General features: G+C 42.2%; 2 protein-coding genes and 1 non-coding gene across 3 annotated transcripts; 1 reads left to right on the forward strand and 2 right to left on the reverse strand.

Annotated features, from left to right (window-relative positions):
- Positions 1-23,532: 23,532 nt before the first annotated feature.
- LOC147884018 (uncharacterized) lies at positions 23,533-24,884 on the forward strand. The gene is made up of 2 exons (XM_087398706.1): positions 23,533-24,065; positions 24,154-24,884. The coding sequence occupies exons 1-2, from the start codon at positions 23,639-23,641 to the stop codon at positions 24,498-24,500; spliced, it is 774 nt and encodes a 257-aa protein (XP_087254832.1). The 5' UTR covers positions 23,533-23,638; the 3' UTR covers positions 24,501-24,884.
- A 20,629-nt stretch (positions 24,885-45,513) lies between these two features.
- LOC147884019 (uncharacterized) lies at positions 45,514-47,987 on the reverse strand. Its single transcript, XM_087398131.1, has 3 exons — positions 47,903-47,987; positions 45,843-46,004; positions 45,514-45,683 (listed from the first exon to the last, which is right to left on the reverse strand). The coding sequence occupies exons 1-3, from the start codon at positions 47,949-47,951 to the stop codon at positions 45,514-45,516; spliced, it is 381 nt and encodes a 126-aa protein (XP_087254257.1). The 5' UTR covers positions 47,952-47,987.
- Positions 47,988-50,347: 2,360 nt separating this feature from the next.
- Positions 50,348-50,420, reverse strand: TRNAK-CUU (transfer RNA lysine (anticodon CUU)). Its single transcript has one exon. It is a non-coding gene; the product is annotated as a tRNA-Lys (tRNA).
- Positions 50,421-72,089: the final 21,669 nt, after the last annotated feature.

Genomic DNA, 72,089 nt, shown 5'->3' on the forward strand with positions numbered 1-72,089 from the left:
TGTTGCAACTTCCCACATAACTTCATTGCCACTTTATGCCACCAAGATCATGGGGTTTGAGATCTCGTCTTCATGGGGTTTGAGTGCTTTGGATTGGGGTCTATTATCTCATTGTCCATAGGCAAAAGCTTAAGCTACATAGCAACTCAGCCTCTCTAATGGTCACTTTGCCATGGGTAGAAGCTTAAGCTGCATAGCACCTCGGCCTCTCTAATGGTCACTTTTCTCGTCAACCATGAATGTTTTCATTGTGGCATTGTAAGATTGCACTACTTCCATTGCCAAACCTTACTCAAATAGTCAATGTGCCCAGGGAGGCACGTGGAATTCGCAAAGTCCCATGAAGTTGAAGAAGTTTAGAGAAATAGGGGGATATGTTTGGATGATCAATGACAAGAGATCAGGCCCTGAGGATTTTTTTGGATTCTTCTTCTTTGAAGAGGCTCCATTCTCCTTTGATGCAGCCCTGTTCTTTTTTTTTGGAATTTTTTTGGGTATTATGTCTTAAAATAAATCAAGTATATACTTGAAGTTTTCAACCAGTACATTTAAAAAACAAAAAAGATATTGGGGAAAGCAAATGGAGATCATACATCAGCCATAGACTGAGGGTCTATTGATGTAGCTTTGGAAAGTGGATAGGTAGTGCCGAGATATAGGTGGAATTATTGTGTTGATTGTGCTACATTTTCTTGTTTTTTCTTGGTTTTTGTTAGAGCTTCCTATGTGTGGCATCTTCTAGCTTGCATCTAGTCCTAGTTGCTTATTGTTGCTACTATCACTGCTTCTATTGCTTACTTGCCAACCTAACTTTGCTATTATCTCAATAGCATGTACTATGGTTGAATATGTGCTTGCTTGTATGTTGTGTTGGTATTATGTTGCAGTGTTTTTGTTGCTTATTAGTGTCTCTATGTGTGCTTTATGGTTTTTGTTTTCATTTCATGTATTTTTTACTGCTTGTGTAATTTTTCTTATGTTGTGCCTTGATACAAGTAAGGGCTTATCACTCTATCTACAAAGAATAGAGTGCCATTGAATCTTATACCATGTTGGAGGACTGAGAGAGAGAGAGAGAGAGAGAGAGAGAACAAGAGATGAATATTTGTACACTAAGTTGTATTCCAAAGAGAATGGTGTGTGTGTGTGCGCGCGCGCATGTGCGTATATGCATGCATGCATGTGTGTGTGCATGCATGAGTTTTCAACCTTTAGGGTTAGGAGAGGTCTTGTGGCTCATAGAAGTAAGGGCTTATCACTTTCTCTACAAAGGATAGAGCACCATTGGCTTCGATACGATGTTGGGTGTGCATGTGCACATGTGCATATGTGTGTGTGTGTTTCTATGTGTTACCTATTAGAAGAACAAAATCTATTTCCTCCCTATTACACATCCCTGGTTCCCATTTCTTAAAAAAAAGCCCTTTAAATTGCATGCAACTTCACTTCTATGCTGTCATTACACTTTATGCTGTACTACACACATTGGAGTATTGCATCCCACCTTTAGAGGTGCTACCCATACATATTTTTTACTGGACAGACATCATCAATACTCATTTTGCAAAGTCAAAATTATATATATATGTATATCTATCATCCATATATAGAAAGAGCAGAATTCAGACATTGTCTTTTCCATTGTTCCTCTATTCTATCCAAGATAAGGACTGATCGAAATCAACTATTAATTTAGCCTTGTTTTTATAATAACCCGGTCACAGTGGACCATCTGGTATTTGAATCTATGGGACCTCCCAATAGGCATCAAAATATGTCATACTACCATTAGGGGTATCCCCAAGGGTTCTTCAGTGTGGGTAGGTGCTCCTGAACCGAGGATCTTTGTATATTGGTCTGGTCTACCCGTGTATATCATCTCAATGTACATCCTTTTATAAAAAAGTCAAGGTAAGTGGCTGAACTCACCTGCATCCATCCATAAGCACAACATGTTAGAACATAAACACAATGCACTGTGGGACTGCAGGCTTCACTTCCCAGCCACAGTTGTTATCTTTATTAACCCAAACCTTTTGATTATGATGAAATATGGAAGAAAGCTTTTAAGAATTATTCCAAGGACTAGATGTTAGTAGCAAGGGCCTTCATATCCCTCTTTATAAAGAACTTCAAGTGTTATATGGTATGCAAAGATTCTGTTAAATTGGAAGAGTGTAGGCAGACAATGAAACCATTATGGGTCTTACTCGTAATCTGAAAGATGCAGCAAAATCATTGTTGAATCTAAGATTTCCAAAACTTGTAATATATCATGTGCTGCACATGTAAATGACACCCATAGCTAATGCAACCACGCTAATGGTCTGTTACAGTACACTTTTCAAAGATATTGCAGTAAGTGTGCTCTTTTCTTAATTCAACCAGCCAAAGATAAATATACCTAGGAGTTCTCTCCATAGGTTTGCATTAAGAAGTCATATCCCTAGTTCGTAGCTCAAAAAAGTGAGAGCAAGTCGAGTGAGATGACCATTCAACAATATTAGTTAGCAACCTCTTACAGAGCACTCCAGTATTTAGACATCTACTTTTCGAGTAAGTTTAATGGCTCTGTGATAGTATCCTGCCCACCTAATAGCATCTATCTGTACCTATACTGAAAGAACCATTGAAGAGCTTTGTATCTTTTTACAGGAAGTCAGCGTGAGAATCTAGGCCACATCTACAGACTACTAGTCTCGATCTTTAGATTATCTACTGTCCATCCTAATTCTAGACTTCAGAAACGCTACTTCAGAATATTCTATGTGAAATGAGGTCTTTTTCGAGGAAAAGTGACCAAGGAAGAGTCTTGAGACCGGTTCATGACCTCCAAATATGTAGGCTCTAGCACTATTCTCACCTAGGCTACCTGTGGAGTCGTGGACCCATTCCATATGCATATCCTCATGCTTCATGCAAACACAAAGAATAACTTCTGAGTGTGCACAGTATATTTGTCATTCCTGTAGTATTTAGTATAGTACTGATGAAGTAGGGCGCTCGTAACAGATTTCCAGGGTCAGCTAACGTATATATATCAAAGGGGTTTATGAGTCACGGTGCAAGTGCAGGCTAGAGATTAACCCGTGGCGACCTTGCCTCTCACGGTGGTCCTGAACTTTCGACTTTGTCTAGCAGTTCCGTCCTATGGAATGATCATAAATAAACATTGGGTATTTCCCACAACCTTAGCTCACACAGACCATGCGTATCAGTGTAAAGTTTCGCACAGGAACTAGCTCGCAAGCAGATGCAAATAACATGTAAAGGAACTTGTAATCTAACGAGGAGCTCCTGAGCCTTTGGATCTAGTCGCCTAAGTGTATCTCAGGTGACAAGTATTTTAGATAGATGGTCAGTGCAGACCCTCCAAACGTATGTTGATGGTTAAACACGCCATCTACAAACCCGCGCTCACTCTCGATTGTTGGCATTCTACAAAGTAAAGTTGTAGAGCCAAGTAAACCGCGAAGCGTTTTTGCATTATAAGCATGAAAGTTGTAACGGTGGCCATGCATTCTATGTGCAAGCAAGTTCGGAGTGGTATACTTCAGAAGGCCTTTAGGGGTAAGCCATCTAATTAACCAGCTGCGTGAGTCATCCTAAAGTTCCAAGGATCTTCTAAACTCATCGAAGCTTGTAAGCATGGCTCACAAAGTTACATGAAGGACTATCTAGCCACGTTAAAACGGAGGCAGAAGATTTTGAACGAAGCCATTGTTGGCATAACCCATCTGCTGGGCTTCCCGGTTCTCTCATTAGACTGAGGAGAACCTTGTGCGAGCTTACTGGTTGGCCATGCCAACGTTCCATGCTTCCCTAGCTCACGCGAGCTGTGGCCTTTGTATCAGTAGTCTCTGCAAGGGGGTAAGCAAGGTGAAGGGCGAAGGAGGGGAGGCAGGGGCTACCCATGAGGGGAGGGTAGCTTGCCGGTTGTCTCTTCCTAGTGCCTCACACCCTAGCTCTTGCGAGCATTCCTGGTGGAGCTCGAGGGTTCCAGGCTCGTCCCTGACTACCAGGCATTACTTCAAGGAAGAAGCGGGAGGGGATTGTAGGAAGAAGAAGTGGCATCGCCACTTTGCTACAAGGTGGGAGGCAAGAAGCTATCTATGCCTTCGCACCTTACCTGGGTGCTTCCCATCCTCTAAATTTGCACTTGGGGCATTTCAATCGAGGGTCCCTTGCTTGTCAAGTGCTCTGTGTGCAATGAGCCGTCACGCCAGTTGCCAGGCCTCTCTGCGACTCTGTTTCCTCTTCGAGCTGGTAATGCCTTGAAGTTTGTAATGTCAGAGCCAAGGCTTTTGTTTCTTCTTTGGAGCTTGGAGCTTCTCGGAATCCGGGTTGTCAAAGGTTTCAGGGGAGTGATAGTTGAGGACTCGTTTGCTTTTCTGGGTGTTGGCCTCGATGCGCCTCGGATTCTGTTTGGGGTAGTATCCTCGAGTGGCCATTGGAGACCTTATGAAGGGTTTGAAGGTGGGAAGGGAGATTCGCATGTGCCACCACACCCAAGTAGTATGCACCTTTGCAGGCACCATGAACTCTAATTTATGCCACCGATCTTCGGGGGGTTTTGGCTTAATTGCCCATGAGTTGCATGGGGGGAATGGGGGAGGGCTTGGTGTGAAGGGCTCCTCCCCACATTTGGTCCTAACCCCTTACCTTAATCAAGCATTTTTTCCATAACCATAGGGCACTAAATGTGCATTATTTATCTAGGCTTAAAGAGCTAGTTGGAGTCTGAGGTTTCATTGGTGCCGTTTCGACTCTTTAAGGGGGTCATCATGGGGGTCTGTAGATGCCCTCATTTTTTCGGTTGAATGTCCCCTTTAACTGTGGGTAGTAGTTGATCTTTCACATGGAAGCGAGTTGTTCCATTCATGGGATCTCGGTTGGGATCCATTCCCTTCCCTTGTAGGAGGCCAATGTGTGTGTGTGTGTGTGTGTGTGCGCTGATAAGCCTCAATCTCATAGCAGTCCTCACCACTTAGCCTATTCGTGAGCAGCTATCCACCCATCCTCATAGACTGGGTTGGACCACTACCTTGCATATGGTTCTAATTAGAGGATTTATTAAGAGGTACAGAGGGTGGAAGGTCCTTACCCATCCATCGATTTATTGTTCGTATGTTCAAGGAGCTGCTGAGGAAGTTGCCTTTGAGGAATTTAAGTATCAGCCCTCGGCTCCTACTTCTATCAAATCCATTCCTTTCAAACTTCCCCATTAGTTTCTCAATTTGTATAAAGGCACTAAAGTTCCCACTCTTCGTGTAAAGTATAGGCATAATCTGAGAAAGGATAACCCTCTCTAAAAAGGATTTTGGTATGTTCCCATCTCGCCTAATGTATTGGGACACTTTGTAATCAAGTTCCTCAAGTTTATTAAATGTGCTAGTGACCGCCACTCCATTGCCGGGATGCACTATTGTGATGGCCATATTTAATAAGGAAACCTTCATTCCTAGGGGTTCTGAGTGTGTATCGAGAGAGTATGTCTTGGTTGTTTCTTTGATCTCCAGGAAATCCAATATGGGATGTTGGAGTCCCTTTTCGTAGATGGATCCAAGAATTGTCTTGGGTTTGGTACATTGATCAAGAGAATATCATCCATGTACCTTGCCGAATGATTGAAGTTTTTAAAGGCTTGCTCTTCTTTGAGGTGCCAAAGTCTTTTGGTGAAGTTGTATTCGAACCAGAATAGGTAAAGGTTGCACCAAAGGGGGGAGCATCCAAATCCCAGGGGGATACCGGAGACCTGTCTGTAGGTCACTCCCCCTAAATAGAGGTGCATATTGCAAAGAAGCCATGCATTTATTTCAATCAATTCCCGTTCTAACGTAGAGGGTGTATGCCGTGGTCTCACTTGTTGCCATTCTGCTCCCCCTCATCTTTGGGGGACAATGAACCCTTTCTTCGAGCAAGAGAAGGCAAGAGAAATCACTTGCTCCATCACTCGAATTAGGCTCGTTTCCCCTTGAAGAGGGATGTTTTCAAAACACTTTCCTATGTTTGCTGTAAATGTACATGTTATTGAATCCGGTAAGTTAATCTTTGTGTCATAGAGACTGATTTGACTATCCAAAAGGCCTTCGATGGGACTCCAAGGTCATCCACGATCGATTCTTGTAGCCTCGCACTAGCTATCATAAGGGGTTCCAAGCATGCTTGTAGTGATGAGGAAATAAATCCTACTATCTCCGAGAAGACACATGCATTGGCATTTGTAATCCACCTAAAGGAGCTCTTGTGTGCTTTGTATGTGCACATTAAGTAAGGTATTCAAAGTCGCTCAATGAGTGGACATACTTGAAAGGCTAAAATGTCCTTGGCCAGTCGGCCAAGGGAGTCCCCATGCTCCACCTGAATGAAGTCCAGGTTGTGTAGTCTCTCATATGCTAGTGAGAAGGCAAGCTTAGTGCATACAAATGCTGGTGTGGATGCTGATTTGTCCGTGGAGGTGACCAGGACCATGCATGCAATCCGGTCCATTTCCTTTTGCACCCCATTAGAGTAAGAGAACGTTAAGGGTTCCCCTTTTGGGGGGTCTTAGACTCCATCAAGTGTCTCTTGGGATATGGTTCAAGCCTTTTTGCATCATTAGGGAGTTCTTTATTCTGAATTATGGTAGTGTCCAACGTTACCACATGGTTCCAAGTCTTGTTAATGAATCTTGTCATGTTATGTTTAAGGCAATGACAAGATACGTTCCACTCATCTCTAAAGAACAGCCATGGCTTCATTAATTTTGCTCCCAAATTATCCTTGAAGGACCAACTAATAGAGGCTTCCCTTATACACACACTAGCTATTGGTAAATCATGACCCAAACAAAAGTCAGAAAGCAGTTTCTTTATGGAGAAATAATCGAGAAGGGGGTTATTAAATTCCAAATATATAAATCCTTTTCTTTTCTTTTTTATGTGGTGAGTGGTTAAGGTAAGCTCCCCATGAGGGAGGTAAACAAGGCTTTTTGAGGGGGAGTTGCATACCTGCAAAATCTTAGTCTTTGTCGTCATACAAAAGGTGCTTAACTAGCATTTTTGCATTGACATCTCACGTAAAGGACATTGTCTTGCCACCTCTCATAATCTTTGAGGGCCTTACCTGAGATTCTCCCGTGTCCAAGTGGATTGAGCTCTCTGCACTATTCTGCCACTCAATCTGTTTTGGGGTGCATGATTGGGCTGGTTGTAGCATCTTGGATCTCCCATAGCCTGCACCACATCTGCCTCATTTTGAAGAGCTTACTGCTCTATGGCTGCTGCCATCTTGCCCTCTTATAATTCTCTCCCCATATGAGAAAATCCCGAGGGATGGTTGTGGGACTAGCGATAGGGAGGGGCTCTTTTCTAGGTGCTGTACTACTGTAAGCAGCATCAATTCTCTCATGTACATGAAGGTAACGGAGGCTTTTCCAAATAGTACCATATCTGGGGTCTTCATAAATAGTAGGAAGGAGTTGAAGGCTACTTTCGAAAGATTGCCCGGAAAGAAGGTAATCAGATTGTTGATGATGAACCATATGGCATGGTCAAACCAGAGTGGTTGGGCCTTACAGTCCATTCTTTCTTCATTGCATCTGCATTTAGTATACGGTCTCCCCACGTTGAAAATATCGTTGACATACTTTGGGGCCCTCTTTTCTTATTCATTGATCTTGCTCTTGCATTTGCTGAATACTCCCATTAAAGGGCATCTACCTGATGTAAACATAGCCATGGGGAAGAAACTGGCGAGCGCATGGCTATACACAATTGGGATGTCAAAATTCTAAGCTGCTTGCTTCGCTTCCAATTTAATGTTCTTAGTGGATTGTAAGAGATCAATGAGAAATAGCAATGTGTCAATGTGGAATGGGGCCAGAAGATTCATGTCATGCAGGTTCCAAACTTTGTTATCATGTGCCATAAGTTATGCTTCTAAAACTCTGGGTGGGAAGAAGGGATTCGTATACATGGGGCCTGAGTTCTTTCTGGAAGTTGTCACTAGGGTCACCATTAGATTTGAGAAGATCTTGTCTTGGTCATCTAGAGAAAGCCCCTCCATATTGCAGAAGTTGTGTTGGGGAGGGGAAGAGAGCAAATTTTGTGGGGGGATGAAACATTTCAATCCCATGTTTTCTGCATATGCTGGAGTGATAGGGGGGTTCAAACTGAAGCTCAGAAATAAGTTCCTCATCGTGCTCGGGGATGATTCCACAAAGTCCAAAAGAGCTTTGTTGTCCTCATGGATGATCTGGTCTAGGGAGTCATGGAGTTGCCCAATGAGGGTTATTGCCTCATCCACCTTGCCTTTGCTGAGAACTAAGACCTTACACCAATCATTAAAGGACAATTGCATTCTTATCAGACTACCCGAATCTGGGTGTTCCTTCAATTCCTACAAATCCAAGCCAATTATAGCTTCATGGACCCTTTGGGGGAACACGGTCATGACTGCCTAGCATGCTTGTGAAGGGGCTGGTAGTGGATCCTCATACCCAAGTTTGGCGAGGTCCATGAACCAAGTAGGTGCTTGAGGGGGACAGAAACAAACCCATTAAGTTAAGATCTTTGTCATCCCAATGAGCTTGTTACAGTGTGTGTTACCTATTAGAACAGTAAAACTACTTCCTCCCTATTACACATCCCTGGTTCCAATTTCTTTTAAAAAAGCCCTTTAAATTCCATGCAACTTCACTTCTATCCTGTCATTGCACTCTATGCTGTACTACACACATTAGAGTGTTGCGTCCCACCCTTAGAGGTGCTACCCATACATATTTTTCACTAGACAGACATCATCAATACTCATTTTGCTAAGTCAAAATTATATATATATGTATATCTATCATCCATATATAGAAAGAGTAGAATTTAAACATCGTCTTTTCCATCGTTCCTCTATTTTGTCCAAGATAAGGATTGATCAAAATCATCTATTAATTTAGCCTTGTTTTTATAATAACCCAATCACAGTGGACCGCCTCGTATCTCAATCTATGGGACCTCCCAATAGGCATCAAAATGTGTCATATTGCCATTGGGGATACCCCAAGGGTTCTTCAATGTGGTAGGTGCTCCTGAACCGAGGACATTTGTATATTGGTCTGGTCTACCCATGTATATCATCTTTAGCGTACATCCATTTTTTAAAAGTCAAGGTAAGTGGCCGGACTCACCTGCATCCATCCACAAGCACAGTATGCTAGAACATGAATAGAATGCACTGTGGGACTGCAAGCTTCACGGCCCAACCACAGTTGTTATCCTTGTCAACCCAAACATTTTGATTATGATGAAACATGGAAGATAGCTTTTAAGAACATTACGAGTCATTATTCCAAGGACCAGATGTTAGTAGCAAGGGCCTTCATATCCCTCTTTATAAAGAACTTCAAGTGCTATATGGTATGCACAATTCTGTTAAATTGCAAGAGTGTAGCTAGAGAAGAATGATGCCATCATGGGTCTTACTCTTAATTCGAAAAAAAACAGCAAACTCATTGTTGAATCTAAGATTTCCAAAACTTGTAATATATAATGTGCTGCACATGTAAATGACACCCTTAGCTAATGCAACAAGGCTAATGGTATGTTACAGTACACTTTTCAAAGATATTGCAGTAAGATACATATACCTAGGAGTTCTCTCCATAGGTTTGCATTAAGAAGTCATATCCCTAGTTCGTAGCTCGAAAAAGTGGGAGCAAGTCGAGTGAGATGACCACTCAACAATATTAGTTAGCAACCTCTTATAGAGCACTCCAGTATTTAGACATCTTCTTTTCCAGTAAGTGTAATGGCTCTGTAATAGTATCCTGCCCATCTAATAGCATCTATCTGTACCTATACTGAAAGAATCATTGAAGAGCTTCGGATCTTCATACAAGAAGTCAGCATGAGAATCCAGGCCACATCTGCAGACTACTATCTCGATCTTTACTGTCCATCTTAATTCCAGACTTCAAAAATTGTACTCAGAGTATGCTGTAAGGTACGTTTCGTCGCCTGTCATGAAATGAGGTCTTTCTCGAGAAAAAGTGACCAAGGAACAGTCCTGAGACCGGTTCATGACCTCCAAATATCTAGGCTCTAGCACTATTCTCACCATGCTGCCTGTGGAGTCATCGTGCTTCATGCAAACACAACGAATAACTTCCGAGTATGCACATTATATTTGTCGTTCCTGTAGTATTTAGTATAACACCGACGAAGCAGGGTGCTCGTAACAGATTTCCAGGGTTGGCTTACGTATATATATCAAAGGGGCTTGTGAGTCACGGTGCAAGTGTAGGCTAGAGATTAGCCCGTGGCGACCTTGCCTCTCACGGTGGTCCTAAACTTCCGACCTTCCCTAGCAGTTCCGTCCTATGGAACAATCATAAATAAACATTGGGTATTTCCTACAACCTTAGCTCACACAGACCATGCGTATCGGTGTAAAGTTTCGCACAGGCACTAGCTCGTAAGCAGACACAAATAACACGTAAAGGAGCTTGTAATCTAACGAGGAGCTCCTGAGCCTTTGGATCTAGCCGCCAAAGTGTATCTCAGGTGGCAAGTATTTTAGATAGATGATCAGTGCGGACCCTCCACACGTATGTCGACGATTAAATGCCTTATCTACAAACCCGCGCTCCGCTCTCGCTTGTTTTGGCATTCTGCAAAGTAAAGTTGTAGAGCCAAGTAAACCGCGAAGCGTTTCTGGGTTATAAGCATGAAAGTTGTAACGGTGGCCATGCATTCTACGTGCAAGCAAGTTCGGAGCGGTATACTTCAGAAGGTCTTTAGGGGTAAGCCATCTAATTAACCAGCTGCGTGAGTCATCCTAAAGTTCCCAGGATCTTCTAAACTCATCTAATCTTGTAAGCGTGGCTCGCAAAGTTGCATGAAGGACTGTCTAACTGCATTAAAACGGAGGCAGAAGATTTTAAACGAAGCCATTGTTGGCGTAACCCATTCTCTCATTAGACTGAGGAGAACCTTGTGCGAGCTTACTGGTTGGCCATGCCAACGTTCCACTTCTCGGGCTCATGCGAGTCTGTGGCCTCTGCGTCGGAAGTCTCTGCAAGGGGGTAAGCAGGGTGAAGGGCGAAGGAGGGGAGGCAGGGGCTGCCCATGAGGGGAGGGTAGCTTGCCGGTTGTCTCGTCCTGGCACCTCTCCACCTATCTCTTGCAAGCATTCTTGGTGGAGCTCGAGCGTTCCAGGCTCGTCCCTGACTACCAGGCATTGCCTCAGGGAAGAAGCGCGAGGGGATTGTAGGAAGAAGAAGAAGCGACATCGCCACTTTGCTACAGGGTGGGAGGCAGGAAGCTCGCAATGACTTCTCAACTTACCTGGGTGCTTCCCATCCTCTAAGTCCGTGCTGGGGGCGTGTCAATCGAGGGTCCCTTGCTTGTCAGGTGCTCTGTTTGCAAACAATGAGCCGTCACGCAAGGCGCCAGGCCTCTCTGTGAGTTGTGACTCTGTTTCTTCTTAGAGCTGGTAATGAGGCCTTTGTTTCTTCTTTGGAGCTTGGAGCTTCTCGGAATCCAGGTTGTCAGACGTTTTAGGGGAGTGATAGACCTGAGGACTCGTTGCTTTTTTTGGGTATTGGGCTCGATGCGCCTCGGATTTTGTTTGGGGTAGTATCCTCGAGTGGCCGTTGGAGACCTTACGAAGGGTTTGAAGGCGGGAAGGGAGACTCGCATGTGCCACCGCCCCCAAGTACTATGCACCTTTGCAAGCGCCATGAACTCTAATTTATGCCGCTGATCTTGGGGGGGTTTTGGCTTAATTGCCCACGAGTTGCATAAGACCTTTGGTCCTACCCCTTACCTTAATCAAGCATTTTTTCCATAACCATAGGGCACTAAATGCGCATTATTTTTCTAGGCTTAAAGAGCTAGTCGACTCCAGGGTTTTGTTGGTGCTGTTCCTGCTCTTTAAGGGGGTTCATCATGGGGGTCTGTAGATGTCCTCATTTTTTCAGTTGAATGTCCCCTTTAATTGTGGGTAGTAGTCGATCCTTCACATGGAAGCGAGTTATTCCATTCATGGGATCTCGGTTGGGAACGAGTCCCCTCCCTCTTGGGAGGCTAATGTGTGTGTGTGTTAGATTTCATCCCTTAGGGACGTTATCTTTAGGGTTTGTCCCATGAACCCTAACCTAGTGGTGCAATTTACACCATTCTCAACAAGGGGGGAATGTGGAGTAGGGATTTCTTCTTTATCTGATTAAGTGATTTTTTTGGCCCGTATCACTCTTGATCACGTGATCACATGACACATGATCACATAATTGTGAATCTATTTGATTAATGTTATTATCAAACATTATCAGATCAACAAGTGATCATGTGTGGGAAAACTTTACATTGAAAACCCTCAAGATTTAATTTTTTATATGTTTGAATTGGTTTTAAGTAGGAGAGGCATCTCAACAAAGGTGTGCAAAGAGACTTTACAAGGTGCATGGAGAGACTCAATAGATAGGTGGGGCCATAACTAGTGATTATCATGGGGATGAGAAGGAAGATGAGGACAAGAAAGAAGGGGAGGAGAAACAAGTGAATCAATAATGGTGTTAGGTTTTATTTCATGCAACCTATTGGAGCACACATGAAATGATGAGATGTTCACATAAAATGATAGAAGTAATAAGCCATTGGAACTAATGGAACTACAGTTATGCACCAAAAGCAAGGGCAATAAAATTATCATAGCTCTATCTAATAGGAGAGAAAGATTGCGACATATACAAGACCCAAAGTGACGCTATATTGAAATACAGTGAAAAGATCATGATCGACTACCCCACATGTTTTTGGCATTTACAAAGACTCTCTATTGCAACCTATGAGTAGCTGCCCTGTATCAATTACACAACCATGAAACTTCTACTGCAACCAAATATCATTGAACCTCTATGGGCTCACGGTAGGACAAAAGGACCAAGTGTGATGTAGCCTAACTATTTCGTAAAAGTCACAAGTCCAGAACTGTAGACATTTCCTCATCATGCAACACCACATGCAAGCTATGCACTCGAGGGCAAATTCTCGACCAATCAAGCATTGCCTACATTGCACCAGTCAATCCCTACAAGCTAAGTAGCACATACCAATCGTATCTTCATGTCCACATTGGAGATGTTGGCCAACCAATAATGACTTATCCTAAACATTTAAAGGATTGAACCCACCATGTGAGGATTCCCAACAATCTCCTCAAAATTTGAACAAGGGAAAGGTAATAGAGTTGGAGTACTACTATCAATTTTGAGTAGCCAGTAAAAGAATGTCACCCAAAAAGAAGAAGGAAGAAACCCTATTGTGCCTCTCAACACTTGAGATGTGACCTCCTCAGGATCACATGATCCAACTACTTCAATGCAGTTATATAATGTTTCAAGAGCTTTTAAGAGGCCCAATCTTTATCAAAGCATCCCGTGTGTAGCAAATCTAGCAACCTCAGCATTCAAAGGTGATTCATCAACAACACAAGCATCTATCTTTCCTTTCTTTGCCTCTTCATCCTTTTGTTTCTTGAAGTGAAATATTTCTACATGGCCGCAGCTTCCCACAATAGTAGCACATACATGTGCCTACCCTTATATCCTTTGTAGCCTTCTTTTAAGCTTTCATAGTATATGCAATTTTCTTATTTGGTTGCAATGACTCTTCCCTCTTTTTTGCACTTAGTAAGAGTGCTACACAATTAAGAAAGTCATCATCATCATCAAGATGAAGAATCTTTATAGTCTTGACATATTTGGGCGGGAATCTCTTCAAAATAATAGAAATTTTGTCGTCTTCTTCAACTGTGGACCCTAGTTCATGGAGTTGATTTAACAATTCTTGTATCCAATTAAGGAATGTTCCTAGGCTCTTCATTTTTTCTATCTGCAAATTAAACGATTCCTACTTTCGCATCCCTTTGAATGTTTCATACTCACCCTTGAAGTGTCTCTAAGATCCTCCAATTTTCTACTATTGTCTTGTCCTAGATCAATATGATGAAAGTAATCAATGCCGTGTGCTTTCCCTAGCATGAAAATCACTTTATATTATGCTGTGCCCATGTAACTACTTCTCGTTCACCTTCTGGCTTCTTATCCAGTTCTAGTAATCAATCGTAGAGGCCCTTTTGCATTAAGCATAGCCATGTAGCTAATTGCTAGGATGAAAAGTTTTAATCATTGAATTTCATGATTGACCCTTCAATAGCCTTATCTTTTTATGTGGAATCCATATCGAGCACCTCAAAGCCTTACAACTACTTTGACTCCTTCAGATGTGCTTGTAAGCCCACAAAACTACACACAATCCTTTAAAACCAAAAGCCTATTAGTAGATATCAATGCTCCACCCTCATGTAACTACGCGGGAACCAGCTAACTCTACTTGTAAGCCCCCCATATGAGGAGAAGGCATTTGAGTAGCTTGGTTATCCAGTAGGTCTTGGTTTTGACACCAGATGGGGGCCATGTGTGGCCTGATGGCTGGACGGGAGTTGGCACACTGCCAACTAGGCTACATGCAAGTGCGAGAAGGCATCCCATGACTGACCGCATTGAGGGTAGATGGAGCATTTCTCGGGGCAACCCACTCTCGAGTTGCGGGGCCCGTTTGGAGTCCCAGATGATCCCAGATGGATGTGGGCCAAACGGTGCCCGTAGGTCAGTTGCTCTATTTTGCGCACTGATTCTATCGTGTGGTCGGTGGCCTACTTCGGGACCGACCCCCAGTCGACCGTTTTGGGTAGACTAGGTCTGTCACCCAATTGAGCCCAACTGACTACGATTGGTGGCTATATAAGAGCAAGCCCGTGAAGCCCATTTCATCATTGGCTACATCAACCCTGATTCCTTAGCATCCAGCCTCCATCCTCTACTGTTTCTAGCACGCCATCGAAGCTTCTCTCACAGGAGCGCACGGTTGGGAGGTAGCACCATCTATTGTATCAGTTCTACAGTAATCAAATTTTTGATTCTCTATACTATTTGTGTTCTCTCTTGCGTACGAGATCCTGTTATTTGTTGAGCACAGATGTTGTATTGTTTTCTTACATGGTATCAGAGCCTGGACTCTAGCAAGAAGATTTGGTAGTGTGTTTCTATTTGCGAGCAGATTGTGAGAGATGGCCCAGCCCGCAAGACTGCGAATCCCACCGTTCGGCGAAAGCGAAAAGTTGGACGGCTCTAACTATCCACTCTGGAAGTTCAAGATGAAGACCATCCTAAATGCATATGAGCTCTGGGACACTGCTACTGGGGTGGACGTGAGGCCGGTTGCGAGACCAGATCCAGCCAATGCAGCCAATGCAGGACAACAGATAGTACCAACTGCGGATGAGATTCTCGCGTGGATAAGAAGAAATGCAAATGCGCTGTGTTCTATTGTCTGTAGTGTAAGTGATTCCATCATGGCGTTAATTCAACATGTCACCACAGCGGAGGAGGCATGGATGGTCTTGAAAAATCAGTATGAGACCATGAATCAGATGCGGATTCAAAATCTAGAGACTCAACTCGCGAATGAGAAACTGTCTGAGTCTGAAGCGACAGAGAAGTTCATCACCAGGGTGAAGAATCTACGTGATCAGATGATTGCGATTGGCATCACCATCACCAGCGAGAATCTAGCACGAAGGTGTATACGGATTCTCCCACCAAAGTACGACGGTCTTGTTACGGCACTGAATACGTAGAACAGAAATCCGCCCCTCAACTTTGAGGATTTCAGTGCGATGCTTCTGGAGGAGGAGATGCATCAAAAGACGAGGACTGGAGAAGATTCGGCTTTCTACACTGGATCAAAGAAAGGTAAGGGTAAGGACTCTGGTAACCCATCTTCTTCTGATGATAAAAAGAGTAAGAAGAAGATCAAGTGCTTCTATTGCAACAAGGTAGGGCACAAGCAGAATGAGTGCCGAAAGAAGATTGCAGATGAGAAGAACGGAGTAAAGAAAGAGTCCAGCAACAGTGCGCAGGCAGCACCAATAGAGCTGTTTGCAGCAATTGACGAGATTTGCACGGAGGTAGTTCATGTACTTGCGGATGAACCTTGGATCAACCTTGGATCATTGACAGTGGTGCATCGCGCCACATGACCAATCGGAAGGATAGGTATACCTCTCTACAGCCGGTAGGGAATGACATCCTGGTAGCAGTCGGCAATGATGCAAAATGTCCAGCAAAAGGAAAAGGTACGATTGCTCTCAAGTCAGATGGAGTTGTAAAATAGTTGTCCGATGTTCTTTATGTGCCAGATATCAAGAGGAACTTGTTGTCCATTTCTGTGATCACGGATCGGGACCTCAAAGTTCAATTCGATAAGAATGGTGCACAGATCCTAGATCTTCAAGGGAAGGTTATTGGTAAAGATACACGATGCAACAACATCTACGAACTCTCAGCTTTCAGTGCTCAAGCCGATGTGAAGAACACTAAGCTGTGGCATGAGAGGTTTGGTCATCTAAACCTTAGTTCTTTAAAGGAGATGCATAAAAGTGGAAGCCCGATGTATGTGAAGCTTGCATGATGGGCAAGCAGCATCGGCAGCCCTTTCCTAAAGAGGCTAGCAGGGCAAAGGCTCCTCTAGAGCTCGTTCACACGGATCTCTATGGAAAGATGGAGACGGAAGCTTTGGGTGGTTCCTACTACTTCATGACACTAATCGACGACTACAATAGAAGGATATGGATATACTTCGTGAAGACTAAAGACGAGGCTTTTAGGAAGTTCAAGGAATGGCATGTAATGGTCGAGAAAGAAACGGGGAAGAAGGTGAAGAAATTGAGATCAGACAGAGGTGGAGAGTTCACATCAACTAAATTCAAGAGTTACTCTAAAAGTCACGGGATCAAGAGGTAGAAACCCCCGCCACATACATCACAGCAAAATGGAGTACTAGAATGCAAGATGCACGTCATCTGTGAAATGGGCAGGAGTATGATGAAATGGAAAGATTTGCCAAAGACTTTCTGGGCTGAAGCATGTAACACTGCAGTTTACATTCTGAATCGTAGCTACACGAAAGCTGTGAATGGGATGACTCTACTACAGGCCTTTTCTAGTAAGAAACCTTCAGCTACACATTTTAAAGTTTTTGGATGTGATTGTTTTGTGCATGTCCCTGATGCTAATAGGACCAAATGGGAACCGAAGAGCCGGAAGTGTATTTTCTTGGGCTATAGTGAAGAGGCGAAGGGTTACCGTCTCTATAACCCTGTTACCAAGAAGGTAATAGTAAGTCACGATGTGGTCTTCTTAGAACAGCCGCATCAATTGGAGGAGGATGCTTTCTTCCTAGACAACCAGGACTAGGATATCCATCCAGTATCACCACCAACAGCAGACCGAACTCCCCCAACGGTGCTTGGGAGGATTCAAGATAAAGAAGAGGAAGAAGAACCTGCAGAACCACAACAGCAAAAGCCATTCCCGAAGTGGGTAAAGCAGCTTTTGGATGGCAGAGAACCTCCAGCCATTGAGGAGGAACCATCTGAACACCGCTGGTCCAAGAGATTAGAGGAGCAAAGAAGAGCGCAGGAACACTTGGTCAACTATGCTTTGATGACAGAGGTGATCCGTGATGATGAACCCAAGTGTCTTGAAGAGGCACAGGGTGATGATAGGTGGATGGAGGCTATGCAATCGGAGTATGGCTCTGTAATGAAGAACAACACTTGGGACCTTGTGGATCGTCCACCAAAATGCAAGGTAATTGGCATCAAGTGGGTGTACAAGACCAAGTACAACTCTAGTGGCACATTGGATAAGTATAAGGCTCGGCTCATGGCAAAAGGATTTGCACAGGTACATGGTTTTGATTATCAGGATACTTTTGCTCCCATAGCTCAACTCACCACAATTCGTAGTGTTTCGGCTTTAGCTGCCTAGGGAAGTTGGCTCATGTTTCAGATGGATGTAAAATCCTCCTTTCTGAATGGGGATCTCAAGGAGGAGGTATACGTGGAACAACCACCAGGTTTTGTGATCCCCGGTTTAGAAGGTAAAGTCTGTAAACTAAAGAAGGCACTTTACGCACTGAAACAGGTCCCACGAGCATGGTACCAGCGACTTGATGCCTACTTTCTGCAAAACGGGTTCAGGAGGAGCCCATCAGATGCAAATTTGTATATCTTCAGAGAAGGAGGCAGGTGTATGATCGTGGTCCTTTATGTGGACGACCTTGTCATAACAGGAAACCATGAAGAGAAGATCTTGTAGACAAAGCATTTGCTAGGAAGAGAGTTTGAAATGACAGACCTCGGACTGATGCATTTTTGTTTGGGGATTGAAGTTTGGTAAGAGCCGAAACAGATCTTCATTTCATAGCTGAAGTATGCTGGAGAGATACTGAAGGCATTTGGCATGGCTGAGTGCAAGACAGTTGGTACCCCTATGGAGGTTGACGTGAAGCTCTCAAATGAGCATTCATCACCACTGGTGGACGAAGCGAAGTACAGAAGGCTTGTGGGCAGCTTGCTTGTGCAACACACGGCCGGACATCAGCTTTGCGACTGGTGTACTAAGCAGGTTTTCCAATAAGCCCCGGGAGAACCATTGGAGGGCAGGGATGCGGGTGCTGAAATACATCAAAGGCACACTTGATTATGGCATCACCTATACCAAGGGCAACATCTTGACCAGATTGGACAGGAGATGTGGACAGCAAGAGATCAGTGACAGGTTACTATTTCTCACTTGGATCTGGAGCTGTGTCATGGGTCAGCAAGAAGCAACCCGCAGTTGCTCTTTCTTCTACCGAGGCTGAGTACAAATCAACATGCTTTGCTTCTTGCGAGGCAGTGTGGTTGAGGAGGATTCTCGGGGACATGGGTGCAGTGTAGAACAAGCCTACGCAGTTATCATGTGACAATTAGAGTTGCATGGCGATTGCAAAGAACCCTGTGTTCCACGCTCACACAAAACACATTGGGATTCAATATCACTTTGTACGCGAGCTCATCATGGATGGAGAGGTCGACTTGGTGTACTGTCTGACTACAGAGAATGCTGCAGACATCTTCACAAAGGCTCTTGGAAGAGACTTGCTGGAGAGGCATCTTCATCGACTTGGCATTGGACCGAAAAGTAAGTTCACTTGCGGGTGGACATTGAGGGGGGGTGTTAGATATCAATGCTCCACTCTCATGTAACTATGCGGGAACCAGCTAACTCTACTTGTAAGCCCCCCTATATGAGGAGAAGGCATTTGACTAGCTCGTTTATCCGGTAGGTCCTGGTTTGGACACCAGATGGGGGCCATGTGTGGCTTGATGGCTAGACGGAGTTGGCACACTGCCAACTAGGCTACATGTAAGTGCGGGAAGGCATCCCATGACTGACCGCATTGAGGGTAGACGGAGCATTTTCCAGGGCAGCCTACTCTCAGGTTGCGGGGCTCGTTTGGAGTCCTAGATGATCTCGATGGCTGTGGGCCGAATGGTGATCGTAGGCCAGTTGCTCTATTTTGCGCACCGGTTCTATCGTGTGGCCAGTGGCCTATTTTGGGACCGACCCCTAGTCGACCGTTTTGGGCGGAGTGGGTCGGTCACCCAATTGAGCCCAACTGACTACGACTGGTGGCTATATAAGAGCAAGCCCGTGAAGCCCATTTCATCACTGGTTACAGCAACCCTGATTCCTTAGCATCCAGCCTCCGTCCTCTACTGTTTCCAGCATGCCATCGAAGCTTCTCTCACAGAAGCGCACGGTTGGGAGGCAGTGCCATCTATTGTATCAGTTCTACAGTAATCAAAATTTTGATTCTCCATACTATCTGTGTTCTCTCTTGCATACGAGATCCTGTTATCTATTGAGCACAGACATTGTATTGTTTTCTTACAAAGCCTTGATACCACTTGTTAGGCTTTATTTCATGCAACATATTGGAGCACACATGAAATGACAGGATGTTCATATGAGATGATAGAAGTGATAAGCGGTTAGAACTCAAAAAACTCACAGAATTACAGCTATGCACCAAAAACAAGGACAATGAAATTATCATAGCTCTATCTAATACCAGAGAAAGATTGAGACATATCCAACACCCAAAGTGACACTATATTATTGAAATAGAGTGATAAAGAAAAGACCGTGACCAACTGCCTCAACTATACTGAGTGTTTTTGGAGTTTACAAAGACTCTCTATTGGACCCTACAAGTAGCTGCCCTATATCAACTACACAACTAGGAAACTTTTGCTACAACCAACTCTCATTGAAGCTTTGTAGGCTCATAGTAGGACAACGAGGAAAAATTAGATGAGGTGCAACTATTTTGTAGAAGTCACAAGTTAAGGACTATGGACACAGCCACATCATGCGACACCACATGCAAGCCAAGCACTAGAGGGAAGATTCTCGACCAATCAAGCATTGCCTACATTACACCAACCAATGCCTGCAAGCTAAGTAGCATGTACTAATTGCATCTTCACGTCCATGCTAGAGAAGTTGGCCAACCAACGAAGACTTATCTTGAACCTTCAAAGGATTGAGCTCCCCCCCCAACCCCACCCCGTCGAACAAATGGGATATTGAGGATGACAATCATGACACTTTTCCACCTTGAAGAATTTATTGTATATACTTTACCCATGTGGGTCTTTATTATATATAATTTACCCACCTTTGGGTCTTTATATCGGGGAAAACACGTTATGATATTTATGAATTTTTGAAGGGTGTCCAAATGAAGAGAAGCCCTTTCACACTATAGATATGATGTTAACATGCCACAACTAATAAACATTGAGAAAATTGGGGCGAGTTTCCCTACTACGCCCAATTCCTTGTAAAGAAATACTCAATAAGTATTGCTATGATTTTTGGAGCTATATGCATGATTATTGTGATGATCTTTTGCTCATCTTTTGATGATAATGTGAATGGATTACTGATGTTTCCTTTTTTACTGTAATATTGCAAACATGTTGGTTAAAAATAAAATTCTAACCATTAAACCATCAAAATTTCCCTCTTTTGTTGTAGTGATTGATCAGCACAAAGTAGCCAAGATGGTAAGCAATGTAACTCAATAGAATAGTCGATATCTTAACAAGCCATGCACGTGTCCAAGTTTCATTTGTAGTTCGTTTCACAACACAACATGGATATGATAAGTTGATATTGCATAAATTTCATGTAACGATTTTCTTATACTTCCTAGGTTATTCTTAACAAATTGATATGTTTTCCCTTGCTATGTGCATGAGAATAATATTTGTGAGTGTAAGACTAGTCTCATTGACATATCAAATTATAACAATTTCATGAATTCATTTTCTGATACTTCTTGGTTTATTCTTAACACAATTGATATGGTTTCCCTTTACTACGTGCATGAGAATAATATGTGTGACTATAAAACTAGTCTCACCAACATATCAAATTCTAGTAATGTCCTCCATATCTTATGAGGATTGTTGTGGCACATTCTTGCACATGTGTCCCTAGTTCATTAATTAGTCTTTCTTATGAACATGTCCCACACACATTACGTTGACGATGCCTCTATTAGTGAGGAAATGTTATATTGAGGAAAGTGACTAGCCCCTATTACTATAATATAGTGAGGAATCCGTATGGTGTCTTCACATATAAAGATTTGAATTATTGTGGGACTATGCAAGCATCAATGAAATAAGTCCATAAAATATCCTAGGTTGGAAAAGTACACCATCAAAATGCGTTATTGTGTGCATGCCACTTTCTAGCCTAGTGATGAAATCTATTGTATTCTTAAAGCCTAGGAATATCATAAGTAGTCCCTTTCCTTATATCAAAAGGGCTATGCAATGCCGCCTCAATATATAACCAATGATATTTTATCTTCTTCTTTAGTAATATGGGTAATTCCCTTTCCAATATATTAAAGGATTAAGAGGAAGGAACGATCACGTCAAAATTGCATTTGTCCCACTACTTTCTATTTCATGGATTAGTAAACTTGTTGCATCACATAAGAGATTTCTAGCTTTTTCAAAAATAAACTTTGGGGATTGTTTAGCTATAGAAGAAAAATAACATTTGTACAAATAATTCAAGATATTGATAATTTTTTATATGTGGTGAAAAATAGTTGTCTAATCTTTTTTCATCTTGTGAAAGAAAGAGATGAGATATAGGTAGCTAATGGTTAATGCATGAGCTGAGTTGAAATTGCAGACAACTAGCCTGTTCAAGTTGGTTGTTTTCTATTGAAATAAAAGAAACATGTAATGATATAACATGCCTATGCGAAAATCCTACCATGCTCAAGTACCATTAGCATAAAGTGTGTTGTTTAAGTTAAATTTTAAGTCAAAAATATAGAAGGGGCCTTGCTAGGGGCAAGTCTAAGAGTTTTTAAGTTGAAACCATCGTGCATTACTAGAACATTATTGGAATTTTTTTTGGATCCATTCCTATCTATTGGAGAGGTTTTGAGGTAAGGCTAGTTTGAAGAGCAATGGATGGGCGTTTTGCTATCCATGTGCTCAAAAGGTGGAGGGTAGCAATCATTTTGTTGTGACATCGCTTCATTGATAGGTGGCCCTTAATAAATCAATAAGAGCTATGCCCAAGTCCAAGGTGAAGCATTTGTAGGGCTAAGCCCGCCCCCTTTTCTTCCCTTAGTATATATTTATCTTTAAAACAATGAGGGAAAACCACTATGGCCATGCTTTAAAGAAAGGAAGATACTTGAGGTATTACTGAAGAAAGGCAATCTTTAATGCCCATTGAAAGCTACCACATAATTGTTTAAACACTAACATGATTTCTAAGAGGTCAGCTGAACCAAAAACAAAGAAAATGGGACCCTCCGGTAGATTGGCAAAAGAAAACCCAACACCTTGTCCACAGACACTTAGAGAGCTTCCCTATGTATGCTAGTGGGGCTATCCTAGAGCTACTAGCAGGCAAGTCTTACAACCCCATGGAGGGCTAGAGTTGGGTGAGCATGCTGGCCTGGCATTGCAGCTCTAGCCCAGCATCCCGAAATCTCTGGATTCTAACCCAACACTACAATGCCAAGGCATTGTGATTGGCCTACAGAATTAGACCTTGAAGTGATTGAGTGATTGGCTGAAATAGCTTGCGAAAGCATTGTTGGGTGTCATTACTCCTGCTCGGGAATCAGAGAAGGGACATATGCTAGTTGAGCAGTGCTAGCGTTATTGTGTCAGCCCTTGGGTGAGTGTTGGGAGTCCCTTATTTTGTTAGCACACAGTGGGATGGGAATAGGATAGAAATATGCATGGGACTACTTGGGACCACCTTTTCCCATTCCCATCCTATTTCTTCCCATGTGCTAAGCCCCTTAGAAGGCTACCCAGAGGGCAGGCCAAAAACTTGGTTCAAACAGTCGCTTTGCGAGATCGGTAGCTCTCACACTTGAGACACATGCAACACGTTTGGCAAGGTTGAGGCAAGACGGAAGGCAATCAGATGCTTGTACCGAAGAGTGTGACAAACTTTAATACAAAAATATTCCAAACCCATGGTAGCCCCATCCATGTGCTAAGGCCCTTAGGAGGGGCAAAAAGGGCGGAAAAGTAAGGTGAAGCACAGGGCGACAAGTCAAACTCAAAGGATATGTTTGAGAAGAAAAACAGCCTCGTCCTTTATTGTAAATGCAATGGAAACCATTCATGATGTATCATCACTGATCTTTCCAAGATGAAGAAGACGGTGGCTTCGCTTCAATCCTTCCCCTCCCAGGCCTCCCTCTTCTCTTTCATCTTCCCCCTCCTCGCTTTAATGCTCTCCCTCGTTTCTTCCAGAACCATCAACAATTGCACCACCGTCTCTGAGCAGATCGTCGGACCTTATTGGGTCAGCGAGGACATCCATAAGGCCGACCTTCGGAGTGATCTCCCTCACGGCGTTCCCCTCAACCTCACCTTCCGGGTTATTGACGCCGCCAGAAGCCTTGACGACGGCCAGTGCGTCGCCTTAGCTGGTGCCAGGGTAGATCTTTGGCAGTGTAGATACGACGGTCTGTACAGCGACGAGGTCGTTCAGAGGACGAAGGGCGAGAAGTGGCTGCGAGGCTATCAGATCACCAACGAAACCGGCTACGCGCAATTCTACACAATTTTTCCTGGTAAAGCTGTTGCAACCAAATTATCTGCCACGCATTGACCTTGTGAGCCAGCATACCCGAATCCACATCTCTGTGTTTGTTTCCGCAGGTTGGTACAGGAGGCGAACAGTTCATGTACATCTCCGGGTTCGTCTTTACAACGAGGGCGGCACCGTCTCTTACGACGCCACAACGCAGCTCTACTTCGACGATGAGTTAACGGACAATATCTTCGAGGAAGTGTACCCGTACAACGCTCGAGGCCAAGCGCGGGACATGCACAACAGCGGTGATCACTTCTTCACGAGGAACAACCTTCTAAATCTTTCCGGCAGCCACAAGGAAGCAAGCGGTTACAGCAGTAGCGTTGATCTCAGCGTGCCATTCCTGCCAAGGACTCGTTTGGAGGAAGGCGTGCTGATGGGCGGTCATCCTGATCGTGGCATCGTTGCTTGACTTGACTACAAGGAGTGTGGGTCCTTCTTGATGGGTATAGTTACTTGATATAAGTCCCTCTAGCTCTAGTTAAGGATTTTTACGCCTCTTGTGTTGCGTGCGTGTGGAGTGTGTGTGTGTTCGATCACCGCCCTCAACACGACCGGTTGAGGGTTGAGTGGAGGTGAGGTTATTAAAAAAAAGTATGTTATATCCCTCAATGTGAACATTTAACCCTGAAAATATATACCGTACACTCCTTTCTTGTGAACGGATAGATGAAATATAGAAAATAAGGGCTTAACTCTAATGGTGGATGGAATGCTACTTTACTTAATAACTTTTACCAAGTTGAACTTTATTCTATACAATGGTTTGAAAGCTTTTGAAAAGAAGGGATAGTTGAAATATAGAAAATAAGGGTTTAACTCTAAGGGTGGATGGAATGCTACTTTACTTAATGATTTTTAAGTATTTTTGACCAAATTGAACTTTATTCTATACAATGGTTTGAAAGCTTTTGAAAAGTAAATGCTATTGTCATTGTAAGCTTAAAGAATGACCATTTTATGCAAAAAAGATACGGGATTTTTTGTTAAGACTACTTTATGCTAATTAAGCTATTTTTATTGCCCTGCTCTAGTTGGGCACATGCAAGTTGCTTAGCTTCTCTTCCAAGTACTTCTAGTTGAACAAAACTATTGCACACCATATGGAGACATTTTGTATTACTACATAAATACAAGTGGGTTAGTGGCCTTTGTGCTCCTCATATGAGGTTTCAGAGGTGGGTCAATGAGATCCCAACATTTGTATTATTATAAAAATACATGTCACTGGTCATCTCCATCCATGATGGGGGCATGGAGCTGGGGAAGCAATATGGAAGTGCTTCCCCTGATTTGCAATCCACATGCTCTCATCATAGTTGGCATGTTGGATGGATTTTGAGTGGCATACTCTTGTTAATCCCCAGCTGGAAGCCACATTTCTGACCAATTAGCGACATCTTCAATAAGATAAGATGTAAGCTATTTTGTAGCTTGACTGCACAAGTTCTTAAGGATTTGGCAAGTGTCTTCTAGATTCCTCATATAGGTATAAGCGCTATTATCCAACAAGAGAGTGTCCTTCCCATCTAAAAGGTTGTCGATTTTCATAGAGCACGGGCTTTTCTTGAGGCTGAAGCACAAATGCATGCTCTTTCACACAAGGGCCCTACCTTTTCCCTCATGCAATAGGTCCAAATGAACACTTGATAAATAGAAAAAAAACCATTCTAAAAATCTTATAGCATCATGTCAAATGAAAAGCATGATGCACTTTCTTGTGGCATTTCCACACTCTTCATATTTTTGAAAAAACAACGGTTTTCATGACTTTTGTTCACAGGTTCCAATGACATGCCATTCATGTCTAGAATCGATGCCTTGTTGTCCTTCAATTAGGGTGGACATGAGTAGATTTGGATTGTCTCATAAGAAGCTACATCATTGCCAAATCCTATCATGACATGTGGAGATGTAGCATCTTGTGGAGGGGGAACATCTCCAACCCTATCACATCATGTGGAGGGGCAACATCTCCAATTCCTATGACATTGAAAAGTTATTAAATTTATGGCATAACATTACAAATGGAATATTTTATTTTATTTTTCAAAGTAGGTTGAGAACTCGATGCACATAGCACTTCAAATTAATAGTTGGAAAGGGGATGCATATTGGGCAAGAGAAATGAATACATTTGGCAAAGATAATTGGGAAGGGGGCACAATTGGCAAGGCAATGATGGTGTGGGAGTACAAGCTTGACTTTTTAATGTCTAAGAAAATTGCAATTTCTTGTGGGCTCTATGTTTTGATTGTTCACTATTCTTAAGTAGTGATTGCCCCTTTATTTCCTTGTAGTTGATGTGGTAGTAGGTGTCCTTTGCTTTGTGCATTCACTGTGCAACAAACAAGCACAATTTAGAAGATCAAACCTACTATCAACAAAGTAGTAAGAATAATTTGATATCTAGCCTCTCTGGATTGAGCAACAACATTAATGTTTCATTTTGTAGGAGATAGGCTGAGGATAGGCCTTGCCTCATCTTTCTACCCTTCTTCACTACACTTTCCAAGGTCATTTCCCACTCTTCCATCCTCTCAACTGTCGAGTCTATAGTAGCATTGCTACCCACTTAGGTGGTATCTTAATCATCCACAACCTCTTGTAATTCTTATTACATTCCATCATCTAGTCACCATAATTCACAATTTTTCAGACATTCCATCATCTAGTCACCAAGAACTAGTAACTTAGTAGTTATAGGTATAGTAACAGTGTTCCCTTCAAGTTTAATTGATATGGTGATTGCTGGGAAAACTAAAAAGAAAATATTTGAGACAGTAATAGGATCACTAAAAGACTTCCCTAACATGGAGGGTTGACTATTTGGCTTATATGGGAACTCAGAGCATTTGAGGTTGGCATAGTTCACGCTGAAGAATTCTAAAGACTTGTCTAAGCTACAAGACATGGGAAGAAAGTTTGATGTTCAAGTTCTCATTAGATAGCAATCTCAACATTTATTATTTAGTGAAGAAGAGTTTCAAATCCTTAGTCATCATGAGAAAGAGGTTAATGATAAAGTCATGATGGCCAGCCTCAAGTTTGATACAAATTTTTTCTTGGCTTAGTATTTATATTTTGAATGATTAAATATAGTTAGTTAATGTTCATTTATTTTTGAGTGCAGTACAATTATATCTTGATTTCCTACAATAGTAGGGAAGTGTCTATACATCATAGATGCCCTCCTTTCTACATGGCTCAATAATAAGAAAAAGTCCATAGGAGATGTTTGTACCTGGCTGTAATCTCTCAATATGGACGGTGTATGAGTTATTATTATGCCATATCATGAGGAGTAAGTGGCATCACAACCTTATATTTACTTTTTTTGGAGGTAAGATGTAGTAAAATAATAAAAATTCTTAATTGGCCATGCACTTCACGTTGGAGTTTGGTGACTCTGTACCTTCAAGTGAAGAAATGTTATTTTGCCAATTCAATGGCAAAATATCATGGCAATGTGTTAGCTTAAGTGTACTTTTAATGCCTTATAACTTTCATGGTATGTACCTTGTGCAATGCACGTATTCATTTTGTTGTATGTTATGACAGAAAAGTCTACATCAAAATTAATGAGTGACTTGGAGAAAGCAATGGACTTATAAAGATACAAGGTTGTAGAGCAAAAAGATGTACACAATTATGGGTGGAGAGTGTGCTACAACTGCAAGTTTCTGCTCGATGAAATATTTGAATTAAAGGGCTAACAATCCTCAATGTCAACATATTTTGATGTAGAACTATATGCATTTGTGGCTTATACCATTCGATACGTAATTGCTCAATCTACAATTCAAGTAAAGTAGACACCCAAATCTGCATCAAAGGCTCCAGAGGAAGTAGAGATTCAATATATTCCCAAAGCTTCACAGCTTTAAAGGAGTCCACGCCCAAAGCATTAGAACCAAGTCCACGAGTAGAAGTAGAGATTCAATCTCTACACCTGAAGCATCATAGCCTCCAGAGGAGTCTACGCCCAATGCATCATAACAAAGACCACAAGTGGAAGTAGAGATCAAATCTATGCCCAAAGCATTACACTTTCTAGAGGAGTCTATGCCCAAGCATCACAATGGAGTCCACGAGAAGAAGTAGAGATTCAATCTATGCCAAAACCATCATGGCCTCTAGGGGAGTCTATGCTCAAAGCATCACAATCGAGTCCACACTCGAATGTAGAGATTCAATATAGGCCCAAAGAATCACAACCTCCAATGGAGTCTATGCCCAAACCATCACAACCGAGTCCATGGTTGGAATTAGACATTCAAACTATGCCCAGAGGAGGAGTCCATATACGGCCAAAGAATCAAGGCCCCAAGAGGAAGAGTCTACTCCCAAAGCATCACAATGGAGTCCATGGCAAGCATCAGAGTCAACTTCATTGTGAAGCATGTAGATGAGTTTATTCTAAAGTAGCCAAAATTTTATTGGCAAGTGATGCATGTAGATGGTCTTATTACAAAGCCACCCAAACTTTGTAATAAAAATGAGGGGCATTTGTTGCTTGTTTTCATTGTCTCATGATGTTATTTTTGTTAATTATGTTAAAAGTGAATACATAAGGGGCATTAAGTCATGGATACATAAGGGGCATTTATCATGGATACATATTAAATGTGTGATGATGGAAATAAGAGCATCTTTTAGTAAATTTTATTATATAAAATGTCTCATGATAAGAATCTATAATTATATCAATTCGATCACTTTATTTCATAGATTTCACTATGTAGTCTCACATTCTGGTTTTGCACTTGTTACCTCACACTATCTAGTAGAGTATTATCCTAATGCCATCATAGTTACATATCATCCTCTCTCACTTTATATCTGAGAGTTACTTACCATCATCATAACAACATCTCATCCTCTCTCAATTTATTTAAATGATTTACTTTATTCGAAGTCTAATTTATTATATACGTTAAATGTCTCATAATAAGAATATAATAATTATATCGATCACTTTATCTCATAGATTTCAATGTATTAAAAATCTTTCATCTCACATTACAGTCTTCCATATATTACGTCACACTATCTAGTGGAGCATTCTCTAACCATCATAGTGACATCTCATCCTCTCCCAATTGGATATATCCAATCACTTTATTCTAAATCTTTCATCTCACATTATGGGTCTACACTTCCTTAAATTCCTCTCTGAGTCCTTCTTCTATTTCACCTCGAAGTTCTGCTCTCATTACCATTCTCCTATCCTTAGCGTTACTCCTTCCTTCTTCTTCCATCTCGCCTTGGAGTTTCGCTCTCATTACCATTCTCCTATCGTTGCGGCCTTACTCTTGCACTCTTATTCCATCTCACCTTGGAGTTATGCTCTCATTACCATTCTCCTATCCTCAGTCTTACTAGCACTATCTGTTCCTTCATGCCTTGAAGTTCCTCTGTCATTACCTTCTCTTATCCTAAGCCTTATTGGACCTCACTTTCTCTTGTTCCTCCTTCCATCTTCCCTTAGCTCAACACTTCATGGATATTTTTGAAGTCATCTCTTCCATGGATCGTGGAGAATGAGGTGAATAGAGCGCTCAAATAAAGAGAGAACACGCTCCACTCATAGAAGTTGAAAAAGATAAGTTTTCTCTTCAGAAGCCCTAGAGAGGGAGGAGAGAGAGAAAAAATACTTGCGTGTACTACCAAAATAAATACTTTAATTTCATACAGGAGAGAAATAGTAGAGTTTCTAAGTGAGGTAACTACTCATTGCACTTGTCATGGGAGATTTCCACCACATGAAGGGCAAGCCATACGGAACCAAGAAAGTGCTATCCAAGAAAATTTTAATAATTTTGTATTTCTCTTCTGTAATTGTAACTACATTGACCATGACAAGATGGTGGCAGCATAGGACTGGGTTGGATCTCTAATAGAAATAGAAAATGCTAATGCCTTCCAGTGACTATAATGTGGAACTACTTAAAGGTTCTTGCTAACACCATTAGTAAGTATTATGAGAGTTTACAACTACTTTTGATATTTTGATATAACGTAACTGTGTCACGTTAAATTTTATCATTTTGATTTTATTTGTTTTTAAAAACTCTTAAAATTTGTTTGCTTTTATGTTTTGATTTGTATTTTGAATAGTGGGTTTTTTCTAAAATTTTATCCAAAAAATTGTCCAAAAGTACCTATAAAAATGAATTTGGGCATTGAAAAGTCCAAAATTAATGAAATGTATGTTGTATATAGATCTTTCCAAACCTTTTTGGTTTCAGCTAGCTTACAGAGTGATTCTTACAGTTCCTATCGCTCCAAGTCTAATAAATTGCCTTTATCGTGAAGATCCTTGTTTGCCTTTGAGGCTCTTGAGTAGAAATATGCATTGCAACAATGGTGCTATTTCCTAAATATACTAATTGTCCTACTTGGTCTCTACACACCTCACTTGCTTGCATAACCATTTTCTAAGCATTCTTCAATTGATTGTAATAACCAAGCAACCCAACATGTCCATTGCCAATAAACCAATCAAGCTCATGCATTGTATGAAAAGAGGTATCTTTTGGATGGCTGGATCTATAGGATACAAGAAACCCTCTACCCAAATGTCAAGATGCTTCTTTCCTTGCAAATGAAGACTGTGGAGTTTAGAAGCTCCCCTCAATGGGCCCTCAATCCCAAACTGCATGTGCTTGCATATTCAACCTCCAAATCTAAGTGAACGTGGTACATTTTGGAGACGTCCTTGAATGGTGCCATGAGTAAAGGAGTGTAGAGGAGTCGAGTAGCAAGCATGGAGAAGGAGCAGGTGTGGAGAAGAAAGCATGAAGGAGCAGCACATAAGAGGAAGGAGGGTGAGGAGGAGAGGGATGGAGGGAGGAAGGACCAACAAATGAAGAGGAGGAGGGATGCAAATGTGGAGGAGGAGGGAGGGGGGGGACTAGCAAGTGTGAGTAGGGATGGAGTAGGAGGGAGGGGGAGGAAGGGTAGGCATACAAGAGCTGGCATTTCAAGTCCTAGTGAGTGCAACACAATGACCTTGTATGAGTAAGCAAACAAGCTTGGGATCATGTTGTATCGAGGGGGAGTAATATTGTTGGTTGTGTTCCCTACAGTTCTTGGCATGGTGAAAAGAGTGGGTGTGCAGTGGAGCCGATGACGAGGGGAGAAGATGAGTGGATGAGAGATGGAGGAAGGAGCATGGAGTAAAGTAGTAGAGCAAGGGTGGATGAGAGATGGAGAAGGGAGCATGGAACAAAGTAGCAGAGTCGAAAAGATGAGAGCAAAGTAGCCAAAGCATATTTGGCCAAGTCCATGGTTAAATACACTCTAATATGAATGAGCCACCTTAAATTAATCAAAATTTAAGCCATTGTGGGGATTGGAGGCCTGATGGTGTCATCCAAATAATCATGAGCCATCTTAATAAGCCACCTTATATTAATCAAAATCTTGGCCATCATGATGATTGGAGGCCTAGTGGTGCCATCCAAATAATCATGAGCCATCTTTAATTAATCAAAATTCGAGCCACCAATCAATCACACTCGAGTAGTGCTATATTTTCTAGGCATTCTTTTCCATGCAAAGCTTCATCAAAAGGCCTTACAAAATAGTAAAATTTGGCATCTTATTAAAGGCAAGGGCACCATGGTGACTGGGACTAGATTGCTTGTTTTGCCCCAATTTAAAATAATTGTCGGCATGCAAGCCCATCCAATAATAATCATGAGCCACTATTTTATATCATGCTACTGCAGTGATTGGTAATTAGCTACACTAGAAATAATCTAGAATTGTTTTCCCCCAAAATAAGTGCATGCAAGACTGGCATGCAATCATGTGCCACCAGGGTGATTGGTAAATAACTACACTAAACATAATTAGTACATCCAAATGATCATGAAGAAGCCACCATGCTAGTGATTGGTGAGCATGGTGGTAGTATAGTATAAGCGGTCTCACAATTTAGGATTGCAACTAGCAAGGTGGTAGTACAAGATAAGTGGTTACCAGCATAGTGGTTGGTTGCAGATGATATATGGGCCCTTGATGGGTCCTCTTTAGGGGCAAGGGCCATATCGGCATGCCCTATATGTCTAGTGGCATGTTGATATGGCCCTTTCCCGTAAAGGGGGCTCCTGTAGGGCCATATCAACAATTGCATTTATACAAGATATTTTAAATTGCAGCCAATGCGATGACTGGTTGCACATGATAGACCATCTAGGATTCATTTCCACTAGCACTGTGGTTTCCTTCGAAATTATTACAAGATGAATGTGGTCACGAACCCAGTGGCTTAACAAGATAGATGGTATAGATTTTATTTTTTATATATACCTTTGTAAGACTAGAACACATCCAATCATTTGAGATTACTAAAAAAGCACGGTGGGCTTGATATTTACAATAAAAACCTAGCCTAGTGGTTGTAAAACAAGCACGGTGGGGATTTACTACTTGGGATTTACATTAAACAAGTGCAATGGTTATAAAACAAGCATGGTGGGTTTGGCATTTATCCTTCTTTCTAGGATATGTGGAGTACATTTTCCTTACAATGCATTTTCTTGTACTATCTTAGTCATCCACTACTCCAAGACGCCCCATGATGTGTCATGCATGCTAAATCCATTTTGAAGACACTCTTGCCCTTATTTCATCCATATATAGCTTGCAACTGGAACTTCAATAGCTCTTACTTGATGAGAGTACACAAATGTTTGATGACTCTGATGTAAAAGTTTGTAATTGTGGCCTCTCTAGGATGTTTTTTTGTATCAAATAGTTCCATCTACTGCATCCCACTTCCTGTGTTCCCCAATGATTTATAAATGCTTTCTCAACCTTATGCTTGGGCTTGCTACATTATAACACAAAGTATGGGTCATCTTCCTCATCCTCCCCAGAGTCAGCAATAATTGTAAAGTTATCCCCCTCTTCCAGATAGTCAGTGAGGTCATCAAAATACTCCCAACACTGTGTGAGCCATCATTTGTCTCTCCATTGTTTGTCACTCCATCTTCATGTAGAGGAAAAACTTGAACTGTCTCCCATCTCTTCATAGTTGCAATGTCCTCACAATTGTCATGATCCCCTATGATGCACGCACTACAGAAACAAGAAAGTTTTCTTATTTTGAGTATGTGGTTGTTTGAAAATCCCCATATGTTGTGAAAACTATGAGTTCCTTTAATGGCCTCACAATTGTGTCTAGTTCTCCTTTGCAGTTATTCACTTTCAATTCATGGAACACTCTATGCACGACACTATTCGTGAGGCTTTGTCTACTATATGTTGATTGTGCCCCTATGGAGAGGTTGGTTGTGAGCCATGTAATAGCATCATGGGCATCATTGAGATTTTCTTGGGGCATGTTAGTTGGTGTCCCATTGGTGTTTGAACAAAGCTCACTTAATAATAGCACCATATCCATCATGTTTGCCCTTGCCATGGCTAGACCCAAAGAAATTCCACGTCATGTTTAGACCGGTCAGGGATTTAAACATTGAGGCAAAGTAGAATCCATGGGCTAATTTAAACTGAGAGGAATCTCCATTTGACCACACCCAATGTTGTTTTTTAGTTTCTTGTACATGGGTATCATCATTTTTTAGCCATTTCAATTGTAATAGAAAAGCATGATGCACAAATAATGTGTTGTGTTCCCTATCATCCAAAATGTAGAAATGGTATGTGCATTGCACTGACTTGGACTCTGAGTCAACTCTGACTCAGCAAGAAAATTGGCATCAATCATACAAGAAACAAGCAAATGAATGCACGTGACATGCACTATAATTGGTACAAGGTAGAAGTGAGCACTCTACATCTAACTTGTTCTTGAAATGAGTAATTTTCTCCAAAATCCATGACAAAGACAATAGTGTCATAGGGAAAATTAGCAAGGCACTTTTTGAACTACTTATCTTGCTAGTATAGCTGGCCATGAAATTCTGAAGCCTGTATTTTGGGATGGATTAAACCAAGTGCTCTACAAGCTCCCTTAGCTGAGTGCTCCTATGTAATAGTTGTGTGACAACAAAAAATGATATTTTGTTTTGAAACCTGTGGGAGGATTTGTGGGGCCTACAAGGTGACAAAAGCTAGCCACAGAGACAAAGAACCAAGAAGCGTGACGGAGAAGTTGGTGGCGGGAGACGGCTCTTTGCGGCGGCTACTCTCATTGCAGCTTGTCAATCTTTTGATGTCGACTACTTTATTTCATGTAATCATTAATGTGGATTTGACACTAATTAGAATAATTAGTGAAAATGATTGCAAATGTGATTATGAGTGGAGTGCATCATTGTAAATACCATGGGTATGAATTATAAATACCTTGGTATAGGGATAGAATGGTTTGAGAGATATATTATTTGCTTTGTAATTGGGAAAATAGAAATGAGTCATGTATTTTGAGTGGGCCAGATGACTGCATGGGCTCCATAATGTACTAAAATAATATGGAGAGCACATGCTAAGCACATGGAGGGCATGCAGAGGAGTGTGAAAGAGTGCAAAGTCAAGAGGAATCCTTCTAGAATTCCAAGGTGGTATATGGAGGATGTTGACATATGGAAAAGAGAGGGTCCCTATGGGCTCCAAGGGGAAAGACTCTTGACTTTCTCAATTTTTAAAGAGTCATGAGGATCTTGTGATGGGACACTCGTCAAAATGTGCCCAAAAGGACATTTGATGGTGACCCATGTCCTTACGTCACCAGGGGGTGAAGAAATTTACTGGCTGAAAATGTAACAAGGTGAAGGAGGGTGAGAATTGCTCTATAAAAGAGACCTCTCTCCTCCCTCTCCAGCATTTGGTTCTTCCCTTCATAGTTATGCCATCACTTGTATCTAGATTTTCCTATCTTTTCCCTTCTCCCTAGAGCATTAGGCTCTCTCACTTTATACCCCTCTTCTTGCTTTTGACGTTTTGAATAAAGTTCATGCTTCCTTTTCCTCATCCTTCTTCCATCTCCTCTCTCCTCGCTCTAAAGCTCAGTGTACCCACATGAGTAAGTTATTTCTAGATCTGTGTTAAGGGTATTCTCTACTCCCTTGGGCGACCTCAATTTGCCATGTATCTGGGAAGCTACTTCTCTGCTGAAGGAGATCGTTGCCCTTTCCATAACTGCAGTTGGGTATGGACAGTTTTGACAGTCTTCCATAAAATGGTCATAACTTTCTACTCCGAGCTCCGTTTTGAATGAAACTTATATCAAAGTCTTTGTCTCTTCAAGATATATTTATTGATGTATTCATATATTTGTTTCATTTAGTAGAATAGAACTTATTGTTGTCTGAGTGGTCGGGTCTATTGTTTGGAGCAGTTTTGAGAACCTTTCGTAAAACCGTCATAACTTTCTGTTCCAAGCTCCGTTTTGAATGAAACTAATATCAAAATCTTCGTCTTTTCAAGATATATCTATTGATGTATTCAAATATTTGTTCCATTTAGTAGAATAAAAGCTATTGTTATCTGAGTGGTCGGGTCTGTTGTTTAGAGCAGTTTTGAGAACCTTTCGTAAAACCGTCATAACTTTATGTTCCAAGCTTCGTTTTGAATGAAACTGATATCAAAATCTTCATCTTTTTTAGATCTATGTTTTGTCCCAATCGTCCCATTTAGCCAAATCAGCCCTTTTAATTCACGCCTTTCACATCAGTTCACATTGTGTTGAGTCAAAAGATGTTCTTCCAACAACGGCTCGCCCTTACTTTTGGGGCTGACCGATTAGCTCAAATCAATGCTTTCCCTCAGCCTTTCTTATTTCCAATTCTAGAGTACAACCTCACCTTTGATGTCTATATCTTTGTTTTGATCTGAGAAGATAGAGAGTGAGTGTCTCTTTAAGCTTCATCTAATGCCCAAATCTCTTCTCTCTTCTTCAATTTGTGGGTTGAGACGTGACCAAAACCAAACCCCCAGTTTTGTGTCACAGTAGCGTTCTCCTTTTTTCTAATCCTTCAACATTAACATGTTCAAATCTACTCTATTTTAGAGGAGCAGGGTTGTCTTCTCTCATTTTTTTTGGATTGACATCCTCTTGCCTCTTCTTCAGAGTACCATGCGTGCATGTTGCCTCATTTTGTTTGTAGGAAGCTCAAGTAGTAAATTCAAATGAACAATTTCTTCCACATATGTGTAAAGCAAGTCTTTGTGAAACAACTAAACCTATATCTACACACATATTCAAAGAAAATGATTAAGACATGAACCCAAACTATGAAAGCTAATGAAGAACTATAACTTAATTGTATGTATAGAAAACTTCATAACGGTTCCTCATCATCCCTACAAGGCTTGTTGAGGACCATGAGATATTTACATGTTGAAAGCATAGACACAAAGACTACTTGGAGGAGCCTAAGCTCTTTATATGCTAAAATCATACACACAAAGAGTACCAAGCTTCTTGTAAATTCCTAGACAACTTGCCATGGTTGGATACAATTAGGATAAGCCAAGAGAGTCTTAGCTATCCACTCGATCCTCAAGTCATTCAGGAATCATCACCAGCAGATCAGAGGTAGACAATTGAGCTGATTGCTCTGTGAAGAAAGAAATGAGCCATGATGAAAGTTCCACTAATTGACAACTACTAGAAACTATCATCTCCATACATGGCTCCGCGTGGAACAAAGTTGATCCATGTCTTACTAAGCTAAGGTTTTCTATCCTCAGACATCCCCCTAAAACTGAGGTTGAGGCAAAGACCATGAGCTTTGAAAACAAAAAACTCCACCATCATAGGGTTGCACAAAACAAAATTGCTTCCCTAAAAGAGATGATGGAATAAAACCAAACCAAACCAGTCTCCCCCCCCACCCCCAATCAAAATAAATGAAGGAGAAGGCAAAACCAATTTAGAAAAGACTCATCATTCACTGCCAAAGATGGAGATATACAACGAAAGTTGAAACAACCCATAACACATCTTTTGCCAAGACATATTCAAAGCTTCTTTATTCAAAATAAACAATGAAAACGAAACTAAAAGGCCCAGCCATCATCGATTGCGCTTGGGCCACCAAGACATAGAAGCCAAAAAATCCTCTATGAGATGAGTAGAATTTTTCTAGATTTTCTCTTTAGCAGCAATATCGGCAATAGTCTTTAGTGTGCCCTAGTTTGTCAAAGTAATCACAATGCATGGGCTTTTTCATCCCTCTTCTTATTGGTGACACCATAAGCATCTTCTTCATTCACGTCAATGGCTTGATGACGTTCATTCCTTTCTTCCTGCTAGTGACAACATAGACCTCTTCTTCATTCATGTCAAGGCTTGATGATGCTCATCATCAGCGTTCACTCAAAGTATCCTTACTGTCTTGTCATATATAGAGGGAAGATTGGAAAGAAGTACCACGTTCGAGTCATCATCTTTGACCTGAACTCATAGATTTGCTAGCTGACAAAGAATTGTCCTCATCCAATTCAAGTGCTCTCCGAGTCTCAGCCCTTCCTTTATCTATAGGCTAAACACCTTCTGGTTGAGGAGAATTTTGAGTTCTCCAATCATGCATGTCAATAGAAATCCAGTTCTCACCAACATTCTCCATGAAATCCAAATGATGATGGAATTTAGACCCTAGAGCACGGCCCAAAATACCAAGTGGTCCTTCATTTTTGCTCTCCCAAAAACTAGATTTTTTTAAAGCCTTGATTATTAGTGGGTTTCTTCTCAGTTGCTACAACAACAACCCACAAAACTTGTTCCATGAAGTAAAGCCTTACTTTGGGCTGCCATGTAGCAAAATTTATACCAATAAACACCATCTTTGTTCTTGATTCGGACTTGGATCCCATCACTTCTCCTGCTTTGATACCAACTGTGAAAGCTACTAAACCTATCTTTATACACACACATACAAAGAAAATGATTAAGAAATGAACCCAAACTGTGAAATCTACAAAAGAACTTTATTGCATGTAGAGAAACTCAGCTAAAAATTGCATCACGGGTCCTCCTCATCCCTATAAGAATTGTTGGAGGACCATGAGATCTTTACATGTTGAAAGCATATGCACAAAGACTACCAAGATTCTCAAGATAGTGCGCCATGGCTAAATAAAAGTAGGATAAGCGAAGAGAGTTGTATCTATGAGCCCGATCCTCAAATCATAGAACAATCATTGCCACCATTAGTAATAGCCAATGGAGCTAGTTATGCCATGAACAGAGAAATCAGCCGTGATGAAACTTCCTAATTGTCAACTACAAGAAACTACCAGCTCCATGCAAGGTTCCATGTGGAACAAAGATGACCCATGTCTTACCTCTCACCAAGCTAAGGTTTCCTATCCTCGAATAGTATTTGATGTTTTTAAATGCATAGCCTATATAGTCATAATAGTATTTACAATAGTTTAATTATCTCATTCAACATGTCAATTGTGTGATGATTTGATCTCAATTTCAATTTTAGAATGTGTCCATTGTTTAGACACCAAATTTGTTAGATTATGTTATTTATATACAATATATCCCCTAAACTTTATAAAAAATCATTCATGCTTTGTCCATATAGAACTAAACTTTGGCACATCTAGTTCTTCACCTAAGCTATGGAAAATATATAGGGAATGTATACTTACAATTCATCCAAAATGTATTCTTGATTTTGTGCCTTCCATGCCAAGAAGTACAAAATGCCATTGTAGAGCATCTATATGCATGAAGGAATTTTCCATCTTATTTTTTAATATTGTCAAAATTTTCTATGCCTAATTAAAAGTTTGAAACATTTTCCAAGATTTGAAACTCTTATGGGAAAAATGTTACATGGTAAAGGCCAAGATTGTCCCATTCACAATTTTCTTTAAGGTTCCTTATCATCTCATTTCAAAATTTCATGTAGATAGGAGACTTAAGAGTTTTGACATATGCCATGAATCTTGAAAAAAGAAGATAACATTTATCAAATTTCTTGCCTTCAATTGCTTCCCAAACCTCATACAAATGGTCATCCACATTTACAAAAAGAGAACATGTGTTAACATGGAAACCTCATCATCTTTTCAAACAATAGTTTTGGCGTCTTTCCTCCACAATGGTACCAAAACTTTATGTATATGCTGGATTCTCTGACTTAACCACACTGATTACCCAAGACAACTACACAATGTTGGAGGCTTGAAAGGTGGAAAGTATAGCCATGTAGTGCCAAACCAAACCTAAGTTTTCATCATCATAGTCTACCATCAAATACCAAAAAGCTCTCACACTAATAGTTGTATCCCATGCCTTTTAGTGTTCCCATCAACAACCAACCATTACTCAATACAACACAAAAACTAAATGACACAAGATCAAGTACATCAAACATTTCAGCCTCGAAGTTCCATGCATAGTCTTTTTACTTTCTATGACATATGAACTTGCAATGTAAGATAATACCCATATCCCCTCATCTTTACTCTTCACACCATGTCATTCCAATGAATACACCATGGGATACTTAGTTTGAGGATTCAACCCATAGGATAAACTAACATAATCATAAAATCTCATCTATTTTTGCCATTTTGATAAGAAAATATTGAAGATATGATATGTTGTAGCACCCTTTTTCTTTTTTTTTAAACAATAAATTTATAGATTTAATATTAATAAAAAGAAAAATACAAGCAAGAATACAAAAATTGGGGGTACTCCCCATAGCCTACAGCCAGCTGGCACAAAACACATCAACGTCGACCCAAGTCTACAAGATAGTCACTGAACACCTCATCCCCTGTCTTATCGTAGCCAGGGTTGTCTTGGTCAGATTCCAAATGGTCTCTACCCTCATTCCTACACTAACTGAAGACCCAAACACTAATTTGTTTCTCACACACCAAATACCCCAACTTGCGACCCCGATATATGGCCAACACGCAAACAAGGTTGAAAGGGGGTTCTTCGTCTCTCCTAGCAATACTAGCGTCCACTTTGCGTATAAGTTGAATTTGTCCATCATTCCAATTGTTTTGATCAAGCCGGCCATCTTATTCCATACCCTCTTGGCCATCACGCAAGACCAAAATAGGTGTAACACATCTTCTATAGCATAGCCGCCCTGCCGTAGAGCAAGCAGAGGGAGTTGATATTCTTCCACTTTGAAATGTGCCCCCTCAGGGGCAGCCATTTATGTAGGACCTTCCAAAGGAGGAAGCTTCCTTTATCTGCTTTGCATCCTCCCTATATCCTTCCACCATATGGGAGCTCTCCTCAGTTTCCATTTGGCATTTAGGTGACCCCCCATAGAATAATTTTCCACTAGACTTAGGTAAACCACTTTGGCTAAAACCTCTTGAGTCCCAACTTACCCACTACCCCATTGATTTACCTGCTAATCAAGGCCGAGATGGTGTTAGAGGGACAATCTCGCCCACCGCCTCATGCACTTGATGAAGGACTCTCCACTTGTTGCTACTGAGGTGGAATTCATCCACAATCTACCTTTTGGGTTTCCAAGAGGCTAAGCGCCAGTCTCATATGTAAAGCCAACATCTCAGGCCTTTATTGTGCATGCCTTGGATTAGAGGAAGATCTAGAAAAGCCACAGGCTTATCATTCACAGAAAATGCCCAACTCTACCAAATACTCTCTAGCAAGCTTGCATCCCCTCTTAGGTCATCTCAGCCTTTCTACTACATCACATGGCCACTCAATTTCCATGCCTTAATGAAACCAGAGACCAAATTTGAACCTACTATTTTGGTAGGGAATCTTGAACAAATGACATCATACTAGCTCACCTCCTTCCACATCCCCCACTCCTACTTTGATAGCTTTCTGCAAACCATTTAACACAACTACCCATGGGGCATGGGACTCAAATAACTTAGCATCCAGTTAGTTAGAAGAGCAATGTTCTTCTTGTGAGGGTTCGAGATTCCTAACCCTCCAGGTACTTTTGGGGCCTTCAGCATGTCCCACGGCACATAATGCCATTTTCTTCTTTCCCCATCCTCCAACCAAAGAAAGGATTAGAACAACTTATCAATCTCTAGCCAATGGGTCTTCTTGAAGCGCCACAGAGAGGCCAGGTATGTGGTAGATGCCAAAAGACCATGTTTGATGACTAGAAAACATGCATCCCATCCCACTGTAATGTCACACCAGACTCAAAGATTTTGTTTTGCATTATCTCTTTTTTTTTCTTCTTTTTTTTTGGGCAAAGAAAATTTGATTATATTCTAATCATATGATTTTTACAATGTTGTCATACCTTGACAAAAAGTTCACCTCTACAGAGGGATGACTGCATACAAAATGACCTCTTTCTGATAATAAGAGAAAGCAAAACTAGTAAAATAACTTTAAAAAGAGGCAAAGTCTCAAAAAGTGAACCTCGATTGAGTCTTTGACAATCCAAGGGAGATAGTTTTCTGAAGTTAATAGGATCAATTTGAGGGTTGTTGATATGTCAGCAGCATTCAGTAGTGTCCTATGCATAGAGGATAAATAGCTAAGAGACAGAAGTCAGTTGAGGTACTCTCGTATATAGGTTCTTCTTTGAGTGGATAGAGTGGAGGGAGGAGCTGAGCTTATAGGTCCATTCCTACATTAGAACATCTTCCTACCTCTTGAATGTGCTCATCCAATTCTGTTTACAGTTGGGAAACCTAGTCATTATAGTTATGGAACTCTTGATCCAAAAGAAACTTAGCCTGGGACACAGTAGAGAATGATTAGTTAGTAAGCATAAAGCATTCATACCAATTAATAAAGAGTTGATCAGCATGCATGGTCTCATCACTGAATTGTAAAGCATTCCTGGAAATCCATATAGAAGTCTCCATTTGGCGTAAGGTGTTTTGAGAGCATCCCCAATAGAATGGCCTTCCAATTTATAGGCTCCCCAATTCTGATTTGCACATACTTCCATACTTTTCCATCATGTAGTCCACATCCTAGGGTGGCTACTTTAATTCTTTCCTATACCATACCTTAGCCTCTAATTATGTGCTCATGGCACCACAACTCTCAACACCTCCCCTTGGTGCCATGATCCTTTGGCTACTGCAAGGTGGTCAGATGTGAGTTACATTCCATCACCTCCCCTTAGTGCATGCATTGCTACTTAAGGTGGTCAAGTGTGGCTTTTACATGTCAATACCTCCCCTGGGTGCTTTCATAGCTACTCTCAGGTGGTCAGGCTTGATTACAAAACATAGGCAAGGTTGGCAAGGTTTTTTGTTTCTCAATACATTTCATTGATGTCACCTTTTGGCTCATGGCTTGATGACGATGCTATGTAGTTGACCTGCTAGTTCTTCAATCTGCAATCTTCTTCCTTGTGTCCCAGCTTCTTGCAATGGTGACACTTTGGTTTGTTCTTCATCCTTCCACAATGGTAGCACTTCGTTGATGTTTTACTGAATAGTGCTTGTTCTTCATTATAGCTATTGTGTGTTGATGTCGATGTCGATGTCGATGCCTTCAACTCTCTTTCTTTTTCGAGAAGAGAGGATACACATTCTTCAAACCTTGGATCTGGCAAATTCTTCAAAGTGGTTGTCAATGCACTATACTCTACAGGCATGCTTTTAAGGAGAATTGCAAGTGCATCTTTCTCTCCTACTTTTGCATTTATGCCCTCTAGTTGAGTCATAATGCTTTTGATTTTGTTGACAAATTGTGCCATGGATTCATTGAAGCCCATGTGCATACCATAGAATTCAATCTCAAGATGGATTTCTTGGTTTTTGGCTTTTGCACCAAACACTGTGTTCAACTCATCCCATGCATCCTTGGCATGATCCTTAGAGTCTATATGATGAATTATGTTTGGACCCAAGTGTAATCCAATGAGTGATAGTGCTGCTTCATCTTTTTCCTTCCAAGCATCATTTTGTGCAGTGGGTATGTCTTCTTTTACAGTCTTCCAAAGCTTTTGGTGCATCAGGAGATATCTCATTTGTGTAGACCATGTGTGAAATCCTTCCCCAGTGAACTTCTCAACAGTTGGGGTGCGGATTGCCATTGCAAAGGTCTTACCAGTTGATTATACTTTCAAATCTGGCAGTGTCTAATTGCATACAGAAAATTTGAGTTGACAGGCAAGTAGAGCTCGAAAAACTGGTTATTTTTCCTTTTTGGAGCGTGTGCAAATTCTTCCTGGATTGGAAGTTATGGCTTGTCAAAGATTCCGTGAAGAAGAGGGGGGGCCTTGATGATGTGGCATAGGGATTCACATGCTGAATTCCATACTGTGCTTAGTAGGGGACTCTGTGCTTAGGTGGCACTTGGTAATGTGGCACTTTTAACCCAAGGCTACATGAACTTAACCATGGTTCAAATAAACCAAGCAACTGAACCTAACCACAGTTAGGTTAACCAACCTTATCCACTGGTGAACCAAGGTTATCTTAAACTAACCAGACAATAACTTAACCAACCCTATCTCATTGGGGTTTTAAAAATGCCACGTGTCAATTTGTGAAGACCTTAGAGAACTTTGTGGAGAAACTAAGAAACAGAGATGGCGCGTTCGGCCGATTTTGCAGAGATGCGATGAGTTGCTGGGAGTCGAACGAAGCCATGCTGAAGGATGGAGGCCGTTTGCTGCATTGGAGATGCAGAATCTCGTGGAGAGGGAGCCTGCCGTCTAGTGATTGGAGGGAGTCCGTCGCGGCCGTGCGCTGGTGGTGGGTACCAAGAGCTGTCTGTAGAAGGCGCTCTATGCTATAGTCGCTGCTGTCGGTGCTAGAGCTAGGTGCAAATGACGTTCCGTGATGGAGGCAGTTGATGGAGCAATCGTCTCGAGACACGGCTGTGATGCGTCGTTGAGGTCGAGTGGGCATAGGCAAGGCTGAGCCGATGAGCCGTTGAGGTCGAGCTGCTTCGTGTGTGTGTGGCAGCTGCTGCTACTGTGATATGGCCGCCCGATAGAGCTCGTTGGAGCTGCTCTTGATTGAATGCTTGAGAGTCGCCTTGGAGCCGCTTATCCATGGAACTTAGAACTGCGTTGAGCTTTGTTTGATCGTTTTTGTCTATTCTCATCGCCCTTCTTCTGCATCTTTGCCTATTATGTAGAGGTCGCAGCCGGTTGATGGAGTCATGGCATAGTAGACGTTGAAGGTGGAGGCACACGGGATCTCATAAGCTTGTAGAAGCTTTTGTTGAAGCTCTAACTAGACTCTCACACCTCTTATCTCTCAATGTAGAACCTAGTGGAAGAATGACGGAAACTAGCAAGCCAACATGAACGGAAATCACTCAAGAACTCTCACAAAGTATTCTCAACTCTATCTAAAGCTAGTCTAGACTTAGCTAAACCTGCTCTGATACCATGACAAGAAAGTGGGATCATGCTAAGCCTAGTGTACATAAGATCGATGTAAGGACTACGGAGGCTCAAAGCATATAATGAAAAACATGAGGAGAGAGAAACCAAATGGGAAAGACTCAATCTATTTCAATCTATATATGATCAACAATACATGATAGGCATCTTATATAGAGAGAGCCTTTAGAATAGTCAAACCATGTGGGATCCTCTCATCCACATCTCTCCTTGTGGATATCCTCAATCCACATCTCCACATCATGTTGTCCACATCCTAGGGTGGCTACTTTAATTCTTTCCTATACCATACCTTAGCCTCTAATTATGTGCTCATGGCACCACAACTCTCAACACCCCCAACAACTAATTCTACAACTAGCACACAACTCGCTTCATCACAAAATAGTTCCTTCGCCTACACTCATGATTTAGTTAGAATTTCCAACCCTCCTCTTCCTCTCTGGTGGGCTCTTGACATTAGTTGAGTACTAGAGCTTCTCTATGGTCATCCAAAACCCATCGGAGTGGCCGCATTTGAGTTCCTGTAGCAAAACTACCTCAGCTTTCCATTGACCTATCACTCGACAATAAGTGTTCTCCTTGATTTTGTCACAAACACCTCTCACATTCCATGAAACCAATGTGCATCGGTGGAGCCCCTTTGCCGTGGAGCTCTTATTGGGCCAGTGCTTTGCATGCACCTTGATGAAAATGGGACTTGTTCTCTTTCCTACTTTGTGCCACATTCCTAGCCATGTTCTTAATTTTCTTTGAAATTGCCCCAGCCGGTTTTTCTTGATTGCTTTCCTATAATGGTTTCTTGGAGCCGTCAACGGCTGGGGTTGATAGAAACTCCATCTCTGTCATCCGATCTAAATACTTTCATACTCGTAATCCACGATCAAAAAGGTATCTAGAAAAATTACAATCTTAAAATTTCCAAACGATTATAAATTTAAACAACACATTAAAACTAAATTCCCATAAAGAATAACATAGGTTTTTTTTTAAAAACACATTCTTTTATTATACTTTATTCATATATTTACAAGCAACCAAATCAACCAATTGCAGCACACTTCCGAATAACCGGACACTTGAAAATCATTGGAAATTCAACCATGAAAAAACACAACATCAAAGCTTCTTTATAAACTCCACACATCAATTGTTACCATCGTGAAGAATAGAGATAGAACCCCCGCGATAGCTCAATCTCAAAGCAGGACTAACTTTTGACTGTTCCTCCAACAAAATATCATCATTGTTGCCATGCAGAGCTCTAAAATCAGCATCCAACAGAGTTCTACGAACACCACCTGCAGGAGAAGCTTCTGCATCCGACAAACCAACACTACCATTGCCGCCAACATCAACAAAATAAGGAGACATAATGCAATCGTCAGAAGGGGCAACAGCATTCAAAATAACATCCGTTAGCTACACCAACTCTACCCCACCAGAAGAAGGATCAATAGGAACTAAACTAACACCTGCAAAAACATGAACCTTGCCAAAATCACCTCCAATTTGATCACCACAAAAACTCTCCACACATCCAATACAAGGAAATCCACCTCTCGCAACAACAACAACAGCCACAACCGAACCAGTAGCAACACCAGAAGGTAATCCCTTACCACCATCAAGAGCCCCTAAGAAAATATTCACGATCACAAAATAAATACAACACCACCAAAGAAAATCAATCAAAAATCACATGAGCAATCTACGGTAATGATAACAGAGTCCAAAATCATAGACAAGTCTCCCAGACACAACCAATCCAATAGTAACACCTACAGAAACAAAATAATACCAAGAAATCAGAATACAACATCAACACAAAAACAAAACAAATCAAAATACAAAAGAACATACACACACATACCAGAAGAAACAGGAACACCCGAAGCAACAACATCCTGACCATCAGAAAAAAAAACTCTATCAACCTCTCTAAATACAACTTAACATTATCCTGAAGCACCTTTGGATCATTGACTGAGCAACAACAACCTTGAGAGAATTACTCTTATCCTATAACTTGAAACCTGTTTATGACTTGTCACAAGCTATCCTACTTCCTCCGGCACCTGACATAATCTTAAGCGAGTGATAGTAGATGATTGCACACTCTTGTTAGTTCTCATCCCGTTATTATCACACTTAACAGTACCCAACATGGAATGAATTAACTTGCTCAACCCCTTCTCGCTGACACGGTTTGTGTTGAACCAAACCTACAAAACAACACTATCAGCATTCCCTACATACATGCTGATAAATCTAAACACATAGATGCATTCAAACACTGATATAAACACAGAGAATACATGCATACACCGATCTCAATACACAAAATAAAAACAAGCAACCTACCTCAGTAGCAAAGTTATCTATAACTTGTAGAAAGAGATACTTCGAATTAGGGACCCCATCCTCTATAGTGGGCAAATGTCACACCAATTGCTCATATGTCAAAATCACGTCAGGCTCATGAACCCGAACAATTGCATAGAAATCAGTCTTTTGATATCGGTTTATAATATCAACATAATTCTTGCTAATCCTTTCATTGTACCTACAAAATAACACACACACACACGTAAGTATAGCACAAAGACACAATCAACAATTACAAAAACCAAAACACAAGCAACGACTTACTCCACATAAGCTCGTCGGTATTGCGAATGAAGTCTGACCTCAGAACACATCGAAGCTCTTCCCCCCCCCTGATATAAAATCTCGAAAGGCAATAATAACCAAACCTTCTTTGAACTACACATGGGTGATAGATACGAAAATCCATGTCTTCCAAGATTCTCCATTCCTCCCCCTTACCAACAACACACTCGCTGTCTTCCTCCTCACCAGCACCCTGCTGAATAGATCGATTCATTGCAGTTTTAAGAGCAACTTGGCTAGATTTGAAGATCGTATTCTTTCCAATATCGAATGGAACCTCAACCACTAAAGCCACTCCCCTCACTTCCTACTCCCTCCTCAACATCCTCCCAAAACACCGGAACATTCCTACCAATGTACACGGCAGATACAACCTCCCATCCACCTTAACTACTTGCAAAAGAAAACCAGTAAGCATGCTATTGAGCTCCTTGTAATCCAAACACTCTAACCTCACCTTTGTATCAAGCCAATTAACTCTCCTCCACTGATCAAAATGCCTACGAGCCCATTCATCTTTGACGACACTTCGGTTAGAACCCCCCCTCCCTGACGACCCTCTCCTCATTCTCATAGAAAGGGCAGAAAATGCACACTCGGACAAGAAACAAAAACCCAAACATCCATGCCATCAGAAGTTGCACACTCAGAACCCAAACAATCCTCCACAACCACCACATCAAAAGAACAAGAAACCCCAATCTAAGAAAGGCCCAACGAAAAAGAAGGACCGTCAACAACTTCCATGTCCCCATAGCAAAGTGATCGCAACAATCCCGCAACAATGAACCACCGATATATAAAGACCACCCATCCAAAACACGACTGCAATACCTCACAAACACAACCCCAACAAGATTACCAGCCATCCAACTCGAGCAGCCCCAAACCCCTCCACAATGCAAATTCATCCAACAAGACCATCAAACCCCTTTGCATCGCACAGACTCAAACCCCCATCGCAGAAAACAAAACCAAACAACGCACAACGAAAGGGTTTAACCAAAACCTCATCCAAATCCAACCGTAGAGTACACAGGATCCAACAATCACAAACAAAAATCTAAAAAGCACACAAACAACCAACCAGACAATCACACGTCAACACACACCCATATGCAACACGTGTCATCCAACATACAACAATCGTCAGATCAAAAGAAATTCAACGAACAAAACCCCAAATCCTTAAACAAAACAAACACACCAATAAATAACCTACACGTAGTCCAAACCACACACCCAACCACGTGCAAACTCACCTACTGCCACGTGTTGCAGAATCCACCTCCCCGCATCTGCCATGTGTCCACTCACCTACCTCCACGTGTCGCGCCATCCGCATCCCCGCATCCATCGATGGTTGGGAATCGCCTCCCGTTGGTGATTTCCCACACCATCTTTTTCCTCCAGCAATCATTTATGATGATTTGCATTAGGGAATTCTTCATCTTCTCCTCCCGGTTCCACTCCAATGGAGGCTGCATGCACCGACGATTGTAGACTAAGAAGCCGAGGGGCTGTCGACTTATCTTTTTTGTCGACGGATCTAGGCTCTCGATCCAGCTTGGTATTGGTTTCCTATCATGTATGTTCTTATGTCACCTCCATTGCACCTAAAGGTCTTTCACTTGCAACTTATGACACTGAGGGCTTGAGTTGAGGATCTCCTTCTCTCGTGCCGAGATGTCTCTCAGTTGAGGAGTTGGATGGGATCGACAGTCCTCCTGTGAGGACTTTGCCATCTCATCTTGAGTCTTTTCACCTGAGGTAATTTTGGTGTTCTCTTCTTTCGTAGGGCAATTTTTGGCTTAGTGGCTTGTTTGTCGTCGACATAAGTAGCGGGAGTCCGGGAAAAGAACGAACACTCCTTTCTAAGAAATCCACACTTCATCAATAAGCAAACTTTAAGATAGCTTGCAACTTCTTGGCTACGATCCCAAAGTAGCCAAGCCCTCTTTGGGTTGAACAATCTCCTCGTTGAGTCTGGCATCACCAAGACTTTCCCCAGCACACTTGCGATAACATTTAGACTAGATCCTAGTCAAGAAGGCATGGACGAAAACTCCACCCAGCGTGGGCATTCTCTATACATGAACTGATCGATACTGAAACTGGGGCTCCATGGAAATATGGGAACCACTGTACCCGCGAACAGGCTTCCCCAAGATATCGTTTCTGAGTTCCTCCGAAACATAACGAGCCATGCCCAAAAAGCGTGCATTGTATCCCTTCGTAGGTACACCACACTCCAAAGCTAGAAACTCCCTAAGCTCACCAAAAGTAGGGACTCTACCAATGAAAAACATGTACACACCTCCGTTAGCCAACTTCTCAAGTTCTTTCTTGATGGGGTCGAATTGGAGTCTGCATTCCACCTTGTGGAAGACACCGCTTTCCCACAGATCCGATGAACCATAAGCTCGCACCGATTTCGAGAGAGGTTGATAGGCCACGTCACCAACCTTGATTAATGCCATTCATCTGGGCGTCCTCGCAAAGACCATGAAAAGACTTCTCACACCTCCTATGCTTCAAGCTTCCATGGGGAAGCCTGCTACTCTGACCCTCTCCATGCATGCAAGGGATGGGAGCTTAGGACTCGCAGTTCACTCAAGGCTCACTCACAGCTTCCCACCCAAGCTCTACCTATAGATGGGGTTTTGACCACCACCCTAATTTGATAAAGCTTCACAGATTATTAAAGATATCAGCATATTATATGCACAAATCCAAATAGACAAGGGGTTTTCAACACATTTGCACTACACCTGCATGAAATTTTTCTCAGAACTGATTGTATACACGGTGGAAAGCGTGTGAAATTTCAAAGGCTTTTCATCTTCATAGCATTCTCAAATTTAATTTCCTCATAAATTTAAAGCAATTTTGACCCTTTTTGCCATATTCATGCTTAATAGCACTATATTCTCAAATAAAAGTCAAGGAAATGACCAGTGCTTGGGGTGTAATCTGGTTCAAAGATTTTTTGATTCGGACAATTCGATACAAAGGTGTCCCTCTAAAAATTGCCAATTAGAATACCCAAATCGACTCTCCTTTTTCGGATTTTTGAAAAGTTTGGGCAAGAGTTCTATTGCCACCACAACAATAGTGTTGTCCTTCTTGCCTTTTGTTAAAGGGTCCTTGTGTGTCACCCTAAGCCTTTGGTCAGCCAACCTTGTTTGCCACTTATTTGTGTGACTATGCTACAAAAATAGAAAGAAGAGAAAAAGAGGGATAAAATGGTGGAGACGGAGAGGACAACCACCGAAAGCAAGATACAAACTGTACGAGTGGTAAAAACCGCCGGCCATGGGGCTCGAACCCATGACCACAAGGTTAAGAGCCTTGCGCTCTACCAACTGAGCTAGGCCGGCTTATGTTTCCGAGCGAGTGAAAGTTTTTTATATTTCAACGTTGTAGAGTCAGACGTAGGCATATGCGTGTGCGCGACCACTTTGCCAAACGGCTTAACGTTTCTAGAGAAGGATGAAGCAGCCTGAGGAGGCTCGCTTCAAAATAGACGACTTCATCGTTGGCCAAGCGCAGGAAATGAGCACTCCCAGCGCTTCAGCAGGCACATTTGCTGCTTGCAGAATGGATGAGCTAATTTTCGTCATGTTATGCGGGGCTGCAATCGCTCTGCATCATTTTGCTCTCTCAATTCTCTAGACCCCAAAATATATATTGCATAGAAGACCAAATGTAACCGGAATTTAGTTAGCGTGTCGAAAATACACATGTTTCCCCTACGATTGTCCCTACAATTATGTGGGATTTCAGCTTATAGCGATTTATGTCCCCAAGGAAATAACATGGAAGCTTAGAGAGAGAAGAAGAAGAAGAAGAGAGAGAGAGAGAGAGAAAGGGAGAGAAAAAATGGGGACAAAAATAGAAATCATAAAACATCCACGTCAATGTCATTTTTGAAGGGAAGTAGCTCTCTCCTACTTGCATTTCCCCGCGCTCTCTTCCTTCTTCCCACTCCTTTCTCCCACTCCTCCTTTCATTTCTCATGCTTTCATCAGGTTGTCACGTCAAGACAAAGGGGGAATGCATCACTAGGTACAGGCTAACTTAAGTTAATTAACAACTAAGTAATCGAATTTTTAAGTTGACCAAATATCGGGGTCTCCATAGCCCCATCATTAAGGGGGTTTGAGGCACAGGCTAACTTATGTTAATTAACAACTAAGTAATTGAATTTTCAAGTTGACCAAATATTGCGGTCTCCATAGCCCCATCTCTAAATAGATGGACCTCCAAACATTGAATTTATGTTTCTATAAGGTCTGGTATGCCTCCTTACTAGTATTTCCATCTGATTTATACAAATCCATAAGTTGGATGATTGTATAATGGTAGTTGAATGTGCTAAAGGATTGAGAAACATTATAGTAGTATATGGAAATCAAGGGGATGGTCCAAATGTGTACTTGCAAGAGTTTAAGAGCTAAAGATTCGGCAATGGTGACCCCAAACTTGGAGATTTGTTGGTTCTTTTACATTCTTTCTTAAAAGAGGATGCCTTAAAGCAGTATGGTAGACAAATGCAAGACATTGCTGAGTATGAAGGAGCTATATGATGCCTTAAAGTATACCAAGCTTGAATAGGTGATTTTGGGTCATGAGAAGCAACCTGCATCTCTTCTTTCTCCTATACCAATCATCGCTCCAAAGGCAATAGAAGTTTCCAAGAAGGTTACACTAAGGAAGTATAAAAAATTATAATGCTATTAATGGAGTGGAAGGATAAAGCATGTCGCATTGCAAAGATGAAGCATCTCACATTGGATCTTATATAATGAGCACATGAACAAAGAGTACTACCAACTAATGAGGATACCTAGTAAGAAATTGTAGACCCCTTGATCTTTAACACAAAATCTACTATGGTTATTAAGAGATTTCCCAAAGAAGAAGAGTGCTTCCTCCACAAGAAGAAAAGCTTGATAAAAATCCATATTTCAAACTTAGAACAGGATTTGTCTCATAGAAAATAGGTTCTCCCCTAAAGACAAATGATGAAAACTCTGAGAAGAGAAAGTGCTACAAGTGTACAAAGAGGGACATGCATTAGCCGATTGTTTGAAAAGAGAGAAGACTTCGACCGCAAAGTTGCACATGATCAAGGACAATGCAACCAAGCCACTATGAAGGTGAAGGTTAGTATAGTTGTCATGCACTTCTAAGATGAAAGGCATTACTAATGAAAAAGAAGTTGTTATTTCACATGATGATGGCCGTACACGACTTTATTTCAAAAATGTATTTGTCATTGTTGAATCTAGAGTTAGTCCCTTCTCATTATAAAATTAAGGCTTCTTTTATTGAGACAAAATACACCCGCACTACGGAGGTCAAAATTTTAGATATCTTAATCAAGCCCTATAGGCAAGAATTCCTAGTAGCACCCCTTCAGGGAGTTGGTGTTATCTCAGCTATGACATGGCGACATCAATACAACCCTAAGACAAATTATGAATCATACCAAACATGGATTGTCAAGAACATATTTGATGTGAAGGATGAAATAGAACCCCTTCAGGGGGTTGATGTTACGTGGAGAGAGGATCATCTAAATCAAGTAGTGTAACACTACTTGTTGAGACTAAAGGACCTAGTAGACCAACTAGGTGCTATTGCTCATAACGACCTAGTAGACCAACTAGATGCTATTGATCATAAAGTTGATATCACAAGTTTGGTTTACATTGGTTTAAATTAATCTAATTTGATACTACAAGGTTGGTTTAGATTTATGTAAATTGATTAGGGAAAGAATATGATCAATTCATAACTACCATGGTTACAAGGGAGACATATGAGATAATAGAAGATATGCTTCTATAAGAGAAAATCCACAGAGATGGCTCTAATGAGACTAATTAAGTTCCTGAACGGAGGATCCACATTCCCAAAGTCTTCCTTTTAGTTTTGAGGTGGAAGAGGTCTTGAGTGAGGAGGTCTCTCAGTTCTCTCGAGCTTAGTACATGGTAGACGCACTGCAAGGGGCTCTCGGGTTTTGTTGAAGCAACCTCGAAGAGATCCCTCAAGTCTATTGTCTAGTCCAAGTGGTATGAGTAAGGCTACTATATAGGATGTGGTTTTTTCCCTGCCTGTGGAAGCGGAGTTATTCAATGGTGAGGCGCAAGGTTCGAAGGAACCTCACGATAGCCTTGTGGAAAGAAATGATAAATTGTAGCCATCATCCTTACATCGAAGTCCTTACTAAGAAGATGCTAGGGGGTTCTCGCCGTTACCCGAGAAAAGAGATCGGAAGAATACCGTTGGCTGAGACAGCAGAAGGGCGAAGGAGGTATAGCATAAACCTTGGTTCAAAGCAGGCAAAAGGCACGGGACAGTGTGTGAGCTTGAGCTAGATGATGTTCACCTAGAGCTGGAGAAATTGAACAGAGGAGGGCTCTACCTCTTCTTCATCGATCATATCCCATTAGTGGAGAAACTTTGTGAGTTCATGCTTTATGTGTGAGCTTCCAAGTAACTGTTTTTGGTAAGGTTCCTAGGTAGAGGGTTTTTCTTATTGCGGTGTATCTCTAAAACGATTCGCAACAACGAGTTGGTGGGTCGAGTTTTTTAATTTTCCAAATCCCCTATTTTAGTGCTTGCTTGAATGCCAAATTTTCGTGTGGATTGCTTTCTATTGTAGGACTGCCCGGTGTGGGTTGAGTTCCCAAATATCCCGTCATATCTCTATAAAAAACTAAGAAAACTAGCAGCGGCTTTGGGCAAAGTTTTGCAAATCCTCCAATGTCTATGCTACCCATTGAAAGGAGGAAGGTGTGGGATCTGTGGGATAGGGTGAGTTTTGTGGGATAGGACTCAACCTATCCCTAACTTCATTGACATTAGATTCATGGATGGATATATCATCATGCAATAGGTTAAGTTTAGCCCCTTTCCTGACGCATGCTACGTTTGCAAACGGCTTGGTTAGAACTGCCCCACTTAAGCCAGCCAACATAGTGTTGGCACTCGGTGACAAGACTAAGGAAATGGAAACGTCGAACCAAGAAGAACCAACAAATCAGAGGGACAAGTAAAGGATGAGACGTGAGTCACCTCCACCTCACAAAATTGAGGAGGTGAACTCGATGCTAGCTCCCCAAGCACGTAGCCACTCCACTGAGCCCAGAAGAATGGAAGATTGTCAGGAATGAAGACAAGAACGAAACGATAGAAGAATGATTGTGTGGATCCAGTGCATGAGAAAGATAGCCAAAGGAGCACGATACGCAATTCGGTCTCTCAGAATTCGGTCTCTCGGACTCAAGTTCAAGATGGCATTTGGTTTCCACAAGAGGAAAGTGAGTGTGGAGAGAGGCATCTTACCATGTTGTGTCTCAATGGTGATGCTAGAGAGCAAGAGATGCCCAAAGCCAAACATAGCAAGTGGGATTTTGAAGAAAAGAATAGGCAAAAATCAAAGGTTTGGAAGGAAATTCGTTGGCCCATTCAAGAAGTGTGTCCAAGCATATCAAGGAAGTTGCTAGGGGAGCAAATGCAGGGAGAGAAAATTATTTTAACTTCTTTAAAGATGCTTACAAGGCCCTCACAAATTAGAGGTAAGTTCGGGGAGCAAAGTGTAGGTCCCTTGTCAAGATTTTTTGTTTTGTCTCGGAATGTGAGGGGTTAGTGTAGTCGAGTGAAACAAAAAGGTTTCCTCCTTGTGATTAGAAGGGTGAAACTATGTGTGATTCTTTTTCCAGAGGTGAAATGTGGATGTGAAGATAGATGGTGGTTGCCTTTGATCTATTGGGATACCAAGTGTTTGCCAATTGCCCAAGGAGAGGAAGAGCACGGTTAATGGTGTTAGTTAGAAAGAATTTGGGCCTTGTCAGGATTCAAGAGTGGTGGCCTATAGGCATAGTTGTGTCGAGGGAAGGCTTTGAGTTTAGAATTGCCAATGTATGTGCCAGCAATAACTTAATTATGTTCTGATAGATGACCATTGGAGATAGGAACTACACTGAGAGCCTCCAAGATAGATCACACACAGGTGCTTCTCTCACATGTGGAACAGGACGCTTGGGAAGAGCTAACTGTTGGTCATGGCCTTGTAGATGTAGGGGAGCTGATTTGCTAATGGGTTGCCGTAGTATACTTGTAGTAATAGGAGAAGAGAGAATGACTATCGTGCTAGAAGATAAGATAGATTCTACATCTCAGAGCATGCCTAGTGGATGCGAGGGCTGTTTCATGATGAATGTGTTGCTTCTACATCATTGTCCAATCCTCGTCCGATCATGTCTCGGTGATGTGGGAATCACGGTCCTACAGCAATGACCGCTAGTGAAAATAGAACTTGGGATGCCTCAAAACATGGGTGTCACTACATAATCGAACTCAGCAAGACAATCCACAAATATCTCTCTTCTGCTGGAACTCCAAAATCCCAACCGATGAATGGGAAACAGGGAGTCAACCCTTGCAATTGACCTGTAATCCAAAAATCAAAGGTTTGAACCTTTGAATGGATTTTTGACAGAGAAATAGACGATTGGGCACCTCAGAGAGATGAAACTTCTCTAAATCTCCACGGAATCATGCAAGAGCTGGAAGGTAGGGGTTTTGGGGCCTCTAAAATGCAATGAAATAGACATTTTTGAAAACCGTGGTCCAAATCACTAGGTCCAACACACGGACCAAAAAACGTTTTGCAAATAGACCTATTTGTAAACACCACCGGAGTGTGAATGATGAGCAACATAGAAGTTTTAGGACCTCCTAAGTCCATCGGAACTGATAGATCTACGAATGGTTGCTTTAAACTCGAGTTCCAACACACTGGCAAAAAAACATTGAAGCAGAGACACTGAGTCAAAAATTCGACAAAATTATGCCAAATTCAATAATGAAGGTGTTTTCTAACTCCTGAAGTGCAATGGATACCAAAAGCAGGCAATGGTTGCCTCTGTAGGTCATTCCGGTCTCTCAGTAGTCGAATGGAACAAGGGAATCATTAAAAAACGTCCTTTTTGCTCCAAAACCACTCAGAGAACTTTCCAAATGATTCCGCAAGGTCTCTGTACACCAAGATGTAGATAAAGTCACCCAATGGATCTTCTCCTTCCTTCCACAGAGCTACAGCAGTAGACTTCGGGCTCCAGGCACACACTTGGGCTCAGAACACCCGTGCTCTGATACCAGTTGAGAGATCTCAATAACGGAAGAGGAATGGAAGAAGGTGAGAGAGAGGAAGAGCCAAAAGAGAAAGCCACACAAGTTTTTGGTGGGTGCAGAACACCCTAATCTTCTATGTCATCCATATATATATGTGTTTGAGTATTGTACATAACCGAGGTTAAGGTATAGTGGCCTTTAACCCCCATAGAAGGAGGGAGGAGGGCAGGAGGAGGAAGAGGGAGGAGGGAGGAGAGAGAGGAGGAGGAGGAGGAGGAGGAGGGGGGGGGGGCAGGAGGAGAGAGGAGGAGGAGGGAGTACAAGGGTAGGGAGTGCAAGGGTAAGGGCATGCTAGAGCACGATAGTGTAAGAGAGCATGGACGCAATGGAAATTAATCACATGAATACAATAGTGAGCTTGAATACTAAACCCCAAAGAGTGGGAGCTTCATTCCATTGAGAATATTTATATATTTTGTTCTCTACACAATCCATAGGTACCTCCATGGTGGGACTTCTTTTGTAGAAGACCTTTTGGACAAGAGTCCCTTCACTTTTTGGGGGGACCTTATGGGTTTCTACACGACCTTAAAAAGTGTAGGCTTTTGGTATTTCTCTCTTTAGATCCTGATTTTGCAAGTATGATTGGATCTTTTCTAGAGAGGATTTTGGCTATACTCATCCTTCAAGATTCATCAAGCCATCTTTCAGGCTCAAGATATTACAGGAAGAGCTTTGCCGCCGCTACTCTACACACACAAAGATCTCGCCGTTGTTGCTCTAGATTGCACTTCTGGCCCTTGTTTTGCCATAGGGTTAACACATATCCTTATAGCTTTGATTACATATATTGAATCGATATGGCAATAAAACCCACTAGCAAGAATCAAGTCTCTATTTTGAGGCTTTTATGGGCAGAAGATCAAGGTCAAATGAAGCTCTATTACATCTCGTGGGAGCCCGTGAAAACTCCAAAGTTACAAGGTGGGGTAGGGATGCCAGACATTAAACTCAGGAATATCACCCTCCTCAACAAGAGGTTGGCACGTGTCTTTGATACTCAGCTCCATGGGTGGAGGTGACCAAGGAACTCATTACCAATTCGAATGAAAAAGGAGCGGGATGGTGAAAAGGTCTCAACTAGTACGACAAACTTTTCTCGACTTGCTAGTTGCAGTTAAGGGGTAGGACCTGGTAGCCCCAAATCGTTCAATCTTGGGAAGCAATGCATAATCTCTTGAAATGGAGAGACTGGAAAGGCCTACGAGGTGAGATGCCAGCCTCCTGGAGTCCATTTGCTGGAGTAAAGCATTGGCTAGGGAGGGAGATGCCCTCGCTTGGCATGATATGGTTAGAGCTAGGAGCCTATTCAGGAAGGGCGTTCGAAGCTGGTTGGATGTGTGGAACCCAGAAAGTAAGATTGGTTCTTGAAAGAGGAACTGCAACCAAAGTATGCCCTCACATACGAGTAAAGGGATCTCCTCAGAGTAGTTATCAAGAGGATTCCAGAAGATTGGCCCTCAAACTATGCACTCTCCAGTGATGACTTGGCTACTCAATGGAGTCTTGGTAAGAATGCCCTTCACAAGATCCTGCCAGGTCACTGTATAAACAATTGATGGACTCAAGGGGGTTGTATGATTCCCTAGATAAGAAATGGGGGTTGAGGCACGTTGATAGGCTCGTCTTAAAGATATTTGGAAAGGTTGCATAGGGGGGAAGGCTAGATTTATCTTGTGGAAGATCATCAATCAGTAGATGTCAGTGAAAGAGAAATTGATGAAGAGGATGTAAATTGATCCAGGGTGTGTACTGTGTGGTAGCACAATTGTGACGACTTAAGGCATTTACTCTGGAGGTTCTTGGTGACCTGGGAGGTGTGGAAGAAACTTGAGCTGGCAATACACCGGTTTGGGTTGATGGTTGGTTTCAAAATTGGTTCACAATGGAAATTTCCTATTTTGGGGGACACCTTCAAACTCCCTTTGACGCTGGCTGCTAGCGAGCGATACATCAGGGCCATGATATATTGGGTATTTGGGAGCTAAGGAACAGAAATGTATTCCATCACAAAATTCAGCTTGCATTTAGGGTCCAAACAATAGTTGCCTTAGTTAAGGTTTTTATTCGTGATTTTGGAAAAGTGTTGGAAAGAGTGGATCCAGTTGTAAGCCATGCTATAATCGCACTTAAAGCCAATCTACCCATAGGGTAGGCAACCTTTGTTGTTCTCAGTGTAGGCCAATGGTTTGCTTTCATGGGGGGATGTTAGAATATGAAGCCAAGTTGAGTCAGTTTGGTGTGTTCTAGTCTAGTGTGTCATATGGATGCCACATGTCACATTGGGAGTTATCCCATATGCATTAATGTTCATATGTGTGTGTATGCTCTATTATATAAGAGTTGTACCTGTCTAGTGTCAAATCAATCAAGTGTCAAGGTACAACCTCTTTGGTCTACATGTGAGTACTTTCATTTTGGTTCATTGTTCTAGTCATTTCATTTCCATTTTATTATGTCTCTCTTTGAGTATCACTTCCTCTCTCCCTGGCCTACCCTTTCTCTCTCTCTCTCTTCACCATGTACCTTTAGTTGGCATGGTGGGATAGGTGGGATCATTCATGCAACAACATAATGACATCGAATTTGTTCTTGCTATGAATTTATCAAAGAGCACTCAATGAGGGTTGCTGATGGGTATGCTAAATAATAAGCTTATATGAGGCCATTGCTATAGACTTGGCAATGTCTATGCTCCAAAGTGCACACTACAATGCCTACATGGTAGGCAAACATTTGGGAACAGGACCCGCTATGGAAAAACTAAGATAGAGGATTAAGGTAGGAGATTATAGCAATGTGACAACAAAGAGGCTATTTGATGTTGCCCACGGTGTTATAGAGGATCCTTTTTAGACACTTGAAATGAAAAGGCTATCAAGAGCAAACCAAATTAGAAGGAGGAGAGGCTCTGCTCCTACTATGGTGATGGAACATGATAATCGTAGGCCAGAGTGCATTTATGTTACTGGTAAGCAACCAGTTGGTGGAAGGAGATGTGTCTCTCCAATTGTACAAGAAGAGGAGGTTCTATGCAAGGAGAGTGCTGTCCATGACACTAATTGGGCTAACCAAAGAACGGAGCCACATAGTGTGGTGACATGCTTTGGATTCATAGCTCCCACAAAGGCTCGATATGGAGCACTCATAAATACATTGGGTCAAACGGCAATTGAGGGTGTTCCTACACCTTGCTTCAAGGGGAGAACACAACATCCTAATAGTATTAAAGAAAAGTTTGTATGGTTTTGCAATGCCTTTGTAGCCCATACATGGAGAGTTTATTGATTCATCCTTGGTGTGCCTAGTCATTCGAATACCCGGTGGTTCACTTGGTCTTTCGAATACCATTAATGCCAGTGGTGGTGGCATAAGAGAGCAGCCACATGCAGACCTTCAAACAACCAAGTTCAGCAACAGGCCTTGGAAATAAGTAGCAAGCCTCTGAAATCAGAGGTAACTCATCTTGACTACATGCTGGGACTGAGCAGATGTTGCGGAGGGAAGGAAAAGACGATCTAGAGGGCACACTGGTGTAGGTGAGTTTGCTTAGGAATCTACCCAAGAGTCCATCTAAGGTAGGGAGGGTGAATGGCGGGGAGGTTTTGGCCCCTCCAAACTTAGATCCACATTGCCATTCGTGGAGTCTGAGGCATAGTTCACTCCACCTAGGCATAGCGTGGCGACTAGATCAGCCCAGTCAGCTCAGAATGACCAGCTCGGATGGATCCAATCTTGCCCCGATAACGACTGATTCTTGATAACTGCTAAGTGTTGATGTAACGAGGTCTGCCAATTCTTGGAGGACCAAAATAAGCCGTTGTTATAAGTTGGATAAAGGGAGCGAAGCAAGAGGAAAAGGGCAGCTTGAAGCCCGGTTGTTTGGTTATCACTTGGTGTCGTTTCCAATGCAATCACTGCAATGGCATTCATTGACAGTGGCTGCTCTGAAATGGTAGTAAATCTGCCCCAAAAATTTGGCTCAAACCTCAATCCCTTCCAGGATATGATATGCAATCAAGCACTATATTTCTACCCCTAAAAGTTGTCCTCAACCACAGCCAAACACTCGCTCAAATGCAATGTGCTTCTACCCCAAAAATCATCCTATATCTCAGCCAAACAATGGCTCACAATGCAATAGCAAACTCTTGCTCGATAGGCATCCAAAAGTGCATCAACTTACAGCCAACACTTGGCTTCAAAAATGCACAACACCTGAGCAATGATTTGCACTCAATGTATAGCCAAAAAACTGTTCAAATGCACTGACACCCATGCAATGCAATCTGCAAGACACCTGCAATCCTATTTACAAGAACCAACTGGGAGAGGCTGAAAATGAGCTGAAGCAAGGATCTCAACCTAGAGCAGGAGCAAAACTCGAACCACCAAGTCGAATCTGGAGCTGGAGATACAACTGGCAATCTGGAGAGGCAACGGGCAAGCGGGCAAGTCAAATGGAGAGGTGGAGAGGCGAACTGTACGAAAATCAGTAAAAATCAGCAAAACGTAATTGATATTGCTGGTATCTTCTAATCTATTGCTCAGAATGAAATTTTGATAGCATGAGAGCTCTGAAAGGGGGGTAAAAACCTAGTACAACTGATCGAAACTCTTTTGGGTTGCCCGACACAGCTACTACATAACTTCCGGTATCCAAAATTGCCTGCAAAAACTGCGCACGCGACGCCTAGCTGAGGAGTGCTTCTTGGTGCAAAATCTCACAACAAAACTGAAGCTTGAGATCACTTGAAGCTCGTGGGAGCTCAGGATAGTCAAAAGAGAAGTCAACCAATAAGAACTAACTTCTTCTCCGCAACAGAAGTGCAACAGGAGCATGCGAGAGAGCGGGGAAGCAGGTGACAAAGCTGGAAGGACTAGCTCTGATACCACATGTAGGAACAAATATGGAGAAGAGTTGTGAACACAAGAGAACAAGAAGTGAACACAAGTGAACTCCAACTGAATTGTTCAAATGAAACAATACAAGTACTTGGTATATATAGTAACCAAGTACTGGTCAACCATATAGTTGACTTATGGCCTACAACACCATATCAATGTACATATCTCTACAGAGGTGGTGGACTTCCCCCAAATTTTTGCCTCCCTTTTGCCCAAAATTGCAGCCTCTTCGAGTAAAGTGGTTTGTCCTCCGAGGCCAAAAGGGAATTCAAATAGATTCTGCATCTTGTGGGATATTGATAATCCCACAGCCAAATCTTATTCTATTACTGTAGATAATGTTGCTATGGGGAGTGCTTTTACAAGCTTAAGTGGGGATTATCTGTTTTGAATGCAAGAAATTTGGGCATATGACTTCACAATGTCCTTTGCGGGTGCAGGTGCGGGTGCAAAGAATGCCACAAGAAGCTATGCCTACACAGATGCAAAAGAAGGACACTGTTGGGTCTTCTCGATTCAAAAACAAAGGCAATAAACAAGTTTATGCAGTTCAAGATAAAGGCAAATCACCAATGGTTTCTACAGGGAATGCTCCTATTACATTGCCTTCCACTTCTCAATCTAAGGAAAAAGAAAAAACCTTACAAGAAGTTTGGTAGACACTGAGGAAAACTATCACAACTCGGAGACCTTTGCCTCCTCGCACATGGAATGGTACTACTTCTAATGGACATACCCCTGAATAAAATTTAGGTATTGGCATTACTTGGGCAGCTGTGACAACCAGTCGCACTCTTTTTCTAAAAGAGGATGTGGTGGGTTTGTTGTCCTCTCTATTAGGAAATGGAGTCAAGATGAGTCAGTTTGGTGTTTTCTAGTGAGTTCTAGTGTGAGTTCTAGTATAGTGTGTCCTATGGATGCCACGTGTCACATTGGGAGTAATCCCATATGCATTGGTGTTCATATGTGTGTGTGTGCTCTATATAAGAGCTGTACTTATCTAGTGTCAAATCAATAAATGGCATTTTTTGGCAATAGCTGTCCCAATTCTAGAGATCCCTAGATTGACAACAGCTGTCCCAATTCAAGAGATCTCTAGAGATTCTCTAGGTGGCCATGCCTAAGGAAGCTGATGTGAAAAGAGCTTGAACAAATTGTCCTTGTTACAAGAATTGATAATTTTATCTTTTTTTGTTTCAGCCCTTTTATGGTCACATCCAGCACCGGTATGATAGCTAGGCACTCAGGGTTTGATCTACTTACATAAACACCTATGAATTGGAAATTGGAACATAGATGAAGCCACTCATTACAAGGAGGAGCATGTGAAAAGAAAGATAATGGTTAATCAAACAGTGGGGCATGCCCATAAGAACAAGGCTCATAAACCAAAAAAAAGTGCGAGGCATAACAAAATGGAAGGGAAAACTTCGAGCATACATTGATTTTGGTGCATATCAAAGTGAAGATTTGAGAATTCTAAGAAGGTATTTTACGAAAAGCCCATGACATAAAAAGAACACGTAGGACAAGCTTTTGATCTTGTAGGTGCATGTGCCTTGCCTTCACACATTATGCTTTCTTCAATTGAAGAGACATACCTGGTCCTGAGAGAGAAAATTTAGCAAGAATGGCTTTGTCTCCTTTCCTTCTTTATGTTCTTTCGGGAAGAAAAACCCCAAAATGCAAGTAAAAACTGCCTGTTTTTAACAAACCAAATAAGTTACCTGAATTGGCAAGAGCATGCCTTATTCTTAATATATAAAGCCAAAGGTGGTTAAAACTAACTAGCACTAGAACTCATGTCCTTAGTAATTTTCTGGTATTGTGAATTGAACCATCACAAATTTCACACTAAATTATATCATGAGATTTTGTGGAAAAAGAAAATTCAATGTTCGAAATCTTACATCCTTCATAAAGCCTATGTGATACTAATATGATGATAATTTGAATTTCATCATAGGTGCAAAGGCCATAACTAATAATTATAACTTGACCTATTGGCTACGCATGTTGTTGTTTCATTTGGTACGTCTACATTTCGTTGGAATTTTTACAAAGCTCAATATAAAATACATTTATCTGATATTCCTGAGCTGCTGCTCCTCCCCTCCCTCCTCCTCCCCTCCCTCTCTCCTCCTCCCTCTCCCTCCCTCGCAGCCCCCTTCCCTCCCTCTCCCCTCCCTCCCCACTGGCTACCCTCTCCCCTCCCTCCCCGCTCCCTTCTCCCTCCTTCCCTTGCTTCCCTTCCCCGCTGCCCCCTCCCCCACCCTTCCATGCTGCCCCTACCCGCCCTCTCCCCCACCCACCCACCCGCCCTCCTCCCACCCCCCTTCCCGCGCCCTACCCCCGCCCCTACCTCTCTCCTACCCCGCTCCCTTCCCTCCCTCTCCCCCCCATCCCCGCTGGCTGCCCTCTCCCTTGCCTCCCTCCCCGCTCCCTTCTCCCTCCCTCCCTTGCTGCCCTCCCCTGCTGCCCCCTCCCCCGTCCTTCCACGCTGCCCCTACCCGCCCTCTCCCCCGCCCCCCTTCCCACGCCCTACCCTTGCCTCTACCTCGCCCCTACCTACCCCCTTCCCCACCCCCCCATTCCGCCCCCATCCCTCCCCTTCCCCGCCCCCCATTCCGTCCCCCTTTCCGCCCCCACCTCCTCCCCCCTTTCCGCCTCTACCCCACCCCACTCCGCCTCCTCCCCCCCTTCCTGCCTCTACCCCCCCTCCTCCTCCCCTTCCCCGCCTCTTTTCACTGCCCTCCTCCCGCCTCCCGCCCTGCCTCCTCTTGCCTCGTCTTCCTCTTTTACCACGCTTCGGAGCCCCTTCCTGCTCCTTATGCCATCGCCTGCCTTGCTCGTGCGCAAGTAGAGCGGATGGAGTTTCATAGTGTTCGAGTCAGTCTTCCCATTCAGATTGACGATGGTTCAGCCCTCAGTCCAGCCCTCAGTCAATCCTATCCCAACTTCCACCGGTCGTGAAAACCGTCACGTTTTCAAAAGACGAGTTGCAGCACCTCACGAAAGACACTGAGCAGGAGAGTTCCACTTCACTCTTTGCTCACATCCACAGGTCCCACCCCTCCAGGTTACAGGCCAAGGACTGGATGCTCTTCACATTACCTGGAAACCTTGCAGAGCACCTCATGTATGTTCGTCTTCTTGGTCGAGGTTTTTTCCAGGTTGTTTTTGACTCCCTGGATGCAACGGGTACAATGCTTTAGGCTAGTCCTTTAGCATTGAGCTCCAGGAGGATCTTTTTCATGCCTTTCTCTTTGGAGTTTGACCCTGTGGAGTAGGATAGCCCGACGACTTCACTTTTCATTAAACTCCCCAGCCTTCCACAAGTGTACTCCTACACTCAATTGGAGCCGCTTTCGGGTTGGTCACTGAGATTCCCCCTCTCCTTGGAATGCCTTCTTTGGCAGCAGAGGCGGTTAGGTCAGATGGGGTACCACGGGTTAGGGTCCTTTTCTCTGACCCTAACAATATCACGGCGGATGACCACATCATGCTTCAGCGTCTGGATGACTCTTTCTTCAAACAAAGAGTCGAGATTGCAGGGAGACAGGATCAGTGCAGGATTTGCAAGACCCCTAGGCACTCCACCTGAGATTGCCCAAGGAAGAAGAAAAGGCCTAAAGGGTCCACGGGCGTAGCGCCCCATGGACCTACCTCACAACCCGCTGCACATCCTGCTTCCAGCACTGCTAGACCTGCTTCATGCCCAGGACTTTCGGCCTCTCGTCTTGGTCTTTCTTCTTCATCACATCCAGGACCTTCAACACATCCTGCTACTACATTCATCCCTCACTAGGTGCCAGTTAGAGTTTGTGATCTAGTTACCCTTCATGAGACTACTGTTGGCACCACGGACACCCAGCTCTATAGGTAGGAGATATTCCCATCCTTGTTTCTTGTGTTGATGAGGTTGCTCTTATCCCCCCAGCTGTTAACGGGAAGGAGATTGATGAGATTGATCAAATCGTTGCCGAATCTCGTGCCTTCAATGCTGAAAATGCTAGAATTTGTGCTTGGTTTTGCCATCATCCCTCTTCCTCTACTTCCACATCTATGGACAGAGGCAAGGAGGTTATTGCTCCCTATCCACCATCTGCAGGGATCTTACATACTCTTGCGCCAGGTGCATAACACATGAATTCTTTTGCAGTTTTGGATGACATGGTAGAGTTTGACATAGAGAAGAAGTTTGTACACTCTACTCTTGGGGAGCAGGTCGTTGAGATTACTATGGACAGAGCTTCCCCTGCTGTTGCGAAAAATAGTAGTATCATCTACCAACTCATAGTCTATTAGTTCCTCATTATGTCTCAAGGAAGTTTCAGCCCAAGATGTTAGCTTGTGATATGAGAAATATGCTTATAGCTTCAGTCACAAAGACAAAAAGAAAAGAGGCAAGAGGGAATCCCCGATGGACTGATCTAAAAATCTGAAATCTCTCTCCCTTGACTCCTCTGATAAGTATCTTTTTGTGAGTATTGGAGAGAGAGAGAGCAGAGAGCTGAAAGCTTGAAAGCTTAGTTGCAATAGAAGAGTGTGAGAGTACAACTGAAAGAGTGAGAGATAAGGTTTTGTCCTAGTGACAAAACAGTCAGTGGTCTTTCAGTTGTCCATTTGCTGTCTTTTCCTTTGCAGGTACACTTGCCTTTATTCTTGAGCTTGAAATCATGTCTCTCAATGAGAATTTTGATACCATAACTGAAGTAGATAAGTTGAATGGACCCAACTATGCTTTGTGGTCATTTACACTCAAGAATATCTTGGTTGGAAAGGGCTTATGGGACATTGTGAATGGTAATGAGGCTAGACCTTCTGGATCTAGCAGGAGTGCATCATCCACTTCTAGCACTACCACTCAGGCTTCTACTATCGCTCCCATGGAGGATCAGAAGGCATTTGATCACAAGGCTGCTGTCTGTGAAGACACACATTAAGTCCAAGCAGCTTGGGATAGAGTGAAAAGTATGTGGAATGTGAAGAATGAAGTAAGAAGCATTGCTTTGCATAATAAGCTCTGCAAGAAGGTCAAACTATTTCAGCTCATATTGCAAAGATTACTGACATTCGGAATGAGCTCGCAACTATTGATGAGGATATAGAAGACAAGAAATTGGTCTCTATCACCCTCAATAGTATGGCACCCTCATATGATATGTCTGTTACTTCCTTGATTATTATGCTCAGGGCTGCTCCACTCAGTTTTGAGGAGTTAGTTGGCTTGCTGTTACAAGAAGAAATGCAGACTTCGAATTCAGCCCGTTCGAGTGAGCAAGCACTTGCAACTCATGGAAAGGGTAAATTTCAAAAAAAGACCAGCATGCTTATCATCCCAGGAGGGAGGGGAATGCAAACACAAATGCAAGGAATGCAGATAAAGATGCAAAGGTGAAGGAAGGAAAAATGGAATTATTGCAAGAAGCCTTGTCATTACATTGTAGAGTGCTAGAAAAGGATTGCCAATGAGAAAAAGAGGCAAGACACAAGTAGTAATTATGTGGCACTAGCTTAAAATACCAATACTTCACCATCTCATGCAAACTTTGCACAAGAAGGAAAGGATTATGTGTTTACTGCATTTCAGGACAGCTTTGGTGGCAGGGGAGATTTAGTTGCACATGATGCTTCTCTTGCTTCATCTGGGGATTCTTCATTTGCTGCCATAGATACTTGGTATCTAGATAGTGGTGCATGGAAGCACATGACTCACAGGAAAGAGTGGTTTCAAGAAATCAAACCTGCTCATGGCAAACTGGTTGCTTGTGCTAATGATGCAACTCAAGACATCACAGGAGTGGGAGATGTTCCCATCCTTCTGGATTCAGGAAAGAAAAAGTATATCTGTGATGTCTAGTATGTTTCTAACGTGAGGAAAATCCTTGTTTCAGTTCCATCCATGGCCCATGATTAGCACATGCTTGTGGAATTCCAGGATGATCAATGCAGGATCAAGGAGCCAAAGAAAGGGTATGAGATTGTGGCTACAGGTTCTTATGAGGCCAGCATGGGTCTTTACAAGCTTGATGATCAGCCCTATAATCAGCATGCTATGGCTGTCTCTTCTGCTATTGAAGGTGATTTGTGGCACGCCAATTGGTCATGCACATCATAGAGCTTTGGCATATTTGCATAATCATAATATGGTTGAAGGATTGTCAAACCGCTCAAGAGGTGTGTGAAGCATGTGCTCTTGGAAAGTTACATCGCCTACCGTTCCAAAAGGATGGTCCAGATTCAGTAAGAGCACAAAGGGTCTTGTAGATTTTTGCATAGTCATGTTTGTGGACCAATGAATGTCACAACCCATAGAGGGTATCGATATTTTGTCACATTCATTGATGATTATTATAGGTTCACTTGGCTCTTTCTCATGAAAGGAAAATCTGAAGTGTTCAATTGGTTTAAGGAGTTCAAAGCATTGGCTGAGAACCAAACTAATTCTAGAATTGGAACACTTAATTCTGACAATGGAGGAGAGTATACTTCACATGCTTTTGAAGGGTACTTGAAAGAGCATGGAACACTTAATTTTGACAATGGGGGTCCACATGCTTTTAAAGAATACTTGAAAGAGCATGGGATAAAGCATCACAAAATAGTGCCATACTCGCCTTAGCATAATCCGATTGCAAAGAGGAAGAATAGGACTCTCATGGAGATGACATGGTGTATGCTGAAATTTAAGAGAATTTCAAAAGCATTTTGGGGTGAAGCAATGGTTACAACCACATATATTTAGAATCGCTGCCCTACACAAGCATTGGTTGATAGGACACCTTTTGAGGCATTTTATGGGTACAAGACCAAAGTGAATCATTTCAGAGTCTTTGGGTGTATTGCATATGCTTTGGTACCGGCTGAAAATCGATCCAAGCTTGATGATAAAAACATTAAATGTATCTTTGTGGGGTATAGTACTGAAAGCCGAGGCTTTAGGCTTTATGATCAAGGAAAGTAATCATAAGCAGGGATATTTTGTTTGCAGAACATGATAGCATGCAGCCCATCAGTGATGAGGAGTTACTTCCACATGATGATACACCTCTGGACATCATTCAGTTTGAGGATGATGTTGATTTGGGTTCTCCAATTGATGTTCCCTCTACCTCTCAGACTCTAGCAGGGTTGCCACATGTTGAGGGATCTTTTCACTCAAATGTTTCAGATTTGCAGCCAGCTCATGGGGAGGGACAGCCCAATATTTGGAAGCATTATCAACGCCGTGCAAAGGATGTTACTCCAGATGCTATTCCCAGCAGGACAGCTGAGAATTCAGTTCCTAGATGTTCTGGGTTGACACTTGCAAATGCTAAAGATCAGCCTACATTGGGGAGAACCACGGCTAGCACTCAGAATGCTAAGAAGCAGGTGAAATTGAGCCTCATCGCTTTTAGGATGCTCAGGGCAATCCGGCATGGCAGAAAGCCATGGAAGCTGAGATTAGATCCATTCAAAAGAATGCTACATGTGACTTGGTTGATTTAGATGCCAAGAGGTATGCACAAGAAGAGGGAATATATTATGAGGAGACTTTTGCTCCAGTGGCCAAGATGACCACGATTCACTTTGTCATCTCTCTTGCTGCATTTTATGGTTGGTCTATGTACCAAATGGATGTCCAGACCGCCTTCCTCAATGGGGATCTCAAGGAGGAAGCCTAGCATCAGCCCCATGGTTTTGTTGTTCAGGGACAAGAGCACAAGGTATGCAAGCTCAGGAAAGCCTTGTATGGGCTGAAGCAAGCGTCTCGTGCGTGGTATCATAAGATACATCAGTTCTTGCTGTCCCAGGACTTTGTTAACACTCGTACAGAGCCAAATTTATATGTTCTGCAACAAAAATCAGATCTGGCCTTTCTGGTTCTTTATGTTGATGACATCATACTCGCTGGCAATAATTCTCAGCAAATTGCAGCAATGCAGTCCGTTCTTTGTCAGACATTTGACATGACAGATCTGGACCTCTTACACTACTGTCTTGGCATTCAATTTTGGTAAACCCAGGAGGGGAATCCTATGTCACAAATCAAATATGCCAAGGGGCTGTTGCAGAAATTTAAGATGGAGAATAGTAAGCCTATGGCCACTCCATTGGAAAAATGACTCCAGCTGAGTAAGCATGATGAGGCTGAAAAGTTTGATGGTACTTTGTATAGGCAACTGGTTGGTAGTTTGATTTACTTATGCTCTATGCAGTCAGACATTGCCTATGCCATATGGCTTCTATCTCAGTTGATGCATTGTCCCACAGTCATGCATGTGGAATGCAATGAAGATGGGGTACTCCGTTATGTACATGGTTCACTTACCTATGGGCTGCATTATGCTCTAGATGGTGACATTTCTATGAGTGGCTTTACAGACTCAGATTGGTCAGGGGACATAGATGATCGCAGGTCCACTTCCAGCTATTGCTTCTCATTGGGCTGAGCATGTATCTCATGGCTCAATAAGAAGCAAGACCGAGTGTCTCTCTCCAGCAGTAAGACAGAGTACAAAGGTGCAAATTCAGCTACTGTGGAATGCATGTGGTTGAGGAAGCTTCTGCATAACTTGCATCATGCTCAAGATGGTGACACCACTCAGATCTTTTGTGACAACCAGAGTTGCATTGCTTTTGGAAACAATCATGTATTTCATGCTCGCATGAAACACATTGAGAATCACTATCATTATGTGCGGGATTGTATTACAAATGGCTTCATCGACCTCACATATTGTTTCACTAAGGACAATGTGGCCGATATCTTCACTAAAAGCCTGTCAGCACCTCTTTTCACACGACATCGACATGGCTTGGCGAACGAGACATACAAACAATGTCAAGGAGGGTTGTAAAATGACAATGTTTTCTTTTGTACTCCTATAGGTTGCTATATCCACATGTGGATGAATTTGTGCAACCATGGTACTTTAGGTACTTCAAGTACTACTGAGACTAGACTCCAAAGTACTTCAACCATATCATTGAGAAGGGATTTGTAGAGATATCTACAATGATATGGTGTTGTAGGCAATAAGTCAACTATATGGTTGACCAGTACTTGGGTACTATATATACCAAGTACTTGTATTGTTTCATTAGTTGGAGTTCACCTGTGTTCACTTCTTGTTCTCGTGTTCACAACTCTTCTCCATTCTTGTTCCTACAACCTTAACCCAAACCGGACATCGATGTTTGATGAGTGCTTGATAACCCTGGTCGGTGACCATGGAAGGACATGTACCATTTGCTGCCCGAAAAAGAGAGGAGAGTGTTTGAGAAGTAGTTGTTTGTGCTCCTCATCTGTCATTATGACCTCAAAAAAACCCTTGGTTGCATAGTAGACCTTGCGAACAAAAGAGCCATCAAGAGTTATGGTCAACCAATTCCCAATATCTGTAGCAACAATAGGCATACGACCTGGAAAGAAAATAATGACAGCATGTTTGGTTGAATCTTTCCAGGCTTTGCGAGTGTCTTGAAAACCTTCATGCATCACATCATAGACCAATTGAGCTTCAGAGGAGTCATGAATAGGGTCATCCTGATCCTCATACTGCTTTCGTTTCTTGTGTTGTCCCAACTTCTTTCTGAAAGGTTTTTCTCACATTCATATGTAGCCATGTTGATTACTCAACTTACAAAGTGGGCAGCAGATACAACTGAAACTTAGTAGTTTGTATAGAAAACATGGTAGAGGCATGTTCAAGGATGCACAGAAAATGAAAGGAAGTGCCGTACAAAGACATAAGCAGATCGTACGGAATCCCTGCAAGCTATACCGAATTCCTGCAAGCTGTACGAAAACCCTGCCAATTGTACTGAATGGCTACAGACTGTACGGAATCCCTGCAAAGCTGTACGGAAACCCTGTAACGTGGAACAGAACAGTGCAAAAGGAGCAGACCTGCATGGCAGATGTACGGAGGGCAGTACGAACCATGAAAGCCTGCACAGGCCTGTATGAAAAAACGAGCTGTTGACGAAGACTTGGCAAGGGTACAAAACCCTATATAGAGCACTAGTGGGAAACCAAAAGAGGCCGTACGGCCTATATGATCTGAACAGTGAGGAAAAGAGATGGCACGCATGCATAAAATTATGGAGAAACAAACTGCCTTTACAGCAAAGATTGTTTCTTTGGAGATGTTTGATGGGTGTTTTTTTAGTAGGTGTCACTTCGGCTAAGCGCAGAATTGCAAATCCTCATTGTTTGAGGTGTTTCAGTTCTTTTGAGACTGTTCCACATCTTTTATGGCTTTGTCCTTAGTCCAAAGATCTCTTGGACCGTATTTCCCACTGTCTTCAATTGCCCAATACTCTCTCTTTTTTCATTGGGTCAGATTCTAGGCACTATGGACCATTTGGAAGCAGAGGAATCATGTGTTCTTGAGGTAGCCATTGCTCCAACCTTATGAGTTTTTTAGAGCATCGTTATGGCAATCTCTGTATGATGCTTGTCATCATGATGACTTGGATGTATCATCTTTAAAGGTGTTTTCCCAGTGCTTTTGATTTTTTTAATAGTCTTTTCTTTAGACTATTCTCATTGTAAAAACTTTTCTTAATATAAATACAGTGGTTTCACCACACTGTCCCAAAATGAGGTGTGCCAAAATACATCAAGAGAATATTTCAATATATGAGAAGTATACATCATAGTCTATGTACTTAGTTTGCAAACAATCATAGAAAGATTGTTGCAAGGATTGCCTGAAAAAAGAGAAAAGAGAAAAAGTAGGATCACCAAAGACTATGATTTTTGTCATTCCATAGAAATTAGAGTGCCTAGTAGTGAACCCAAGTGAAAAATAAATCAAACTCCTATCTAGGTGGGCGAATCCCAAAAAGCCAGAAAAAATTCCCAAGAAAAGCAATTGGAAATTTGGTTCTTAAATGCTGCCCAAGGAAGCCTAAGAAATCACGAGTGTGAGAGCAAGCGC

Source organism: Dipteris shenzhenensis, chromosome 27, assembly GCF_047967505.1.
Source record: "Dipteris shenzhenensis isolate YYH24624 ecotype China chromosome 27, Dip_SZ_1.0, whole genome shotgun sequence".
Classification (NCBI taxonomy): Eukaryota; Viridiplantae; Streptophyta; class Polypodiopsida; order Gleicheniales; family Dipteridaceae; genus Dipteris; species Dipteris shenzhenensis.

What these genes read in the sequence shown, in the direction of transcription:
- LOC147884019 (XM_087398131.1), bottom strand. Translation starts at nt 47,951, where the DNA reads ATGAATTTGCATTGTGGAGGGGTTTGGGGCTGCTCGAGTTGGATGGCT. An exon ending in CTGCTCGAGTTGGATGGCTG is followed by an intron (nt 46,005 to 47,902) that starts GTAATCTTGTTG and finishes ATATTTTCTTAG; the next exon opens with GGGCTCTTGATGGTGGTAAG. An exon ending in CAAGGTTCATGTTTTTGCAG is followed by an intron (nt 45,684 to 45,842) that starts GTGTTAGTTTAG and finishes TGTCGGATGCAG; the next exon opens with AAGCTTCTCCTGCAGGTGGT.
- LOC147884018 (XM_087398706.1), top strand. Translation starts at nt 23,639, where the DNA reads ATGAAGAAGACGGTGGCTTCGCTTCAATCCTTCCCCTCCCAGGCCTCC. An exon ending in ATTCTACACAATTTTTCCTG is followed by an intron (nt 24,066 to 24,153) that starts GTAAAGCTGTTG and finishes TTGTTTCCGCAG; the next exon opens with GTTGGTACAGGAGGCGAACA.